Raw genomic sequence first — 72089 nt, forward strand, 5'->3', positions numbered from 1 at the left:
TCTTCCAGCTCACGACAGACTGTGTAATTAATGTGCATCATAAACCTCTCTTTCTATTAGATACCCATTAGTAAACCTGGCAAGCCTGTCATTTTGGACAAAAACACACAGCTCCTTCATTTGATCCTCACATCAAAGGGGGGAACCCCACTGTTTCCGGCTGAATACACTAATTGTGTCCTCGTTCTGGATGGGGCTACACCCCTGCCGCTTCAAAAAAGCAGCCAGTGCCGAGTGCGGATAGGAAAGAGAAGTACAGAAGCAGAAAGTATTGATTATACAGGCCGGAATCTTCTGAACTTTTGATCATGAAAAATTACCGGTGTATTAGCAGCAACTCTGAAAGTCTGCACAAGTGTGTGTGTTCATTTATCGCACAATGCATTTTTATTGAATGCAGACCGTGGAAATATGAAACGTTAATGGCCCTCAGATCTTATTGAAATGTGACGTCAATTGTCAAATGAATAATTCACATTTCTTTCCATTTAATTGGTTCCTCTTGGATACGTTATATATAAAATAACCAAGTTAATAGTTTTGTGGGACAGGAAATTGGGAATGAGGTTATTAGCAGTATGTTTTTGATATTTCACTTCACACAAGCATAACATTCAACGACGCCCGTGAATATAGTGAAACGGGTTATTCCCATTGCATCCAGTGAGACCAATGGCAAACGCATGCCAGGCTGTCTGTCTCTCCCTGCAGATCCTTCGCCTGACACATCACACGCTGAGTCCACACAATGGCCTGAGTCACCACCGCTCCAGGAATCAACACTATACTTCAGTCACGATTGTCTCCTGCCCTTTACGACATCTATGCCCTTTGTTCTTCAAGATAAAGGCAACAGTCACATGTTTAGCTTAAAGCGCCCAGCAGCTGCTCTTGGCTCCGGCTATATGTTTCACATCCCCCTCCTCACCACCAGGCAGCAGTCCCTCTGGAGAAGGCTCCAGGCGTCAGGCCCCTAACATTGTTACAAGGACATAAACACTGACGAACCATTAGATCCCCCTGAATCTAGCTGTCTGGATGCCTCCCATTATGGCTGTTTCCATGGAGAATTCCAAGCATTACGTCGGAATGAGCAAGGTTTGGCCACCAAAGTAGGAGCTCCCTCAGGTCAATGAATAACTACATCAATCAGGCAGGTGCCGAAAGAATTTACCTTTTGTTCTGTGAAACGCTTTTGCCATCAAAGAAACACAACTGAACTCAACACCGATTTCCACTGGAGCTGACAAATGCATCAATAAAAGCCAAATATTTACATCATTTGTTCTGTGATTTGATTTTTGTATCGGGCTAAAATAACTGCATCCCACATTTATTGGGAGGTTTGGAGGTTCACATAATGGTTCGCAACCCCTTCCGTCACCTCCTCTCTCACAGGCAGGGCCGAAGCTGGGAAATAAGGCCCATCTCCCCATTGGCCTCTTCAAAGGACAGGAAGTGTGTCAGAGGGACACTGCAAATTCAGGCAAGTTGCTATAATAACAAGCTCATTTGTGTGTGTGTGGTAAACTAGTTCAAAGGGGAGCCTGATTCCTCTTTGTATGACATGTGATGACAGTCAGGATGCAGAAACCACTGCTTAGTAGGAATGCAATTCAAGACATGTGTCCAGCATAGAGTCATTCCCCTAAAGATGTGAAAATCCCTCCCAGAAAATCCTATTCTTGCTCTTGACCCCCCCCCCCCCCCCCCTAGTCCATTTCCATGAAATCCCATTTATATTCTATGTTGAAGACTGATACAGATGGAGCCGTTCATGCGTACTCCACATTCATTTCATATAAATTTGGGTATATTTTCAGAGCTTGCTGATGAGGAAAAGATGGATGACATTAGGAGATATCATCAAATTGTTGGGGGAATTGAAACTACAATTCAGGCAAGGCCCCAAAAAATGTGTACAGAAACAATGAAAAAGAAAGAAACAAAGTAAAAATGTGAAAACATTCTCCATCCTCAAGTCTCGATGTTCCTCATAGCCTCACAGACTCCTGCCTTTCTGCTTTGTACTCACAGGTGCATTAACATCACATCCTCGTCCTTTGTTGTAGTTGTTATTTTCAAATATTAGGTTGGTGGCGTGGTGGGTAGTGCTGTTGCCTCACAGTGGGAAGGTCCTGGGTTTGAACTTTTTTCCGTGTGGAGTTTGCATGTTTTCACCGTGCTGTGTGGGTTCTCGTCAGGTTCTCTGGTTTCCTCCCACCAACAAAAACATGACATTTTCTGTATGTGCATTGGTGAATTTAAATGAGACTGTGATTGATTTCTTGTCTTTCATGTAGCCCTGTGATGAACTGGTGCCTTGTCCAGGGTGAACCCTGCTTTGTGGGTGTATTAACGCCAATGCAAAAGACACATGGAAGTACAATATGTCATCATATTGAGGGATACGCAATTAGAAACGGAAGCATCTATTTTCAAACATAAATTGTGTATGAATGAGCTTTAATAGCACCTGGATGAAACTGCAATTCTAAGTATTTGTTAAGCCCATCAATGCTGTATATCACAAAAAAAACCAAGAGGGCATTTGGAAACTGTATACCGACCCCATGTAAATGTATCAATCCTACTATGACAATGCCGTTACCCGCCCTACATCTTTTCTCACGCCTTAGCATGGCTGTGACGTTTCTGACCTAGCCCCTCACAGAAAGAATGCCAACCATGATAGAAATGTCTTCATCATGCCGAGCCAGTCAGAGTCAGACCTTGGCATCGCCATAGTATTATTCATAATGTTTGCCTCCTGGATGAATGGCAACATCTCGATAGTTGCAAAATCTAATTACATTTTTCCAAACACTCAAATCTCCTTACACAAAATGTCATTAAAATCTGCAAAAAACGTTTTTTTTGCATCAATCACCCAAAGTTTTTTCAGCATCACACGTGCGGCTAGATTTGAAAATGATCTGTCGATACCATGAAAGCATTTGAATGCAGTTTCACTGTCTACGTATAAAGCATGTGTCAGAAAAAAAAATCATCAGGTGAAGGCCAGCAATTTTTTGGAGCGCTGTTCCTTTCTCTCTTGATCCCTTTGAATGAGGGAAACAAATATAGGGCCAGCTGTAGCTGCACTGCAGCAGCAAATCTATGTGGACATACGTGTGGGAGTTGCAGCTGTCATGCACTGTTCACACAGCCTGTGTGGCCTATCCATCAGTCTATTGTGGCGTGTGATGCAGAGGGGCCCATAAATGACTGACACTCAAGACGAGGGAAACTTTACACATTTCATTTCCGAGGGTGCAGATTCTGTACCCCCCCACTGAAGTTATGAAAGCCCAGAGAATGAATATGAATACTTTATTTTTAAATTTCATTTTAGGCCACAGCATAGCACTCAAACGAGAAAATATTTCCATTATTTTAAATCTACTTGTCAATCAATATTTATGTATGGTGTTGTGACCTATTTAATGTTTTAAAATAGTTGATAATTAAGAAATTTTAAAAAAAATTTAATTTTATAATAAGATATTAAAATAAAAATAAAACAACAATACACTGTCCTTGTCATGCAACTGCGCAGTGAACAGTTATGTGCGCCTCCACACGTTTTGTCAATTGAGTGTTTTATTTTGAAAGTACAGACCGGAAATGGTGTACATATCTCTTTGATGGCGCTCTGGACCAAACGCTGGCACTTCAGTCCCAGTGAGCGCAGTCTGCTCTCGGTCTCCACGGACTCCGTCTGTCTGTCTGTCTGTCTGGATATCGCAGCCTGTGTCTTTCTTTTTTCTTGTTTAAATTTTGGATTATCTTCTTCTGATGCGTCCCAACTCCTACTCGGTGCACAGAAATGGGTAAACTGCACTCGAAACATGGTAAGTCCTCTTATTCATGTGTAAAAAAAAAAGAAAAAGAAAAATCACAGCCGGCGCTCATTTGGTGATTGCGTTACTTTAGTAACATTATTCACTGTCTTGTGACTTTGTTTTCTCTCAAGCCGCGATCTGTAAACCGAGGGAGAGTCCAGAAGGTAAGTCCTGTTCATTTTCCTGCCCAATAAAGACCAGCGCGCATTTAATCTTTGGACAGTTTGTGAACACTTTTCAGAGTTGGCTCTGACTGAAGATGGGCAGAATATAATCAACGCAAAAATAAAATAGTTTGTATCTGCTGATGATGCGCTTCTTTGTTTCAGGTGACAGTTTCGTAGTGAATGCGTGTTTGGCTCGAAAGGGAATCGACGATTGGCTCGTGAAGCAGAAATACTACTGCGCGGGTTCGCGCCCGGAGCAGCGGGATTGTCCGCGCAGGAGTACCGGTAACTGCGCGCTGGCTGCGCGGGTGAGTCCGACGCTGCGCACGAGGTGCGCCTCAGCCTGAAATGTTGATCAATGGACTCTTCTCTGCGCTTGTGCGTGTGTGTTTTCCCCAACCGTGCGCTCCCAGTGTTTTCACCGTGCACGAGGCTGCATTACTCTCAGTTGAAAATTGGCAACAGGGGCGTTGCTAGACATAAAGCTGGACAGGGGCAGTCCCCCCCCCCCCCCACTTGAATGACTGTTTATGAATTGTTCTTCAAAGAGCTGTATGAACTTCCCTTGACGCCGCCGCCACGCAGCGGTGGCACTGGAGCTCATCCCGTATTTAAACGCCAGGAAGGAGCGATGAGATCTGTTCTATTGCGTCTCTGTGAGGCAGCAGCAGCGTCGAATCAGACATCTGTAGGCGTTATCGCGGGATGGGGGTGCGACAGTTTGATGACGATGTACACCTTTAGTAGTTGGCCAGGCAACGGAACAAAGGGAAAAGTTTGTATCGGGGAAGGTAAACAGTTGTTGTTGTTTTTTGTGTCATTATCAGTGAAGCAGAGCTTTTACTGGGGCGCAGCAGATCAGCACGGGGCCTGTGCCCCAGTAACGTGTGTCGAGTGGCGCCTGTGATTTACACACACCTGGCACACTTCAAGCGAACCACAAAAATGCCTCAGATTTGCGTCTCTTAGTCTTTATTCCGTTTCTGTTATGCTGTCAGAATGAAACGTCAGATTGTAATGCTGCTTTGTTAGAACTCTCTTCTATTCCCGTTCCTGTAGGGCACGGGGGTTGATATCGTCTTGATCGCTCTGATCGGAGTTTTTTTTAAGGTAGATCAAGCCTGAACTAAAAGCATTGCAGTGTGACAAGCCTGGTGACGCGTGTGGTTTGTAAAGGCTTGGGGTGGGGGGGTGTTGGAGGTCGTGCTTGTTTCTGTTTTTTGACATTGCTGCAAACACTGTGCTGCTGTTATCAAGTGAGGAAATCCTTTGGAATTGCTTCAGAGAGCCTTAAGCTTTTTTCTTTTTTATTTAACGCTGCCTTTCTCAAAGGCAGAATCGGAGCCCGTAAAGACAAAAGCAAAATCAGTTCCTCCACCCACGATCCAGACGCTTTTGGGAGACATTCTTCCACTAGTATCTTTTAAATGCAGCCGAGAATCCGCCACCTCTTCCATTTGAACACATGAAAGCATCCTTCCGTAACATTATGCCGTGGAGTGTGATTTATCCTCTGCCATACTTGACAGTTTCCTTTTTAGTTGCTCACCATTTTCAAGAAAGCCATCATCATTAGCGTGGAGCTGCCTCGAGAAATAAAAACACGTCTCATCTTCCCTTCTCCCTCCCATTTACTTTTTACGATGATAAAACATTTGGTTTCGCAACATGTGCCAGTTTTGGTGTGGAGGTCATGTACAGATGCGCTTAAAGTGATTATCGTACAAGCAGGACGGAACATAGTTGGGATGCTAGAATCAATCAGCTGATGGCGTTGTAATTAATCGGCATGCCCGTTGGACAAGGCAAACATTATGCTCGGGGAAGTCTTAAGCAGCCGAAGTCTCTGCTGATTCCCGCCCAAGTCTGCTCTAAAGTCCACCATTGCTCTGCGGCGGAAGTTGTTTTTGATGAGAAGATGACTTATTTTAATCGACACCCCCCAGTCACTGTTATTGCATCTTGCATTCACATCTTATGAACGTTTCCCAAACCTGATTTTTGCCCAAAGTTGCAGCATACTTTCATGGAGTAACACACGCTCTGCGTCTCTGGGCTGTTTCCTGGGGATGGGTCAAGGCTGCCATCCAGTTTATGTGGCTTCCACAATTTGTGCAGCTTAAGCGTTTAGAACATGTTATTACTGTGCAATTACCTGATATTATTGCCACAAAAATATACTATTCTGTTGTTTGAAATATTTGTGCTCATCTTTCCCCGGCAGCGGCGTGTTTTAGCCCAGGATGGGAGAGGAGCCCCCCCCCCCCCCCCCAATGGAAGGGGTGTATGTTTATGAAAGTTAATGGAGCCTAGTTTGTATAAATAATTAAACTCTGTGCCGACTTCTAAACCTCAAGCTAAAATGAATAAAAGAAAAAAAAGGTGCTTCTGCCATCAATATTTATTTGAGGTCTTTTCTCTTTTCCTTAATGGTTTTAAAGTGTTTATACTTCATCTATAAATATGTTTTATTTATTCAGGCTTTAATCCTGGCTGTTAAAATGTTCACACACGGAGCTTCTGATGTCATGGCATTCAAACATCCAGCACTTCATTCAGGCTTTGGTTTCTGACTGGATGTTGAATCTTTTCACACCTGATGTGAGAAATCAGGACACATGAGCCGCGTTTCCAGCTCATCTTTACTCTGTGGCTCCGCTGTGGCAGGATGGTGTTAAGTTGCAAAGACTACTGTCAACTCATCCGTCCATCCACCCACTTCATTCGTCTCGTTTACACCCCGGACTCGTCGCCAGCACATCACAGGGCCAAACATAGACCGATAACCACACACTCACACACAGACACACACACCAACGGACAATTTGGAGTGATCAATTCAACTAGCTTTAATCATTTTTGCTAAATAGCTTCATGACGAAGACCCTTTTCTGTATATTGTTAATTAACATTTACATTTCCTTTCCTGTTAGATTCTGGTTGGTCTGGGCCAAACACAGGTTCAACAGATCTGACTTGACAGCTCTCCAATGTGGCTGACCCCCCCCCCCCCCCCCCCCCATTCTGTGTTTGCAACATTAATACACCAGTAACCACTGTCCAATACATCTTCTGTTCCTGGGTGGCTATCCGGAGAGTGTTGCTCTGCTCGGGGAAATCCTTCTAGCTTTCTGTACTGACAATTTTGCCGATCAATAAATGTGTCCTTTCATACTGTTGGCTTGCACTAAAGGAAAGTCGTTAGATATCAGTAGCTTTCTTATTGTCGAAAAACCCATCGGACTCTGTTCCTACTTTACATTTGTCACATGATCATGTGTAGAATTTCAACAAAAGTGTTTTATATTATTGCAAACAAATGTTTAATTTCACATCAATGCTGTCGTCGAAGAGTAAGACAAATGCTATGAGATCCCAACTCTTATTATAGATTTAATTCCACATATTAAATAGTAACTTTCCCCCTAAGGATTTACTTTAAAAGTTCCTGAATATTGAATGAGTCGTCTTCATGAATCTGGTAACTGTATTAGAATATTTGACTGAGAACAAAGCTGGAGCCAGTTTTGCTCTAAGGTGATACAGTGCACTGTAAAACATTTCAGTTTAAATTTACTGCAGTTGCCCAGCAGCTTCACCTGCAGTATTTATTACAATACATTTCTAGGAATACACATGCAAATCATTTACATACGCCCTGCAAAGTGGAACTTAAATTCTTCAGGTTTTGAGAATATTTGCGTTACCATAGGGACAGACAGACAGATGGACAAGAGTGACACTTTGTCTCCCTCGGGGGGCGGAGGCTGTGTTCGTGGCGATGGCCTCAACAGTGCAGCTCAGTCTGAGCAGGTTGGAGCCTGTCTCATTTTAAGATGTTAGTTCCCACAGTGTTCTTCCTCCTTCCTTCCCATGATGCTCAGGTGTTTACAGTTATGCTTTGCTGCGCATTCATGTAAATAATGGCTGCCTGGCTTTCATGCCATTATCACCTATCAATATTCTGGATCGCATTGCAGTGCATGTCCTTGTATGACATTAATATGACAGGCTTCCTTTAATTCCGGTACATCAGTAACAAAATGATTCCACGTGAAAATGTGGAATCAAAACGACTTTCCAAACCTTATTCTCTTTATGGACAATTCTGCCTTCATGCAAGGATTTGTTTTGGCAGAGCTGCCCATTTAAGTAGCTTGTGTTCATGAACGCTTCTAGAATTTACCTGGCGCAATGCACAGATTGACGGAAGCAGGTGGATCTGTGGGTCGCCACACATGAGTCGACGAACGTTCTCCCGTGTGTCCAGCATGATGTCTTCACCTCGCTACAAAACTGCTATGCTAAGTTCCCAACTCACGACTAAGATATTCACCAATGAATGAAACGCCTCTGATCAAAGACAATATTGATTATTGTGCTTTTGTCCCGTAAAAACGCTGCCCCTTTCCGGCCTTGCGATCCTCACTCCCACGCTATTTTTTTTTCTCTCCCCCCAGCCTCCATCTGCTTTTTTGAGTTTACGCTCTGGCCCTGTGTGTTGGTTGTGGTTGATGAAATGAGACGGCATTTGAAGTGGGCCATGCAGGGGAGGCGTTTGTGGTGACACTGATGGCTCCTCCTACTCATTGAAGTGCCATCCTGTGCCGCAAAACCCACCTCCGCTCTCCCCAAACCGATGCTCTCACAAAGGTTATATATTAATTTATTCAAACTGAGTTTCCAACAATTTGAAAGTTGCATCTGATGAGAGAATTCAACTCGAAACAGAATCACAATGAAACTTCGGCCCCCTTGTGTCGCAGTTGGCTGCTGGTTATTTGATTTTTTTTTTTAAAGGTAGAAAGGTTTTTTTTGGTATGTAAGTCTAAAGCTTTTAAACGCCTTCCCTCAGCCACCGAGTCTTGATGCAGGACACGGCAGGATTTGCGCTCCTTTGGTACTGCTTTTTCTCTTGTCACGCTCACAAAGCGAGAGCCCTTGTCTAGAAGCTGAAAGCAGCTTCCTCTTTCGTCTGCCTGTGCATTTTCTTTTCCCACCGGCTGGCCTCTTTTTGCGTGCTGTGTGACGTATGTACCTCTCCCACCGGGCTCCTACCCCCTCTGTGCTCCCAAGGGACCGAGGGCCCGTTGTTGCTCTTTGAAGAGGCTGGGAGAAAGGTTTGGTGCCAGGGTTGAAAGAGAAGAAAAGCTTTAGCTTTTGGGGAGGAGGGGGTAGCACCTGGTCATAGAGGGGCTCTGTGATTGATTGATTTATTTATTTTTCCCGATATTCCCCCCATGAGAAGATGGTGGAAATCAGGGGCTGACGTTAGCGTGGCTGGGGAAGGGCCGTTTGGAGGATGTGCGGGTGGCTTTAATGGGACATCTGGCATTGTATGTCAGACATTTCTAAAAGCTGGAGGAGTTTGTCCTGCGTGACAAAGCAGAGTGGATAACGCTTGCTGTGAATGGTACCTCCTGGACTTGTGTGAATGCGTGCTCGTGGTAAAGCTCTGCTGACATGCTGACATTTGATCATGTCTGTCTTTCTTTTGTGTGTGTGCTAAAGCGTGTCCTCTCCCTCTATAGGTGTGAAGATACACACACACACGTGTATATATATGTGTGTTTACAATGGGCAGTGTCATTTTCTAATTTGGTAAAGAAAGGGTCTTTCAATTCTCCAGAAATACTAATATACTAAAAAGCAGCTGTCACATGTTATCATATATGAACCTATTTTGCATTTCAATAGCTGGAGAGAAATGGTGTTTGTCAACTGATATGTCCAAATCTGTTCTTGTGCATGCGAGTGTGCAGTATGTCTGGAGTCAGCTGTATGGATGCAATCCAGAGATCAAAGGCTTGTGGGGGAATGTGCTCTAAATCTCAGGGGATTAGCAGCTGAGATTGTGCTTTGTTTTCCCCAAATGTATGCTTAGTTTGGAGTGATCGGTAGCTGTTGATCAAAGTGTCTCTCAACACTCGTTCACAGTTGCAGGCTGGCAAGGCTTTGTTCCACACCTGAGGGCGGCATTTCTTTCACAATTCGAATAAATTGTTGGCTGTTTATAGTGTTTCACAATTTCTTTTCAGCCTAAGATTGAAATCATCTCTGATATGTGTGTACGCGTTAACGTTCCGGAGGTAATGTTTAAAATGCTTGCATGGCATTTCTTGTGATAGGTGTGTAGCAAAAAAAAAAAAGATCTGACTCAAATAGCCCCATCTAGTGCTTCTAATGCCATTTGCAGGGATCTACCGTGCCTGAATCAAAGCCACCAATCAGAGCCGGGGGGGGGGTGGTGTCTGATGAAACACAAATCCTCCTAAGCCCCTCCCCACAGAGGAAGTTGCTGTGGTTCAGAGAGTGAGCATGTCTGATTGATACTCTATCAGACACTCCTCCTGGCTCTGATTGGTGGTTCAGATCACAATCAACTAAGTGTCAACATTGACTCAACTTGTATGCCTTTATATGAGATGCTAAAAGTACAATTTGAACACTTAATATCACTTACAAATCTTACACCCAGCTGTAACTGTGCATCTTTAATTCAAAATCCTTACTGTTGCTAAAATTCTGCATTCACGCTAAAGCTAACAAGCTAGTTAACGTTACATTTGTCTTCTAGTTAATCTCCAGACTTACTGACAAGCTGATGCTGCATGTGGCAGCGCATGATACATAGATTAACAGGAAGCTAACCCCTATTTGATATGATTAGATCTTGGAGCAGCAGCCAAATTCATGAGTAGAATATAGAAAATGTACTAAAACTGTTTAGATATTTTTTGTGTGTGTGATTGTTTAATATTCTTTCATTGCTCTGGCTAGAATCGCAGGAAGCTCTGCCTCTGCAAGGGCGATTGTCCTTTTCCTCTTCAAATGGACCACATGAATCTTTTACCTTCGAATTTTCCGACAGAAACATTAAATGTGAGAAATATTTGTTAAAAGTTAAGGACGTTCAATGGGGATGTCTGAGAAAGGTAACCGGGGGCCCCTGTGGTGGCTCTGAGCTTTCTGTGCCCATTTTAATCGCCCACTTAAAAGTGTTTAAACCCTGAATAATTTGCTCTTGTTTGTTTATCGAGCTTCCCTGTGGGTTGCGCTCTGGCCTGTGCAGTGAGTGCTGAATAATTTGACTCGGCACTCGGTGTGGTTCTCACATAGATTGAGCTCAACATCACCACAAAGCTCTCATGAGAGCGTGTACATGCAAAAGACTGTAAATGTGCGCTTGTGCACCACGATGCACAGAGACACGCAGAGATTCACACAATTAGCCATTTGTTTCCCATGATATTTAAATCATTGCTAACAGACGGGGTGTCGGCATGACTCTCTTCTTGTCATGGGAAACTGCAATGATGCCTGTAAAACTTCCTCGTGTCTTGTCGTTATAGTCACCCTTCATGCTTTTGCGACCATGGCCCTAAGGCCGCCTGGGGTAGAGGGAATGGAGGAAGTAGATTTAGGTAAACGGAGCTGGAATAGCATTGTGCCTCCTGCAGACAGGCATGGCTCTTCCAGCTTTCCTGTAGTGCCAGGACTGGAAGAGGTTTGAATTGTCTGTGAGGGGATGTTTTGGTGGAAGGAAAGCTAAACAGGAGATTGGCCCAAGCTGATCTGACAGGCTACATATACAGGCTACATATACTACTTTGAAAATAAGCTTTTCAGCAACCCGCTCCACCTCAAGTTCATTACAGCTAGCAGTGATACCGGCCACTGCGTCCAGTAAACTAGAAATAGAAGCCTACTCCTGGCACCAGCGTGCTTGTATATGCTTGTTGAAGTGTCTATTTCGGCTGCTATGTTTAGTTTAAAAGTTGAAACACTCTGTAATTACAGAAACACAGTTAAAGGGTCATATACAGTATGAGGGCCGTTTGGAGGGAGGTGGTTTGTGGCTGGAATGCTCCAAGTATGAAGTGCTATTGTCTGTGTGTGTGTGTGTGTGTGTCTGCATGTGAATGTATGGACATTGTGTGTGAAAATGTAAAGAGTCCGTACAAATGGCCACCTTCCCGTTATGGTCATTGACTTCCTGTCAACGTGCACGTGGCGTTCTATCGATTGCGATTTTGTTCTAAATTGATTTGTTCTGGTATCTCGACTTTGAGTTTCTGTCATTGTGTACACTGGGCTGGATCACGTCTAGACGGTAGACCCCCAAATGCAAACCTGACTTCGTACAAAACTGTAAGAGTAGCTCATTTGTGCAACACATTGAAGAAAAGACTTGATTTTAAGAATTCTGAGTCTTCCGAGTCTCTAACTGTTTAGGCGATGCAATGTTTTGACTTTTTCAACTGGAAACTATGGAACTGTCACGGATCGGTCGTCTTGGCATGACTATGTACTATGACATCGTCGGGTTGCTGTACTGTACTGTAGCAGCTGATGGGCATTTTTCCCCTTTTCATGTGTTGAGTGGTTGAAGTGGCTTTCTCTTTCTTGCTGCCCTTGAGATAGACTTCCTGACTGAAGTCTTCTCCCTCCTGCACTCTGCAGCACTTTGAGACTGGCGTCTGAAGCCGTCCAGATGATTGAAGGACTGTCTGTCCTCAACAAGGGCTTTTGACGTATTGCCAACCGGTTGCCTTAAGTTTTCCATCATATTTTAACCGTGATGACACACATGCTCGCTCTGAGCCCACGTCCACCTCTGCAGGACTTCTTTGCCCAGGAAGTTAATGTTTCCTGAGCAAACTAATTTCATCCTTGATGGGTGAGCTATCCTATTGCTGTGCTAACCACACACGCTTTTGGATTTGAGGTGTCTCATTTTGCAAGACTCTCTCTTTTTCCTTTCTCTCCTCTTTTTCTCATTCTTTAGTTTTACTCTGAATTTGTAGGGCCATAGTGTTTCGAGTTGTTACTCTTGGCAGGGCGGAGACCACCTGTAAATCAAGGCCAAGCGACAGGCTGTCTCCATTCTCCTCCAAACCATAGCTTCCCCTTGGGAATGCAAGGTCCCAGCGTGGAGTTCTTTGCCTGGTGGAGAATGTGCTTTCAAGATTCACCTCTAGCTCAGATTCCCCCATTAACTCTCTCTGACTCCCAAAGTAACTTGAGGATGAAAACAGAAGTGGATGTGCCCAGGCTGCCTGCTCATAGTTTACAGTGTGTTCCTGATTCAGATTTGACAATAATGAATTTTTAATCGCAGATGTTCTCTTAATTTCTCGATGAAAATTTAAAACAAAGCGATTGTTAGTGACTTGTAGCTGAAGACACTCCTGTTGCTCTTTAAGACAAATGAACCAGCACTGCTAAAAATAGTTCGTTAGTTATTTAGTTAGAACATTTGTGATTAAGGTCCAGTCTTTTTCTCCTTTAAAAAATAAAGAAATAAGGCTCCCTGTGACCCGCCCGTGATAAGGTTTTGATAAACAGTGTGTTAAATGGTCATTGCTATGGTTTTATGTTTTTCAAAAGCTAATAGTCTGTTACATTGAGTAACAGGTAGGCTTTTATCGCCCAAGGGGCTGGCTGAGTTGTAAATGCTTATCTTTGCAGGTGTAAAAGTTTTGTAAATGGACCATTAAAGGGCAGTCCAAGTCCACACATAAAACACAATAAGGGAGGAGGGGAGGGAGATTACTTCAGATCAGCGTCTTACTAAAGTGTAGAGATGAGGGCTGTAAATCCGTGCTAATATTCCACTGAACCTTGCAGCCTTTGATGTGTGTGTGTGAGGTTGTGTGACTGGCAGTGTTTGCTATATAAACCTGTCTTGGAGAAATGAGCTGTGTTTCTGCACTATCGCTCTGAGAAATGACGACATTCAATCAAAGCGCTTGTGCGGTGCATTAAAAATAAAGAGGAGAAAGACATTTGGGGTTATACAGCAATTCCACGGATGCATGGTCGTACACTACACTTTCAATTTAGTGTCATAGAGTTCATTCATACAGACATACAGTATAATCTGAGTACTATAGGGTGCACATTGGCACAGATACTCTATGTGCAGGGCTTGTGTGTGTGTGTGTGTGTGTGTGTGTGGGGGGGGGGGGGTTGCATGATCTCTCTCACAATCTCAACGTGGTTAGCCCTCTGGCATGTGCTGCCTCTTCATGCCTGTCCAGTCGTGGTGCTGCTGACCATCTTACTTCATGGAAAAGCTTCCTGCATCTTGCCTGATGGTGGACGACAACAAATCATTTCTTTCTTGGGGTGGATGGGGAGGAGCGGGTGTGATGGGGTGTCAGGCGTGACATCGGCTGAAAACGTTCCTGTTTGACGTCTTCCAGACATCAAATAACAATTTAGCCTCCATTTGCCGGCAAACTTGAAGGACTTAATCAATTATCTATGCTCTTTGTCGCCCGCTCCACTTAAGTGTTGCTGTTTTTGTAGTGATGGTGAAAATAGTCAAAGGGGCTGTGATGCAATGGAGAAAGCTTTAGTGGTCATTTGGGGCTTTTGTGTGGTTTTAAATTGTATGTTATAACCACTTGATATATTGCACAACTTCCTTTTTAGACAGACACCCTTAAATCTGAGTATTTCTTTTTTTGCATAGTTGCCTAGGTAATGATGCTGAATGCACTGTAAGCTGCTTCTGATTAAAAGCTATTTTTTTGGTAACAGTTTATTTGAACTCGACATCAAACGATTTACAGCCTGTGACCTCTAAAACAGTCATTGTAAAAGTGTTTGTAAAAGTCAAACACAGCAGATACGATTTCCTCTTGGCTCTGAAGTTTGCACACGAGAGCAGTTTTATGCATTTTTGCTTTAAAGCTCCAACGCTTTAGAAAACATCTGCTGGACTCGTAGGAAATTCTGGAAACTACTTCAATAAGTCACACGATGAAGGCCTGATAGTTTGTTGTAAAAAAGAAAAAAAGCCAATTAGATTTGTTTTGTTTGATTGCGGACGCATTCATTTCCCATGCCTCTCGAGCTGTATGACCTGCGTGACAATTGGCCTCAACTCTGCTCCCATCGTAAATGTTACCGTCTCCCATCAGATTTGCTGCGCTGTCTGATTATCTGAGATCTTTATTTCATGTGTGAAGCCTGAGCCGCTTTGAAGCCTCACTTAGAGGCGAAGCGCCACTTCACTACCTCACATCAACAGTATCTTGGCTCCATCGTTGAGCGTCATGTTTTACTGCGACATGGTGTTTGGAACGAGGCTGTTTAATGTTTCTGGAAGGTGAGGAGAACTCCAGCGTGAAGAACCGCAGAAGAGTGAACTTGGGTTCAAACTGCTGTCTGCCGATGATTTGCGGTCCATTAAGTTTGGATCTGCTCTTCACACATATTGCAAAAACAGGCTCTGCTCCAGGCTGCCAGCGTTGTGCTGCTCGCTCCATTGAAACTGCCTCCGGTGTATCTGTTTACTCTTTGGCATTGTGGAGGGGGGGTGGGGGGGTTGGTATTTCCTCTCGAGATCTCCTGTGAGTAACACTATACTTGAAAGCTCATTCGCAGCTTTAAATCTAATGAGCTTTTGTTGTTGTTGTCCGATACCTTGGGATTAACCTTGGAGCTGTAGGTCATTTTGGCCATTTTCTGTTCATAAACTTAAGCTGATGTTTGCTATCCAGGCAAGACTTAATTAGTCAAAACATTTTTGTTTACAAAAGACAGGGATCTCTTAATATCTTGCCCCTTTCCATTTTATGAGACGACTAGTACTTTAGTTATAACCTTTACATGGCATCGTTTATCACTTTCTGTAGGTGTGGGTGGCTCTGACTCGACTGTCAGAGATCTTAGCTATCTTCTGTCTGAAAGGCCCGGGGGGTGGGGGGGGTCACACGTTAGGGCGCCATCGTTCGTCTCCCTTGTTTCTGTCTTGCTGCCTGTCCCACCCACTTGGCTGAGTGACCCTTCATGTGTGTGAGTGTGCAGCGCTGCTCCGAACATCGCAGTCATGAAGGTGTTTCACTTGCAATGGCTTGGAGAGCGAACCGGAGGCAACCAGACAGTCCTAATGAGATTTCTCCTGGGTTTTGATGGAGTGCCAGTAGCTCTGCCATTGCTCTCGCGGCCTGCAGCCCCCCCCACCCCGATCCCTGGCGCAGGATCAGGGGGAGCTGTCGTCGGCTGCGTAAATTGCCAGTCTGTGTGGCAGGTCGCCGAGGCCGACAGCATCGAGACTTAAAGGTTTCACTGGACTTTCCTGCAGTTACGAGCACACGTTAACATACCCTCTTGATTTCAGACAGTAGGTTAAATCAGAAAATCTGTCAACCCAGAGTAAGGAAGACACGAGGGGCAACTCTGTGTCTTAACTCACCGTTTGTGTGGCACCATGCTCTTGCTGCCCTCTTCAAACATTTCCAACCTACCGGTAATACAGGAGAGGTCAGCTGAGGCTTTATTCCTCGTCGCGGTGATCAAGCACAGCTACCGGTCTGCTCATTTAAAATTATCACACTATTAATATCCGAGCGGTTTGCTGCCTTCTAAACACAATGACCAACACCATTAATATTAATGATACATTTTTAAAATGTACAGCAACCTCCCTTTCATTTTCATTTACCATACCAGTATGCTGCCTCACTGAGTTCATCATGTTCATGTGTTCATTCATCAATTCATTATTTAGTCTACTGGCTACTAAGGACAAAATAGAAACACATTATTTTCAACATTTCCCGGGGCCAGAAGTGATCTTTGTTTTGCTTCTAAAACCTGAAGACTCTCTTACCAGCAAATGTTGGACAGTTTTGAATAAAAGATCAAGATGATTAATCAAACTGTTATTGCTATTGTTCATCTGAGCATCAAATTCATTTTGTTTGAGTGGGTCAGTGATGAGTTTTGCCAAATGGTTCAAAAGTGGAAACAACCAGCCTTTCAGGCGATGGTGATGGAGGTGGGATGTCATGGGGCTGCGCTGTAGTACAGTAATAAATCACTGTCTGTGGAACACATAGGAGTCACACAGCTCTGTTTATTCAAAATGTTCTGAGAGACCAGGCTGCTGCTTAAAGCAGAAATGCTTTATGGTCTGATGTCCACAGAACATTTCACTTCATGTCTGGAAAAATGTTTTAGCTGGTCTCAAGTGCGGCAGAAAGATGTTTGTGGCCCGACCCAGGACCTCAGACCGAACCCTGCTGAGGTTTGGGGGAGGGACGCTTTACATCGTATATTTAATTCAACGTTTTGAACCATTTCATGCAGAAATACGCAGTGCCTGAAAGTACAAACACAATGTTCAGCAGCGATACATACAAGATTTGACTCGTATAGTGTTGATTTTTGATCATTAAGGCCAGTATTAGTGACTCCCTTTTTATGAATCCATCTTGGTTGAGTTACTGTGGATGCAAGGTGGATTAGCACCGGTCTTAAATCTACAGTCGGCAAGACTGACATGTGAGCATGTCAAACCGGCGCCGACATACTTTCATGTGCCTTGACATTGCCATCGATCTACAAGAGAACATTAAGGAGTTAAGATTTTCAACAACAACCAATATGGTGCGTGTAGGTAGGTTAAACACGATGCACCTAGTGAAGAGAAGATAAGGGAGTGCTCTGCAGTTGTGTTGGAGGCTATGAAGCGTGAGGGAGAGTGTTTCACCTTTTCACTTTTTTTGCAGCCGATCCCCTACTCCGCAGCACGTCAGCGTCTCTAAGCTCTCCTGAAGCTCAGTTTTGTATGAAATGTGCTCATAATATGGATTAAATGTCTGCATCTGTTTGACTTTTTGACTCTGAGCATAAATTGGCCTTTTGCTTGAAACTTTGAATGTGCACAGCCTCCAGGTCCTTCCACAATTTACAGCTATCTGTTCACTATCAACGGCAACAGCCCCGGACAAACGTCTCCTCACCCCTCCATGTTGCAGGAAATAGAATCTTTCTTTTCACACGTACACCACCATGTGAATCATTATCCATTAAGGTGTTCAGGCAGTTGACATCAACATTACCATAGTCGGCATGGAAAGGCACACATGTTCCTAATCAGAATTGGTTTTCAGATTTCCTAACTCCTTGCAAATATTACATCATCTGAGCCTAATTCTGTCTAATTAGTTAAAAAATCAGTTTAGCGGAGGGGAGTCTTGTATTGCAGTATTTTGAGAAAATCCACTTTGAGCTCTTTCATTTTAAAACTGATTAAAATTACGCTGGGGACTGTCTTCGCGTGGGCAGCCGGGTACGATATTTAATGCTGTTACTCTCTGAAAAATGATCTTTGGCGTAAAGAAAATGCTTTGCATTTGTATCTTGTAGAAAAAAAAGTGACTATTTTCTGGTGGGAAAACGGGAAACTCAGAAAGAAGCATTCCTTGTTTTTTAGGACTCCATGTTATCTTTTAACTCAAAACAATGTTATCAATGACTGCCAACAGCAGAAAACAGAGACTGGGCTCTGTGATGGTGTCATCGAGTCCGTCGGGTTAGAGAAGCTATAGCAGAACAGATAAATCAGAATATTATCACTGCAGACGCTAAAAGAAATACAGTACTCCCATTCTCACATACCTTCTTCATATCCTTGCAACTTAAAAGGATCCTTAATAGGTTGGGAAGAGAACTGTTAAAAAATAATTGCCATATGAGGTGCAAAGATAGATGCACTTGTCAGAGATGACAAGAAATATGACTTGCTTGTGCTTCCCTTTGTGTTAGTGATTTCTCACAAGAGGAGGAGGGTGTGTGTGTGTGCGTGTGTGTGTGTGTGTGTGTGTAACAGTCTGGGATATTTTATACACTGACCACAGCAAACCCCAGGGTAACCCTAGAGGATTAATAATATGACTCCCATCCATCACCACAGACAACAGCCAATTAGCAAATTCTTCTTCTCCACGTTCTCATGTCACGGGACCATTTATCAAGAAAATCAAACAAACAAAAACAAAATAAAATGGCGGTTCTGTGTGTGTGTGTGTGTGCTTGTGAGTGAGGAATTGAAGGAATGTCTATTGCGGAGTGATTTTATTTTACAGTGAGGCTGTGTAAAAACGGAGGTGTGGATTTTCCCACAGTATTAAAGCCCATTCAGACAGGCCATGTGGGAATGGGCCAGTGCGTTCAAACCAGCGCCCCTTTGTGACAGTCCTGCTGAACAGCTTTTAATATGACAGAAAGACAACACATGTGCGCATTGACAGCGTGGAACGGTTCCACGCTCGATGGTTTCTCTTAAGGGCAACACGAGAGAACCCAACCATAATACTGCAATCAGAATTTTAGTCAGTGAGGCCCTAACACGTTGAAATAAACCCAAATCAAGTTTCCTGAAACTTTAACGGTAACAAATAGCGTTTCCAGTTTGCCACTCATCAGTCATTCCGCATTTCACGTGAGAAATGGGTCAGGAAAACAAAGTCCTCCAGATATTAGACGGACCGCGGTGAAACCCTCAGGACCGTGAGTCTAAATCGGAGCACGCCGTTTAGCCGTTCCTACCGGCAACCGGCACGCAGGGCTTTTTCCACGGAGATCATGCAATAGCTCGAGCGAGGCCTCTTCTCCTCGCCGCCTGTGTTTATTTACACCGAACAAGCTGACGTAACACGAGCTGCACAAGCGAGAGGTGGGCTCTTTGACACAGCAGGTACACTTTCACGCAGAGGTTGACTTTATAAACAAGTCAAACGCAATCACTCGTCTTCCGTCGCAGGACGTTTGATCTCTTCATCTGCATTGACTTGCCTTTGTTGCACTGAACTAAACACCGGCGGCGTAAACGCTGTGTATTTAAAATAAATAAAAAAAGTGTGTCTTACAATGCACAAGCAACAACAACTGTTTTTGTTTTGTTATGCAGCAGTGCTTTGGGAAAAAAAAAACATGATGAAGACAATATTTACTGTTCAGTTGCTAAGTGCTGCTGACGCATCGTTCATTGTTGAAATGTCACGTCCCCTCCCTGTCCTGCTGCTCCGTCATTGTTACGACCTCTGCTCTGGTCTAAGGTGGCACGACCTTCAACTTTGTAGCGTCGAGGCCCAATAACAGGGCCCGCCTTGAACACACTGTGCGAGCAGGGCTCCTGGGTTCTGGGCTCCTGCTTTGGGGTATCAGCCCATTAGTCTGATAGGCAGCCAGCCAGATAGTCTGTGTCTCTGCATTGGCTTCCTGAGACCACCCACAGCACTGTGGCCTGGTCGGATGGTGCTATCTGACCCCTCCTACCTCCCTGGATTACACAGAAATCCCCACTTGGGTTGTCACAGCCTCGCCTCTAACACGCACAGAAATATTGATTTGAAAACAAAAAAAACTATAGTTTTATAATCTGGAACTCTCGTATGTTCTGTCTCGGCAGAGTCCTGAGGACAGAAACTTAATGTTATGGTTGTTTTCGTGCAGAATGCTGAGTCCAGGGAAGGATCTCTCAGCGTGTAAGGGCGTGTGCATGTATTTTGTGCTTGTCAGCTTGCGAGTAATGGTTTTTCAGCCAGATGACTTTAATGCCATGTGGATGGATACCTGAGCCCAGCCCACAGGATCACATGTCCCTCCAGCCCGTATCGGTATGCAGAAAGAGACAGGACTGCCGGCGGGGGGGGGGGGGGGGGGGGTGCTGATGAAAACGGCCCGCTGAACGTATTGCTGCGGCGGTAGCCTCGCACAGAAATAGCCCTACTACAGCGGCCTTTCTCAGAACTCCCTGCAGGGCCGGCCGCAGATGCTTCTTTCATAGTTTTGGTTCTGACTGCCAGGCTTATGCTAAGTTTGTTTTACATCCAGCGATTACCGTCCTCTTAAATGTTTTGCTGCTGTTTAAACTCAGCGCACAGTTGTCAAAACCTTGTTCGTATATATAGATGTGTAAACGCTGTAATTTGGATTCGGGCATGCCGAGCTGTGTTGGGAAGCTGCACTGTGGATTAGCGCTGTTTAAGAAGTTTGTTTTTATATGACAAAAATACAATACTTCTCTGTAATATGACTTGAAATGTCATACACTGTATGCTATTCTTTTTTCTATGTCTCCAGCACTCCATGAATGAAGCATGCGCAGAGAGAACAGGGGATGGACACTACCGCCTGGAAGGTAGGCCCTTTGTTCGTCTTCATCATCACCAGCGCTTGTCATTGGTTTTACTCCAGTTTATCTTGATTTTAGGAAAACCAGCCAAAAACAATCAACCTTCCCAGTTGCCCTTCCAGATATTTAAGTGGTTCTTTTTCCAATGTTCATCCTCACCAATCTTTTAGTCCCAACATTGTGCTTCCTAGATCTCCTTTACCTTCCCCTCCAGCCTCTCCACCTCCATCTCTCCTCTCCAATGTGACGTGATCCTCCATCCCTCCCAATTACGGAGGGGGTTGGACTTTAGATGGAGAGACGAGGAGTTCACCGAACCACCGCAGATTTTAGAAGCTTTGTAGAGAATCTTCTCTTATACCCCCACCCCCCCTCCCCACCCCCCTGATCCACTGGATTAAAGGGACAACGTAGAAAGCTGAGCTCAGGATGAACCTGAGACTGGGTCGAGGTTGTCCTCCTTCTGAAACAGATGCTGCTCATTAGAACGGGCTGCTCTGCTCATTCTCAGTCATTAAAAGGTTGGAGGACAAAATGAGGACAGATCTCATCTATAGCTGGACAAAAGAAGCCATTCTATAAAATGTGCGGTTGAAAACACTAAACTGTCATAAATTGGGTCTCGGTCATGAAGGATGGGACGTTATTTTTGCTCCCCTGCTTTGGAATGCAGGAAAGGTTGAGCGGAGGTGTCGGGAGCTTTTTGAAAATGGTGTCAGTTTGGACATTTACTTCATAAGCCAGATGTGGAAACAGCATTTATTAATAGGAAGCAAGCTTCTTTTTGGTCTGAAGTAGTGGCATAAAGCCAGTGCATTGCTCATGAGAACTTCAGTGACGGCTGAAGGAGGAGAAAATATGACGAGCAGCACAAAGCCCATTCCATCCCAAAATAGTCTCAGTCCCAGCACTGAGCTGTCTGAACGTATTAGGGGGGACAGACCCACTGCTACAGTTGTCCATCATAGCTGGTGCGCTCGCTAACGGTGTTGGACAGCCCTCCCGGTCTGCCTTTGGTGCTGCATGTATATATGGACGCTGGAACGGGCTTGGTTTGGATGGGGCCTGCCTCAGCTGCCCCCCCACGCCCCTCAGATCTGATGTGCAGCCAATCCCCCGGATCAGCTCCTCTCATGAAGGGCCGATTTATATCTTGTGGGCTTGGGAGTGATAGCAGATTAGTGCTACTCCTCCTGGCGTTTCATTAGCTCAAAGATAAGCATCTCCCCACCATATTGAACCTGCTCAGGAACAGATTTGCCCTCACACACAATGTTCCCTTTGAACACCTCCGATGATCAAACAGTGGGACCCCAAATGCTACCCCTCTCCAAAAAGTTGGTAAAAGCTCCCTGGAATGAAGCCTTTCATTTATGGCATTTCCCCCCTGCCCATGGATGAGGCAGGTCTGCTTTGATCTGCTTTTGGATCAAGAGGAAAGAAATTGGGCTGTTGTGTTTGCTGCGCTGGCGAGAAAACAAACACTGTTTCAGATTTGACTTGACTTCATTAATTAGTGATTCTGCCTTACAGCCGGTCTGATCTTCTTCCAAGAGGTTTGAAAACGGGACTTCAAAGTGTGACAGGAGGAGAGCGGATCACTGAGAAGGGGGGGTGGTCGTTCTGAGGGTTTATGGGTGTGTGTGCGCGGCCAGCGGGACCGTGATTGGATGAAGATTGGGTTGATGCTCAAAGCCCGCCTAGCTGTAAAAATGCACTTAAATATTTGTGTGGAAGGTGTCTTAGAGGCTCCACGTGTGCCCCTTCCCAATCTTAAATGAGTAAATGGTGACCGACTGAGGTTATCTATCAGCGCTACACATCTGGGCTAAGTTCCAACACTGAAACTGAAGGGTCAAACTCAACACTGACAGTTGTATTAGTTTGGTCGTCCAGCTTGTGATGTAAAAATGCATGGACTATAAGTTTCACCCCTGCATAATAAAGTCAAAGGCTACATGCATTTCTTGTTTTTGATTGTTAAAATAGATACTACGAGCTCTTTATTTCACATGAACATTAGTTCAAGTCACTCACTCAGAGAGCAGCGCGAGGAAATGATCGCTGGCGTCTGCCGGCAGGTCCCCAGTTTAAGTCTATCTGACAGATTAGTGCTCTCCCTGGATCTGTCTGCCTGAATGCTAACGCACAATGAATGTCACTCTGTGAACCGATGAGCTCTGCGGCACTGAGCCGGGGACTCGGGGGTCTCCTATAGGCCTTTTGATGTTCACTTGCTGTTTCTGATCCGCCATTTATATACCCCAATGCCACCTAATATGCTGTCATGTTTTAGACACGTTAATATCATTCAGTTTCATGTTTGACATCCCCGCTCAGTGAGAACCCAGTGGGAAATATATATACTGCAGCTTGGAGCTTAAGTGTGCCTAATGGAACAACTTTTGCCATTTGAGAATCTCTGTCATAGTTCCAGCGCTTTTTCTTTTTGACATTTTGGATTCCAGCTCCTCGCTTTATGTGACTACGTTGATTCAACAGCACGTCTATGGCACAGTGAGCGCCATCTTCTGAATCTGGCTCACATCTGTATTCAGTACACCAAACAAATTCGGTGCATTAGAGCGGCTGAACAAGAAAATGTAGGTAGTAAGTTCTGATTTACAGCCTGCAACAAGGCATTGTCCTGCAGTGTCTTAAAAATAAAAACAATAAGACAAGATAAGATGAGCAGCTTTATTGTAATATTCAATTCAACGGCAATGATCTTAGTATTAGTATTAAAGCACATTTACGATATGAATCAGATTAAAACCAGGAACACTTGAATGTGTGTCGCATCTAAACTCGGACGTAGGATCTTACAAGCAGCACTTGAATGCAACTGTCCTCACGTTTGGCTGCACCCAACGTTTCCATCCTCAGGCGTTCTCTTTTATCTTTGTGTGTGTGTGTGTGTATTGCTGCAGTGGCTTTGCCCCCAGAGAAGACTGACAGCTGTTGTGTGGAGGAGAAGATGCAGGAGCGGGATGGCCACTCTCCCACAACGCCACAGAAACAGCTCCAGTTTGAAGTGAGTGTCAATGCCAAGCAGGACATTTATTACTTTCACGCCGGATGAAACTCGGCCAGCGGCACCATAAATTGGATGTTGTGGATGGATCGTTGCTGTGCTCTTTCAGGAGTTGGAATGTGCTGTGTCTGTGGAGGAGGATAACAGGCAGGAGTGGACGTTCACCCTCTACGACTTTGACAACAGCGGCAAAGTCACCAGAGAGGTAATCATTGTGCATAGACGACCAGGAAGTGCGTTATAGCTGCAGTACGAATTAAAATGCATTTATAGTTCACTTGCTTGCAGACCTATTCCAAGAATATTGTAGTAATGAAACGGAAAAATTTCTGGATGCCAAAGATGCGTGCTACAAATGTCTTGGTCAGTAGCTTGCAGCTATCACATAGCCCCCTTTGAGGTAAGAGAAGGAATCAGTTGCTTCCTGGGACAACCTTGTTCTCGTATTTCTACACAAGTGCTTTGTTGCTTACGTTTGCCTGGTACAGATCTGAGTGAACATCGAGAAAGGCCTGTGCTTTTTGACAACAACTTGAAAAAGCACAAGTTGGTTGGCTGTGCAGTTTTTCTTTTGGCATTGCCTGTGGCTCCATGGCTCATGAGATGTCAGGCGGTGGCTTGGAGGGGGGAAATAAAAGCTTTCTGTTCCAACTCTTTTCTTTTCAACCCTTCACACAAATAAAGCTTTTATTTTATTTCTATTTTTTCTTTTTTCTTTTTCTTTTTTACAGTGTGTCTTGCTTTAACCACTATGAGAAAGCCGTCCGTGAAGGATTCAGAATAATCCTTTTTTGTTAGTGAGCCGGCAACATTCCCGGCAGTTCTGCTGCAGAAGCTCTGTCACCGTCATGTGCGTTTATAATATCTCAACAGTAATGAGATAGTGGAAGAGTATTTTTGTTTTTTATCTGTACCAGGTGAATTTCTAATGGACAATTAGAAAATTGAAAGTCATTAGCACAGTATGGTGCACAAAAACACTCATCAGTGCAAAATATAACTTCTAAACTGCCACGAGAGACTCCGTTATAGTACATGCAAATTAAGTTTTTACCTTGTTAATTAAAAAAAAAGCATTGCTGCAAATAATCATCCCCCCCCCCCCCCTCTGTTAATATAGCTTTCCATCTCTGATTCCTCAGTTCCCTGGGTTCTAACTGGCCTGAAGTCAGATCTTTGTAAAGGCCCCCAGTTGCATGGAAATAGTGCATTCATTAGAATGTATTGGTTCTTTTGCAAAAAGTAATTTTAGGAGACTCCGAGGGACTAAATTGACAGTGAAGTGCTCACACAAGCAGTAGCACGACTCGTGTTGACATCCTAGTCGGCTTCTGCTGCTCCTGCCAAGACGTTTCTCGTCATGAATTTATAACTTGCTTTTACTCCACAACTGATCGCTTGGAAGGCTGAACTAGAACAACTGACATCCGTGTGTTGTTCCTCTTCACTATGACTGACAGTTTTCAATTCATAGCTAGCATGAAGTTTGTTTTAATGCACAAAGATATATATTGAATTCAAAGAATGCAGTGATATAGTCTCCTCTTCTCCTTTTATACTCCATTTGCTCACCAAGGATTTTTTTTGCTTTATCATCAGTTGATTGTCGTATTTCTGGTGCAGAAGCTGAAAATCCAAAAGTCGAGGTTATACTAAACTGCGCTCATATCCCGTAGGACATCACCAGCCTGCTCCACACCATCTACGAGGTTGTGGACGCGTCCGTCAACCACTCACCCAGCAGCAGCAAGACTCTGAGGGTCAAGCTTTCTGTTGCTCCTGACTCCAGCCAGCGGTGGAGGAGTTGCATACAAGGTGCCGCAGGTAAAGCGTGCATGAAGGGGGCGGAGGGGGAACGAGGGCATTTTGGGGTCCCATCTTGAGCTTCCTGCTCTCAGCTCATCCAGAGATGTGTTTTGATGCATGCTGGAGCTTTGTTCCTCCTCACTGTCTCTGTATCGCTCCATCTCTCCCACTCAATGGGTTTCATTTTTAATGATGGGGGGGGTGACAGTGCTACGAGAGGGCCCCCCCTCCCCCAGTGCCTTCAAATACTGTGAAAGAAACCTTAAGAGATGTGCCAAGTTCTTTTGATAACCACAGCCATTTTTCTTTTCTCCAAAGTTCTCTTTTTTCCCCCTCTCCCTCTCTCTTCTCCCCCCCTTCATAGAGCTGCTGGGAAAATATAGTTGCGTTCAACTTAACTTTTCTCACCGACGACTTTATAAACAAGTAGTCATGAGAAAAACACCTCAAAAATGATATATTCCCGTGTGTTTGCGTCCCATTATTCCGGCTATAAATATCCATCAAGAGATTCAAACAGACGGAGCTTTGAAAATATAGTTGGTTGTTTCCACGCTAATTTCAAGCTGCATCAGATCGCGTGTCCTTAATAAACTATTTCTGAAGTCTGCGTGTTTTTATTTACACACCGTGCCTTATAAGAGGCAGCGAGTTGGAAATAGAACAAATGAAGCGTTGTTGTTTTCCCTTTTCTATAGATCTTCAAAGTAAATCCCCCCCCCCCCCAAATCAAAGGTTGCTTTCTTCAGAGGCATTTGCGACTGTTGTTGCGTGTGTGTTTGTCGTTGCGGCTGCTCTGTGATAATAGCCTTTCACACGTTCACAGATATGTCCCACCCCCGAGAGAAAAGCGACAAGTGCATAGAAGATCCCAAGAGTGCTGACAAGAAGACTCGAGCACTTCTGAGGTAAACCCAATTCCTAGCTCAGCCTCTGCTGTTGAAGACTGGAGCGTGTTATTATCATCATTATCATATTTTTATGTACTGTAACTCATTACAGCATCAACTTTTTGAAGCTAGAACTTTTGCATGAATGTCTTGCAGTAGTTGTTTATGAAGGATGCATGCTTGTGTCTGAATGAGGCTACCACTGCCTTAAGTAGCATTTAACACGCCCTCTTGCGGCGCTATCCAGCTATCACGGTTGCTTCTAGTACATTACGCGAGTATTTTCTTCAAACACTTAACATACTGAGCCTCTCTGGCCAAACTGCTACCTAATGAGAGGTGCCGCTTGTGTCCACAGGCGCCACCACAGCGACCACCACACCCAGCAAGGCTGCCAGCGCCACTGTGTGGATGAGAACCTGGAACGCCGCAACCACTACTTGGACCTGGCAGGCATTGAAAACTACACGTCTCGCTTTGGAGCTGGTGAGTGGACTATGGCCATGGGTGCAAAATAGGAGGGCGGTGGGGGGGGGGGGGGCAGGCTGTGGCCTTTTGAAGCTACATCCAGGGCCCGTTATTACTGCGCCACCTGCTTGGAACCATTAGTTGGAACTAGTAGTCCGCTGCACACCTTGCCAGTAGCAACATCTGGGCTCAAGCAAGCATAATGCATCAAGTGTTCAAGGCGAAAGCCCATCAATAGAACAGGCTGTTTTGAAGTGAAGTATTAGGTCTAATAAGCCGCAGCCTTGATCTGACAGTCAGCGATGACATGTAGTTATTTTAATGTGGGTCCTGCTAGGAAGGTGCTAACAGAGATGTGCTCTGTGTCGCATTGTGTCAGCGTTATACACATGAATAAAGAACATGAAGTGAAGCTGCCAGAATATTGTCGAGGCTCTCAGCTGTTGGCGCCGCACTCTGCAGATAATTGCTTGTTATTGCTCCGTAGCCTTGAAGTGTGTCGATGATGTTGTCTTCTCGGGTAAAATAAACCTGTGCGTCTGTCTCCCTCGCAGCCCCTGCCACTGAACCCATGAAGGCCGACCCTCAGACCCGTACATCCAACCAGACTCGCTCTCGCTCTCATGAACCAGAAAACGGCCACTCCCACTCCCACTCCCATCACCACCGCTTGCACACTGTGGAAACCATCCATCCCACCCCGCGTGCACGAGGCCAAGACTCAGGGAAACATGCCATACGTTCCCCTAAGAGCCATCGCCGTACACCTCCCGCACAGACTAGTGGCCGGGTGATGAGAAGCCGGGGTGCCCCTCCTCCCCCGGCACTACCCAGCCAGACCCTCCCTCACCAGTCCGCAGCACCCTACCGCAAGCACAAGCAGCGGTCCAAGGAAAGCCATGGCTACAGGGCCTCAGGCCCTGCGCTGGCGCCCAGACCAGTGGTGGAGAAAGAGCATGCTAGAGACCTGCCGAGGGTTCTGCTGTACGAGGGCGCCCTGGCACAAATGGTGCAGCGGCATGAGCATCACCACCACCATGAACACCACCACCACTATCACCACTTTTACCAGTCCTGAATAGACCCCTGCAGCTGTACAGAACCCAGCCATGCCAGCAGACTAGCCCTTCTTACACAGCGTCTTCAAGACGGGACTGTTGCTCTTGGGGTGGGGGTGTCCTCTTTCTTTCTCTGAGCTGAGTAGCTCTAGAGAAAGCAGTGAACTGAAGTCTATTCAAAGGAGTGAGCCATCGAGGTGACGGAACAGGATATGATTTTGATGTGTTAAAAATGTGACCCACAAATAGGTGACTTAAGAAGCCGTTATTAGCCATTAGCAGCAAACTCAAAGAAGAACCAAATGTCTTCCGACGGGGAGGCAGAGTGGAGGTCCAGGGACACCTATCCCGTCACACGGACACGTTCAACCACTATATGACGAGGACAGTAAATGATTATTAGCAATGTTAGTAAACAGTTTGCAAAGATAATGCATAACGCGTGCATGCGCACCATCTCAAAAGTGAGCCGTTGTGCAACGAAACAAAGGTGCTATGGAGAAGGATTCTGGTCTTCGGTGGGGCGCAGTTCTGCAAGCTCTGTGTGAAAAGCCAGGCTGCCTTAACGTTGTGCAGCGCTGCAGTAGCGTTGTAGTGGACACAGGACATGGACGATGGGAGGGACGTCTCAGTACTTGGAGTTTATTAATCAGTGTTATACAGAGTTTGTCAGAGGTTTGCACCAGGACAGAGGATCGCTGCTGGGAGCGGAGCTGAGGCACAGAGGGATAACGTCAATCAGTTGCCCCGTAACCCCTGATGAACTCCACGACTCCAAAACAGCCCAACCGTTCCTTACCATGAACATAAAAGGGCTTCAAATAATAGCAGGGACAAGAGGAGGAAGTCTGACACATAAATTATATGAAGGAAATGAGGTGATGGGAGAGTAGGTCATATTGTGTGAATGTGTGTGTGTGTGTGCGTGTGTGTGTGTGTAGGTGTGTGTGCGCGTGCGTGCAGATGTGCAAGTGTCACGACACTGGTGTCTGTTGAAAACCCCTTGACGTGCGCTATTGGGAGGGGGGCAAGTATTTTAAACAGGCTGTCTGGCGGGTTTTTGAAGATGAAAATGAAGATTCTGATTCATGCAGCCCTGGTGCAAAATATCGTGAATATAATAACAAAAGAACACGAATCCCAAATCGACTCCTACCTCTAATTTCATCCTAATCGCTGTAATGGCGGCTTTGACTAAAACATTCAGAAGTTATTTTCAAATTGCTTTTGAAAGAAGATAAAACTTCTCAGATATGAAGTACTGAAGTGTCGAAAAGCTCCTTACGTTTATTACCTAACATTACCTGTACATAAAGTATATATTGTTGATTTTCTAAGCTTTATTGATAATGTGATATCTTTGTAGTCACTATCTGAGGCTTTTCTGTTTTGTTTCTTCTTCTTCCACGCTTTTTTATAACCACTAGGATTCGACTAGAAAACATGGATCTCAAATAGTCTCATGCGCTCTCATTCTGTCTCGTCTAAACCTTTGTCATGATGCGATTACGTTTCTGTGATCTACTACTAATGCCTGAATGACTAGAATTCCAACTCTCAACAGTGTTGTTCAGTCGCTCGGCCTCACATCACACATCACCCACATCACCAGCGTTACAAAACCAAGGACGCAATGCTGTGGCTCAGGATGTATGTAGATGCTATGTTTATGTAGCATCAAGTTTAGATGGTTTATCCTGAGCTACAATATAATGTGTGTTAAAGTACCGGTATGTGGGTTTTGCCTGCAGATGACTTTTGACTAACAAATCAATCTTAGTAGTGAACATGAAACACTCATTTTTAAAAGGGACTCACCTGTTTTATTATATATTCCTTGGAATACATCCGTTAAAAAGCTTTAAGCCTTGTTACTGAAGGTCAAATGGTGTTTGTGGCAAAAACCGCATTAACACATGACGTAGTGCCAAACTAGAGATGATGTCATCTTAAAGGCTTTTTGGTTCATTTGCATTAACATCAGATCAAGTTATTCATGCGGATCAAATGTTTAATAGGTCGCACATGCCATTTTTTCACCAGCATCCTGCTTCAGTTCCGAAGTTACTTTATTCTTTCTCTGGCTTCCATTGGGTCGTCCGGTCTTTAGCCAGGCCTGGGGTCACATGGCTGCTCGCTCTGTTGCCATGACATTTTGCTGTCCTCCAGCTGTCCAGCAGGTCTTTGACCGTGCCGCCATGTGGCCTCAGAGCTCAGCCAACACGGTCTCTGTTTGTGGCGCGGCTGGGCGAGGACTCTTTCAGCTGTCCCATTCCTCTGGTGCTGGGTGACACTGAGACCGACCCAAAGTCTCCGCTAGGCCCATAAGTCACCAGTGCTGATCTTCTGCCAACGGCCGGGACAGCCTGGTCATCCTGTCCCGTAGGACTCTACGGGCGCCGACGTGAACATGCCGATGTTTAACGGCAGTGACGTGCTTGGTGGAAATTGAGAGCCGAGTCCACCTACTGGTCCTTTTCAGCGCTTCTCAGCATCACTATTATAAATTAGCTTCTCTAATGTACTTTTAGTCTGTTGGTCGGGTTAAAGAGCGACCTCATCTATACAGACAACATGATCCCTGGACCCTCTCGTGTTAATTATCCACTGATGGCTGCACTTTTCTGCCGCAGGCATGCGTTTGTGATGCGCAAGAACGCAGTGTAAGCCAGTTTTTGCCTCAGCCACACAAGGGGTTTAATGAACAGGCAGACCACTCTTAATCTGCCGCTGTTGTCATTCTCACAAATCCACATTAAAACAACGTTGAGAACACACTCCACAAAGCCGCCTTGGACAACTGTGGGTGATGCGCCTTGTTTGAGAGCACCGCAACAATATTTGCTGAGTTGGGGAAAGCAGATTTTCACTTTACTTTGGGTAACAATCAAAATTCGACAATAAGAAAAATATTAAGGTCCTTAGATGGTCGTGTAAATCTACCACACAATTTCGTATATTGTTAAATGTCAGAAAACATTTAGTTTAAAATCATGTCGTGCAGAAATCTCCATGTGCACCATCTTGTGTCCTGTTGTATAGAATCGTGAGGATTCCAACCCATTGCTCTGTGATAACTCATTATGTATCGCACCACTGGTTTGCTTTGTAATGTTTATGTACCGATATCCATATTTTGTGAACGCTGATGTATATAGAGGACTGCAGAAAAGATGAACTAGCATCATATAGACAGAATATACAGCTTATTTATAGCCAGTAAACTGTTAAGCCTTCTCACTTGCTGACTGTCAGCTAATACCCGAGTATCTGCCCTACTGATCCCACTTAGCAGGGAGGAACAATTACATGTTTATAACTCGAGCTGTCTCCCTCCTCACAGACATTGTTTGTTGGAAAGGAACTAGCTGTTTTTCCTCTTTCCCCATCTTCCTAATGTTTTTTTTTTCATGACTTGGATTAGTTTATATAGATTGTATTTGATTAATTACTTTATTTATTTGATAGCAGATCTGTGCCAAGGGAAAATACCCTTTTAATAAAGTATGAACCTGTTCCTTATAAACACGTTAACCTCTTGAGTCACTCTATTATTTTTATTATTATTTTCATTCACTATGCAACCACTGTTCAGATTTGCAAATGAGGTTGTCTATTTGGGGGGGGGGGGGGGGGGGGGCTGCTGTAAAAATTGATAAGCCACTTTCTTTAGTGCAAAATAAACAAATATTTTGACAACGCCTAGAAATGCACAGTTTACGTGACACTGATGGCAGCATTTTTATATTAAATGATATTTCATTTGAGCCTTTACATATAACCAAAGCCGAACTGCTGCAATTATAGCAGATGGTGGTCGTTCCCTTCGTTTAAAAGTCTGAGGATTTTCTGAAGCCTCTTCCAACCGTTTGACAGTACAGGGCCATTTACTTGTCTTATTTATCATGTGGGACAGCAAGTTTACTCCCTCTTGGTGCACTTTAATAAAATCAACTTAATTTGTCGTTGAAACGTAAAAATCTCGCGTCATGGAAAAGGTGTGTGGAAATATGCAAGTGTGAGTTGTGAAATAACTTCCTCTCCATGGAAGTCCTGGTGTCATGGTGTTACAGAGGATTTCCAAATCTGGCTCACCACAGCTGCTCACCATGCCACACTCCCTCCATGCGCACCCACTTTCATCTGCAGCTTAGCAGCTTATCTCTGGTTGGGGCTAACGCGGAGCGTCTGCCTCTTTGCAATGCGATACGCCCTCCTCGCACGAACATGCCTATTTGTGTAAGCAAAGCAGTGTAACCAGCAGAACTGATCATTACAAATGGTTTCTATCCCTGCACAGCCTGCCAGAGTGTTAATATGGCAGCTTTACTTTGACAATATGAGATATATATACACATATATTCTAGTACTGTATGTATATATATATATAGTACTAGAATAATCATGTGGTTTGTGTCACCCGTGTGTGTATGGTGTGGACAGTGTTGTGTAACATTTTTGTGCAAATTTGATATCAAAATGAATATAAAGTATGTAACTCCATCTCCAAAGCAATTAGAAATATGATTTTTGGAAATCCCCACATGGCTCGTCATTTATAGGGATTATAGATGCACTTAGATGAGACTTATTTGTTCATATACTGATGATTGGATCCCTCCAATCCGAGCTTGAGCTGCACCATTACATACAAATTACAACTAATAAAATCTCCCCAAAGTACAAAGTCTTAAACAGCACACCAATTCCTGCAAAGACATGCCTTCAGGGTTGCCTTTCTTGGATGATGCTACATCTTTTCATCGCTGGCGTCTAACAGCCTTGTTTATTTTGGTGCGTTCACGACTTGCTTTTCAGTCTATACAGCGTCGTGATGGTGAAAGTTGCTCTAGCTGACATTAAAACTGAAACATGCCATCTGTGTCACTGCTGGGACACAAATAGTTACCTGAAATAGAAAGCCTTTATTGTCCTCGCATAGTGGCTACACAATGAGATTAGGAGCGCTGCTCCGTCTGGTGTTTAGTAACTTGGTGATTTAAACTAAGGTTAAGTGAGTGTCAGTTAGCCAAAACAAAAATAAGTATGTAGGTATTGCATTTTATGTGGAGTCGAAAACTAAATGTTTTAATGTCAAGAATCTATGAGATAAGATCCCTCAAACCAAGAGGCATGCTAATAGTACCGGTAAGTAACCATACAATTGACAAAAACTTTTTTTTGCTGATGTGTGAAATGCAGATTATTAATTTTAAATGCTTTGTCTTTAAAATAAGAAAAAGGTTCCTTCCTTGTATCTCCATCCCGACTCAGTTTTACCAGTGGCGGAGGCCTTTTCCTCCTGCCTCCTCTCCTCTCTGCAGACTGGCATTCGACTTTTTTTCTTTGACATTTTCTTCATTTTTTTTTTCTTTGGCTTTGATCTGTACTTCTTTCAACTCTTCGCGTACAGTATGTGTTGGTAATAGCCTTGGTGTTCATGGAGATTTTCTTCTCCAAGGCAGCGTAACGGTTGGGTAATGCATTCAGGCCTTTTGAAACGACAGCACCGGAGACAGCGTCCTTTCTCTCATCTCTAAGCCTGTCTCTGCTGCTCAATCTCTTTGGTTCGGGACTCTGCATAAGTCTGCACAAGTAACACATGCGGGGACGTAGAACATGTCTTACAAGTTCAAAGTGAAGTTTGCTTTGGAGTGGTGAAGAAAGGTGCTCTATGCTAGCTTCCAACATGCTTTTCAACCACTATTTAATTATGATTAGGGTCAGGGTTACATTTCAGTCAGAGCTTACTCTCCTGAGTATATTCTCCTCGACACACTTTAGTACCATGTGGAGAAATCGGTAATACATGTTGCAGAGTGTGTTTATATCTAAAACAATAGAATAAAGATTTGAATAGGTTGTGTCTCCATTTGACTCAAAAGATGGTGAACTAGTTTTTCAGGGTTATTATTATATTATATATTATATCTGCTGCATAATTAACCATTATTGAAGCTTATATTGCAAGTTGCTGAGCAAGTTAAACGTACCTGATCATTTATAGATGAGTGCTACCTGCAGAAATTAAAGTCAACAATGAGGCTGGGAATTACCCACCAGTGGTCTCGGATCCTGTGTGCACTCAAGAAGATGGAGAGGAAGCAATGAAGAAAGAAATGATTTCAGTTCTGCACAGCACAGAGGTAATTAAGACAAGCAATCTTAAAACCTTCACTCAATTCAATAATGTGTATCATTACATGCATTGCTGCCTAACAAGTAAATCAAGGTATGAGGAATTTACTCATCTCAATTTGTATTCATTTATTTTGTTGAATAATAAAGCACAGGAGTTTTCTAAAAAAAAAGAATCGCTTGACAACAGAAAAATGCAACATTAGACAGGCCTTAAATGGGTTAAACCTGGCATGTGCATATGTAATGTGTGGCATTTTCATTGTTGGAGGACATGAGCTGCAGGGAATGGCAAAATAAAATTATATTGACTAGAATATGGAGAAATGAGAGGCTCTGTAATATGTTCCGTGTGCTTCCAGCAGCTTGACAGAGAGCTTTGAAGTGTGGATTGGCACAGCAGGGTGCTTGCTTCTGCTAAGGCAACATGCTAAACACCAAGAATGAGGAGGACATGAGGTAGTCTATTACCAATAGAGAGGCAAAGAAAAAAGGCAAATCCAATGATAATGTACATCTGTTCCAGAGAATTTGTGAGCTTTGAACATTTTTTTCATGTGGGATAAGTACATCCTTTTTCTTACAGTATCTCTGAACTTCAAAGCAAACTGGCTTTGGATAATGCAAATGATCGGAATATGCCAGTTCCTGCCTTTTCAAGAGGGGAACGGGAGAATTAAAAATAATTGGCATAGCGCCCTTTTATGTGTGAAACGAAGGTCAAAAGTAAAACACTTCAATTAGTGTCACATTCATTCAATTAGGGAAACACGCTGACAAAGTACTAAAGTTCTGTTCCTGATTCAGCAGTCATTTGCATAAAATGTCACTTTTTACTGTTCACTTCTTATATTTGTGATGAAATTGCAATTACAGTGGAACCTCGGTTCTCGAACGTAATTTCTTCCGTGATATTGTTCAAAAACCAAAAATATATTTCCCCTAAGAAATAATTTAAACTAGATTAATCCGTTCTATTTGTGTGTATCTAAACAGAGCGAGATTCTAGACACATTTTCATATTTGTCGATAATTTCCTTCTTCAACTTGAGAGTTGTTCTTGCTGCTTTCCTCCATCCTTTGCCAGGCGTCTTACTGCTGCCTTTGTTCAGATCCACGACTAAGAGCTTAGCAAGATAACTCAAAAGGTTCTGGGTGGATCTTGATACAATTTTCAGGAAATGTTGGGAATGTTACCAGGAACAGATGATTAACTCTTGTTCACGGTCCAGGAAAGATCCTGGATTATGGGTAACCCATGTTAAAACTGAAATTCAATGTTTCCTGACACCACAAGATAACATAACACCAACATAATGCTGAAAACACAAATGGCACCATATCAATATAAATATTAGAAATATAGAAATGTTTTTGCCAGCTGTTCATTCACATCATCATTCAACATTTACAAATAAAAAAATGTGCTGCCTGGGCTTCTGGAGGCCGACTCCAGACGTCTAGAGATGGCAAATGAATAAGACAAGGCTCCAGAAAGTTGCATTGGCTCTCGTAGATCATTGGAGCTCTTTCTTTTTGCAACATGAAAGTAAGCCGCGGCTCTTTGATGTGGCCGCATGCTGTTTAAGGTACAGCATGAACAGAGAGATGTCAAGCTGCAAGGTGCCTCTGTGTTTTACGTTGAGTGCTGCAGAGAGCTGCAGATGAAAGAAGCAAACAGAGTTTGATAATGAATGTCCAACAAGTAGGACCCATCTGAGAGAGAGCTCAGCAGGGTGCGTGTGCTAACCTTGAGCGCAGCCACACCCCGAATATGTCGCCAGCGCATCGCAGGGCCTGGATCATGAACATGCACTCTAAAAAGGGATGCCGTTCAGTTCATTTAACAACTCTGTTCTGCAGCCTCATTAGTTCATAAACTAATCTTTCCACTGTAGGAGCTGATTTGAGACTTAATCATCCATTTCACGTAAATAGACTGTCAACTTCATACAATGTTATTTTTTAATTTACTAGATGAAGTAATTTGAAATTATTTGTGATATTAAAGTTGTTTATGAATACCATCTTTTTTCATTTGACACTATGGGTAGTAAACATGACCACTATTCAACTGTGTTTTGATCTGGCGATTTGAGAGTGGTACTCTGCCGCACTGAGATAACACGGAAAAAACATTGATTAAAGTGATGATAATTAAATTCCCAAATATATTTAGCATACACAAAAGCACACAAAAACGGTAAAAAAAAAACAACAACCTCCGTCGGAGAGTTAGTTGTTTCTAAAACAAGAGGACAATTGTGAATTGACAATTGTGTGTGAAAACCTGAATTCACTTTACAATATATAAGCTTTTGCTTCTGCCTGTTTTGGTCTTATTATGATTTGTTATGTAGATAAAATATATATATATATACAGTGTACCGGTATATATTTTACGTGACTGAAAAAAATGAAACTGGACTGAACTGAACAATTCATGCAGAATGAAATATGTTCAACTTCTCCTGGAGTCTCTGGCAAACCAATCATTACTTGCATGACATCAGCGCACCTGGCCCAACACTGAGCTCACCACATGTGCTTTTGATATCTGTCCACGAAGAATGCATCACTGCAGCATTACACGCGTGTTGTGAGAGGCAGGTGCAACCAGCAGTGAACCGTGCTCTTACTCATTGACATACAGTTTAAACGTTAACTCGGGGGGGCGTGGTTACTTTGATGCTGGGCTGCGGTTTTACAGGAGTCCTCTGTGCTGTAATTTGGGTTCGGCTCACTTCTGTGAGGAGTTTGCATGTTGTCCCCGTGCCTGTGTTGCATGGTTCTCTCTGGGTTCTCCACCTTGCTGCCTGCCACCACCAAAAGCATGTCTGTAGGTGTGAGTGTGTGTGTGTGTGTGTGTGTGTGTGTGAATGATTGCCTGTCTATGTGTGGCCCTGGACCAACTGGCGTCTCGTCCAAGGTGTACCCCGCCTCTCGCCCTTAGACAGAGCTGGGATAGGTTGCAGCAAGACCTGCGACCCAGGAACGGACAAAGCAGTTACAAAGATGAAAAAATGAATCTGTGTCCACTAACCATGAAAAGTAAAAGTGAATTTTGAACTGATTTTTAATCCCCAAATGGGGTTTTCAATGTCATCCCCCCCCCCGACCTCATTCTGGATCAAATCCAGAAGATATTTTTCATGACTGTGATTTTTGGTGAGTGAATTCACAAGATTTTTTTTAATAGCTTCCATTATCAGTAAATGGGATCATTTTCCAGACTGGTATCCAGATTGTTCTCAAAATTTAATGGAATCTAATGGAATTTAGATTTAATGGAGCCACATATTTCTCTTACCTTGACACAAGGTGTTAAGAATTAATTTGCAGCAGAAGGCAAAAACATTCAGAGATGCCTCTTGGGATTATGTCTGTATTTTCTCTTTTGGCAATGTCTGACTTTCTTTCTTAAGCATCCAAACTTGGACCCCCTACTGTGATTTGGATGACAGAACTCTACATTAGCACTTCCTGTAGCAAGCCTGACAGAGAACACTCTGCATTACACTCCCCTTGGAGAAGTTGTGTGCTGCTTAGAAAAGAAGAATGAAAAAAGACTCACTTCAGAAACTTTTATTCCAATCTATCTGTGATCACTCCTGCCTCTGAGTGAGGATTTTTTTCACCTACAGGAAACTGTGAACTAATCATGGTACTCAGGGTGGAGTTATAATACTAATAATAAATCTTCTCCTTCCTCTTTTGGCTTGTCCCGTATATTAAATTATTATTTAATTATTTAATTTTGTTGATGATCCCAAAGAGATCCTGGATTTTGGATCAGTTTGAAATTTTCAGTAACATTGTAATCAATGGATTGTCAAAATGGTTGATTATTGACCAATGTTTATGGAATATGACACAGTCATGTAGGGTGGGGATTTCTATCTCACATCCAAATTTCATCCAGATTGGATCCAGAATGATGTTGGGAAAAATATGACATTTTAACATTACAACCTCATTTACGGATTCAAAAATCTGTTACAAATACACATCAACTCCGTTTCACTTTTACTTTTCATGGTTGGTGTATAAAGATACCAGGAACAATTTACAACCTTTTGATGATGATCCACATCACCATGTGGACGGTGAAAATCTAATTAGGAAGAGAATGAGCTGCTCTTTCTAGTTTATTTATGCAATACTGCCATCAAATGGGGACATGGTAAAATTACAAGTACAGACCAGAGTGAAAACTTTCAACTTCAGTTATTCTGCTGGTTTTGAAGTTTTTTCTATTGAAGGCTCCAGAACTTCTGCTTTTAATAAAACTGATATTCCTATTTACAGTTATTGGTAATGCATCTCCTTGCATTGAAAAACTAAAACTGGTTAGAAGATGTGGAAATGTCCCACACTACAGTGCACAAAATGCATCAGGATGCGACAAATAGTCTTCTTTGGACATGAAGCAACGAGTTACGAGACACGCGCAACATAATTAGCTGCAGCTATTTCAGCTTAATTTTATTTAATTTGCCATCATTGCAACAAAAGGCTTCCAATTTACAGGAAGAACCCAGTACCAGAACATATTTCACTTTCAATAAGGAATGAGGAAGTACAAAGTGAAGGACAATATCTCTGTTGTGGAGCCTCTTGTTTAAAGTGATGATCTGAATATGTAGGTATTGTATTTGGAATTTATTTTGGTTCATCTTGTCATGGCAAAAATTTAATTATCACATATAAAGGAATGAACTGTCATTCACAACTGAAGAAACCTCCAGGATGAGAGGGGAAACATTTTGTACCATGACCTGGGTGACAGAATCTTTACAGATATCTAAAATACAAATATATTGACATTTATCCTAAGTTTGTTTTATTGGTGTCTTGGAGATAAACAATACCTCCATGCCACCACAATTATGACCACTACTTGTAATTATTGGTAGTGATTTCTAAATTTGTTTGTACATGCAATGCTAAGCGTTTTCCTTTTGTCTACTGAAAATTAATTGATTGAAGTCAAAAGTAGAAATAAATGCAATTTTCTGAAAAAACAACATGAGTACTGTAGCGGTTCATGTTGTGGGAGTGTTCGTCAGTACAATTTACGAGGTAATAGGTTAGTAGTTTGAAATTAAATATTTTGTTTATAATACATGTTCCACCAGGCAAATCGCATTGATATTCATGTAAACTTCCCAACGGTGCATAAAGCATTGATAAATAGGTATGTAGCTACATTAAAATGCTAATGACATAAATAATAAATGGCAATCCAGAAATATAATAACACATAATTTCTAGGTTTACAGCACAATCTTCATTGAAAATTACGTCTCAACCTAACTATATTTCCTTCCATTCATGGGAAAACCCCACATTGGGGCTTTTTACATACACGACGAACAACCAATCAGCGCTTTAGAATGAAACGAATAACCAATGCCTGACAAAGAACGGACTGACGTCATACATTATGTTCGTGAGGTCGTCTACTTTAAATAATGTATTTTGTAGCTGTAGTGATACACTGTATGATTCTACGGCTTTCTCATGGAGACCAGAATTATATTCATGCAGAGAGCAAACCGCGGACGGCGGCAGTGCTCTGCCTGCCTGCCCGCCATCAAGGAGCTTGCTAGGCTAACTATAGCGTGATACTTCGTCGGTTAGACGGCTAGCATGATCTAGCCTTTTAGCTAACCAGAGTAGGAACTTGACGTTAGCTCGTTTTTCAGAGGCCTGCACGTAACTAATTTAAATGGACATTTCGAAATGACAGTCATGGGTAGCCTGTAGCTCTGCATACGAGTATCAAAGGTAAGTCGTCCGCGTTGTTATGTTTGAAGGTAAATGGTTATTTTGTGCTTTTTCAGTTCGCTACTTCCCCCTCCTCATGGGCCTTTGACAGCTTTTACCTGACGATGACACAATGCTTCTCTGGATGTTAGTGAACATGAGTCAAAGTATCGCTGGAGGTGAACCCGGTTCGACAACTTGGTGAAGCTGCGACTTTGCGATGGTCACATTAAGGAAGACGTGAAATGAAAGTCCGATCAATTCAACGCCTAGTTAACTATGACAGGGTGAATTAAATGTTACGTTCTCTACACGTGTTGTCTCGTAACACTGCATCGTTTCTGCACAATTATCTTGTCTTGAGAAGATGGCACACAATTGTGTGATATAGACACGTGAACCCGCCCAAAATCCAAACACTATAGCTATAATAGGTGCAATGATTAAATGGATCTAGTATCAGTGTGCTCTTTACAGTGTCGTATAGCTTATTATCATTCCAAAGGTGTCATCAGGGGAAGTCCTGTCAACTCATTGTGTATTTTTAGAATACTCGAATCAGTTCATGAGTAATACCACACAAGGTCCTGCTTTAAACAGCCACACTGTGCAGGGAAAGGGATGACTGCAAGGGAGAATCCAGAGTCCAGACTGATGAGCGATTATAAAACAAACCACAGCAAGATGCCTGGGCCAGAGACGTGAATACAATCAAATTATTTTACTAGCGACCTGGTTTTAGTCCATGATTAAGAGTAAGATATATATAGTATGCACAAGTAGAGACTGAAATAGTTATGTGGCTTTAGCCATGGTGGCATTCTCCTTTACAGTTATATGTTAATATATTATTTAACACATTGGATGATGCTTTTACTGTCCAGCAAATCTATGTTCTCCTGTTGGGTTTATTGATTTGCATTTACTATTTTTCACACCAACTAATTGAAATTGGTGTGGGAGTGGCTTAGATGGTAGAGTGGGTCATCCAATAATCTCAAGGTTGGCAGTTCGAATCCTGCTATAATCCCAGTCATTGTCCATTGTGTCCTTGAGCAAGACATTTCACCCTCCTTGCATCCAGTGTCTCACGCTGGTGTATGAATGTCCTGTAAATGAGAACCGGTTCTCAACTGATCGACCTGTTTAAAAAATATCTATAATGGTGATTCATGAAATTTCAATATTCTTGTTTTTTGTTTGTTACATATTTTAGAAATAGTCTATTTTAATGTATTTGATCAATTAAAGTATTTCATACAAGGTAGCATACCAGTTATTTGTGTTTGTTTCCATTGTACTGTGCATTCTATTCTAATAATTATTTGTCTTTTTTTTTCATACATATCAGAACACAAGCTTGCCTTGATGTCTGACCTCCTGTCTAGAATGCAGCCATGAGCTCTGCCCTGTGGAGCCAGGAGAAGCCCAGTGGGGGCTTTAGGGAGGACTGGCGCTTCTATATGGTCTCAAAGGAGTGCACGGTGGATAAGTCTCCCCAGAAGACTCTGAGGATCCCCCGTGGCAGTCTTGGTCAGGCCTGCCAGGAACGCAACAGCCTTGGGCGGACACTTCCCCCATGCAAAGGCAAGAAAAGCCTCCGTATCCTGGACCAGACAAATGTGGTACTGAGTCTGGATGAGCGGGATGTTTTGGAACTGGACGAGAAGCTGGCTGAGCTGCTGTTCCCCATCACTAACTGTGAGGAGCGATACGCCCTGCTCTACAACAAGTCACGGCTGGAACGCGTCCGTGATATTGACTGTGGTTCAAAGGTGCGTGTCCAGCTACGCTCAGGAGACGAACCTCTACCCGGTGTGGTCCGCTTCAAAGGGTCGCTGCTTCCTGACAGAGCCCTCTCTGGAATCTGGTTTGGAGTGGAGCTTCTGGTAAGAACTCGCACGACTTCTGTTTCTTTCTTGCTTTTTTTGTTTGTTTTTTTTGATAGGGATGGCAGACAGATTTTGTGTTTTCTCAGTGATCATTCTGCATGGGCGCTGTACTGCAGTAGACATAGGGTCGTAATGATGTATGTTGATTAGCAAGACACATTTTTTATACATTTTTTATGTCATCTAGACAACATAGTTATCTGTGATGTATATAAAAAAACAATTAGCTTTATATGTTAGTAATAAATGTTGAGAAACGTGCCCATTGGCTGCACATTTTAACGACCATTCTATTATTCAATCACTGTGAAATGCTTAGTTCTTATTGTAGTACAATCAAGACTGCACAATCACACAAAGTTGGACATGCGACTAGATTTTTGTACATTTTGCTTATTTCCTTGTCACAAAAGAAAGAATAAGATCACTAAAATAAGAAGTAGTGGAATAAGTGGAACTAAACTTGTGTGCCAGCTGTGCCCATGGCGTTTGTTGTGTTCTGCATGTACAGCTAAGTACGCAACAATATACAAAGGGTTGCTCATTGCAGCACAACATTGTGTCTATTCTACTGCATTCTGCCGTAGTCGTCCTGAGTGGGCTGATGGAGAACAGGCATTCAGACTGTTGTCCAATGTAATGGCCTGAAACAAATGTACCAGATAAAATTCTACTTGTTTGGCTGTATAAAATACTGTTTTCCTTTTGCTAATAAATGCCAAAATAATAACAATTCAGGAGGAGTTTTTTTATATCTACATCCTACATTTGAGGAATGAAGCACAATATGTTACTGTAGGGTTTGTGAGAGCATCCAGTATCTCCGCTAGACACTGGTGAATGTATTTTTCATCACAGCAAATCAAGCCATACTTTTGCTGCGGTAATCGATCATGTGCTCTCACAACACTATGATGTTCACTATTCTTCATGGACAAATGCTGAGTAAGCAGCCTCGCTACCTGCCCTGCTTGTTATGACAATAATTCACCAATCTCCTTTGCCCTTTTTATATCTCGTCATCTTTCTTGTCTTCTCTCTCCCAGGAGGAGGGGCGGGGCCAGGGCTTCACAGAGGGCTCCTACCAAGGCCGTCAACTTTTTCGCTGTGAGGATGAGTGTGGTGTGTTCGTGGCCCTGGACAAACTTGAACTCTGGGAGGACGATGATGAAGAGGTCTTGGGCGAGCTGGAGGTGGATCATGTTAGTCTGTTGGATGAAGACCAGGACTTCCCTCCACTGGAGATTAACTCCAGGGTCCTGGTGCAAACCAGGGATGGACCAGAGAGAGGCACTATTATTTTTTGTGACCTGTTGCCAAGCAATGAAAGCCTGGGTTATTATGTGGGTGTTGACATGGTAAGTAAGACTCCCCCTAGATATGGGACATATCCCAAAATAGTGTTGTAAAACTAGTTTGATTGTTAACACGAAAGGTCACTGATTTAACTGTTGTTTGTTCAACATTGTGTAACGTAAAGGCCACAAATCGGTGTTCCACACAGCTGTGTTCAAAGAGATTTCAACCTTTACACTTATGTTCTTGCTTTGATCATATGGTTCAGATATGTCATTTTAATCAATGCCTATGATTAAGAAGAAAAATAACTATTAATTTCCCAAATTGTAAAAATATTTCTGCTTTTGTTTATTTCCACCATTGATTGAGGACAACCATGTTCAGTAAGTTACATTTAAGGACACACCCCTTTCTCTGTTTTCTCCAGAGAAAAACAGAATGTTCATAAAAATTAATTTTAGAGTTTCTTACAAGTCTGACAAGGTTGCAAATCGATGATGCAAACCAGCGATTGATCAGTGTTTTTTTTTTTTTTTTTACCAGTAATTTAAGACTTTAGATTTGTGATTGTTTCTTGAGTTGTTGTCATCACTGAATTTATGTTGTCAGCAGCTTGGAAAGGACCTCTTACCATCCTTCAGTGTTTCTAGTTCGTTTGTCATACACTCAAACACGGGTGCGCTCTAATGATCAGCAGAGTATGGCAGTGAGCAGTAAGTTTTAAATCGGAGGTGAGGTCATTTTATCAGAGTTATTGTCTGAGGTTGTCCATCTGGACACACCTGTCTTTTAATGATGAGTGCTGCTCTATATGATGGGAGAGCATGCCTTTCCTCTGGGATCACAGTAGGTGGCATCTCTGACTACTGTTGTCAGAGGGCGTTATATTGCACTCGTAGAGAGATTGAATCACAGAATGAGGCATTTGACTGCTGCTCGTTTGCAGCAGCAGCAGCAGCAGCCCACTCAGCGCATCTGAGCCACCCACAGAAAGGCAAGGCAGTCACGCGGGGAGTGAGGTAAAGACTTAGTGCTGTATGACCCAACAATGTGGCAAGGGGCCAGCAGGCAGCTGAGGGGAGCCCACTGCTCTGCTTCACTCTGCGTCCAGCCTCGCCCTTTCTCTAGCTACTGAGGCACTGTCCTGCTGCTTTGCAATCTAAAGAACAAGAGTCGTGTGGCTGTGCTGGTAAAGGTAGTTGAACTCCAAGGTGCAATGGCTTCAGCTTGACGATCTGCTGCTTAGGTGATGTGGATGGTGAAGACACATAATGCAGATCAACAAACTTCAGCGTAATGTTAGCTATAAGACAATAGATCGCATCAATCACCAAGGAGATGCACCAAGGAGAAGAAGCAACGTGTAGGAACCGTCGAATCACTTTCACCAAGATGAAGAACGCGTGGGAGGATTATACGTTTCTCGTGTCTCCAACTGTTTCAGGACAATCCTATTGGGGACTGGGATGGCGTCTTCGATGGGAAGTTGCTGTGTAATTTTGCCAGTTTGGAGCACACTCGTCTCGTCCCCATCTGTGACGTAATGCCAGGTGAGTCACCGGCTTTTTCGTGTTATTTGAGAGCATTTTCCCATCTCGGTCTTAGGCCAGTTGTGAACGCCGTCTTGTGTTTTGCTTGTGAAGACAGAGAGAGTTCTGTGTACGTGGCTCACTTGTTTTTAAAAGTCCAGCGAGATACTTGGGGTCTTTGTTCTCCACAGTGACGTCTTGATTTGTTTACATCGGCTGTTTCTGACTATTCAGACAAACAGCTACAAAATTGTAAATTGCATTCGATTGACTACGATAGTTTGCTGTAATCTGTATTAGTGTGGTGTGGTTTGTAAAACGGCAGCTGTAGACAAACCAGGTTAGAATGCACTGTATTTTTTAAGATGTGTCTCTGCTGTCCAGATTTATGTGTAGCAGCTGAGCTCTGCCCCCGGTCAAACATAGAAGCTTAACCTTATAGCTAACTGTCAGTGCGGTTGTTTCCTTCTCATTTAGTTAAGGCTAAGGTGCAGTACTATGTGCAGCGATTGGCGATATTAAAACTCATTCAATGCCAGCCGTTTTCAGCTCAGCCGGACGCGGATTTGCAAGCATTATTCGCTCATTTGGCTCTCTTTTTAGACCCACAGAATATTACGTACTATGACTGCACACTCCGAACCTACCAAGATTAAAGTCTCTTCATTCATCGTTCCTACCATTTTTTGTTTTGGAGTTATTGGCCTTTGAAGAGAAGCATAATTCAATTTCAAACCTAATGGACGTCTTTAGACGTCAATGGCATTGAATGAGTTAATGAAACAGAAGGCGATTAATATAGCCTTTTACATATGTTTAGAAAACTGTAGAGCTAAATTAAAAACCATGAAGGAGATAGTTGATGATCAGTGTGAATTTGCTGTAAATGGTAGTTTAACATGGACTGATTAGGTGTTGTGGCTCTAATGTGGATGTATATTTGGGCTGCAGAATATTCCATGCAGGACCAAAGGCTGCAAAAGCACAGTTTTGCCCCCAGAGGCACCAACAGCGACAAGTCGTCCTCTGGCCAAAGCAAACCAAAGAGCAAAGGTACTGAGCTGCTGTTGTGACTCACATACCCACAACTTACCGGATTATAGTTGTCAAAGGGACTTTCCATCAGTTGTGAAATAAATTGGGATACAACAAAACAAAAGTGATTCCAGTTTGTCTCATATAACCTGTTTATTATTAATGCTTCCTCCCAGACTATTTCCTGATAGAGAGCTGGTCTCTGTTTTAGAGAACTCTGAAAACCAAAATCAGTCAAACATGGAATGTTTTTGGCGAGGAACAACACAGAACACAGAATTTAAGTACTTCCTTTTTACCGGTGGATGGATTTCCCTTATTTCCTGTAGGCTTTTTTGTGCTTCTGTCATGGCTACAACTGACAGTTGTCTAATTTTTTTTTTCTGACAAATCTATATATTTTTTGTATTTCAGTCTGCTGTTGAGAAATAGGGAGAACAAATGCTCTCTGAGCCCTGACCAGACATGCTTGCACACACATACACTTGTTTTTATTTTTTATTTTTTATTTTTTACACTGCTTCTTTCATGTACTTGTGTTATTTACAGGATTAAGTCATCAGTGTGGCAGTAGAAGCAAGTCTGAATTTTACTATACTTTAAATGGCAGCTCTGTTGACCCCCCCGCCCAGTCCAAATCCAAAAGCACATGGTACATTGATGAAGGTAAACCACGGGTACTCATGGAATGTTGAGCATCTTACCAGCAAGCTCCTGTGTACAAGCAACAATCCATGCCACTTTTACAGGTGCTCTTTTACTTACATTTACAAATATTGGCAGCATTGTGGAGTCTATTCAAGTTTTAATAAAAAGCTCACTCTGGTAGAGGAAATCTTTTTCTCCCACATGATGAAAACATAAAAAAAAAAATGTAATGGTCAAGCTACAGCGGATTTTGGTAATAATTGTGAAAAGAATGTTACAATGATGAAAGTTTGTATAACCGTTAAAATCTTTAATATTGATAAAATAGAAATTTGTTCTTAACAATAATTCAACTATATAAATATTTGTGCTTAATTATTGTAGTTATATGTAGTTCTCAAATTGTTCGATGCAAAATAAATAGAAATAGTTAGACCTGCAGAATTAAAACCTGACGATAGCCGTCTCTTGTGCAGAGTGATTTGCTTATATAAACCAAAATAAATTAAGTAAATGTTATTAGATATTAGATTTATTTTATTTAACTGTGGAACACACATATTGACCGTTTATGTAGTTTATAAGGATGTAACTGGAGTAATTGAACGCTGAACAAAAATGCCCTCTAGAGTTCGAGGCGAGGGGGCAAGTTGTCATGACTGCCTGTAATAAAATGTACACACCGGTTATGGGTTTCAGAAGGAAGCAGTTTGTCACAGTAGCTTGCTGTAAGGATCTTTCCACTAGTCTTGTCCTTCATCACCATTTCAATGGGACTTTCCACCTGCATCGAACAATCTATGTTCCCTGATGGCTTTTAATAATGCTTATTACTGTAAATGTCTCCTCCAAGTTGCACAAATCATGTAAAACCATAATAAATTCAGCATAATATTTTTTGCAGGCCGCAGCATTATTAAAAGCTTTCAACTGACTGTTCAGTCAGCACACGTACCATTTTTTTTTTTTTTTTTTTATGGAAATAAATGTCTTTTTTTTTCTTTATTATATGGAAACAGCAAATGCCATCCCCACATCAGTGATTACTTTACTGGGATTTATTTCAACACAATGACAATGTATCCTGTATACTAGAGGATTGCTCATGTTATTCCTAAGTGCATTTGTATTTGTATGCAGTATACACATAAATTTGGACCACTAACTCAATTTAATTCATGCGATTTCAAATAAATGCATGAATATGAATGGAATGCGTCACACCCCCACGGGAGGAAATGCTCCTAGCACTAGCATGTGCCAGCTGTGAAATTACTCTTCATAATCAAAATGAGGATTGTATAATGATGTGGTGTTGCCATCTGCCAAGACAAAGAACAGATTACGTACTTGAGCGTTATGTTAATGCGGAAATGGCTAACTGGTTGGTTTCGCTACTGCTTGCTCATCCTGTTAAGGTGTAATCATTTCCATCTTCCTCAGGGGTCGCTTTCCACATTGTGTCTTCTTTTCAATTGCAGTTATGGCGCCTTCATTTCTGTCAATAGGAAGTCGTGAGATGAGACTCCAAACACTTTCCGTTCTCAGTGAGGGAATATAAACTCCTTTCAAGTGTTAGTGTTGTCTGTCAGTCACTACTTATGACCTTGCATCACTGAAAGTTTGACAGTAGTGTCATTGTGGTGGTGATAATAGTTTAGAAAATCTAGTGCTACTCGGACACAATGAACGTTGTGATGGTTTTCTTCTGGCAAAATCACCCATCTCTGACATAACGATGATGATGATGACGATGATGCTGTCTGTAAATGATGGAAACGTCTTCTTACAGCATCTACTGAAGAGTCACACTTCTCTGAATGGAACCCGCTTTCATGAGACAGTCGGAGACCTGTTACTGCTGCAAAGGACGGCGTGCTAAGCTATTGTCTCATTGTCAAAAGACAAGGGTTTGCACAAGAATCAAAACATCCCAAAATTCTCCAGTTTATTGAAGATGGCTGACTGTTTTATAGCTGAAATTTACCAATTTGATTCTGCATGTAAATTGACGAGAGTGTTTATTTAGTACTCTAGCTTACGTACATAGTGCAGAGCTTCATTTGACCTCTCGGGCGGTGATGACGATGTAGCTTGATTGCACCACGGGTATGGAGGTTTGGAAGAGGTGCCCGTGGGGTCAATTCCAGCTCACAGTTCTTTGCCACGTCTACTTCTCATTCTCTCCCCCGTTTCTTGTCACTAAGGCCCCAAAATTAATATTTTGCATAAAGAAACCTCTCATCTAAAGGCATTTTTACACGTTGATCTACTGAAAACCAGATATTGGTCCTTCAGGAACAAACATACTCTTTTTTTTTTTCCCCCGTCTTGCTTACATTTTGAGCAACCATTCAATCTCAGCTAAAGATACGTCTGCCCATGTTGCTGACCAGCATTCGTCGTTTTAACTATCTGTTTTTGTTTCTTGTTTCTCTCCTTCAGTTGGGGAGGATCCTGCCAAGTCACTTACTGACACACCCCCAGACTTCAACCAGTCCTCCCCACCTTCCAGAGCCCCGCCCTCTGCCTCCTTGTCCAGTGACAACAAGTTCCACTCTCTGCCGTTCAGCCTGAACAGGAAGAGCGGCCCAATTGACAACATGAGTCACGGGCTTCTCTCCCTTTCTGTCCAGTCGGTGATGGGAGAGCAGCCGGAGCCCACGCCACCGGCCGCTCCTCCCTCACCGAGGCCTTCGACACCACCCAGAGGGCAGCCAGGCCTGGAGGTGGGCTCTCTGGTGGAAGTGAAAGAGAACCCTCCCTTGTGTGGAGTCATCCGCTGGGTCGGTCTGCCTCCGGGTCTGCTGGAACCCTTAGCCGGGCTGGAGCTGGTGAGACAACATGGCAGCACAGACCTTGAGATTACATTTAAATTTCACTGTCAGGAATGGGGGTACAAATCAAAGATACCCGAGAAGGAACATTTAGATAGAAATGAGAAATGCTTTTTTTTTTTTATTGTAGTGACATAGGTGACATAGTGGTCAGGGTGAACCCCGCCCTCGCCCGTAGACAGCTTATTGAATAACTATTGAACTAATGAGACCGGTGTGATTCCGAAGTCTTGGGGTGGGCTTCCATGGACATGCAGTCATATTTCGAGGGTCAAACTACCAACGGCCCTTTGCGTTGAGCTGCAGTGATGGAGGTTTGCACTGTTGATCTTGTCTGTTTTGGTTGGTAAAACATGAATTTATTTTTGAGCATTCGCTCTTTTTTTGGTTGCTGGTTGTGGTTACTTTATCATGTTGCTCACATTAATGCGTCTTTACTGTTTGGATAAACAGCCCAAATATTGATTTGGTAAAAGGTAAGCCTTTCTCTGTACTTAAAATGTGCACTTGATAGTAAGTGAATAACCTTCCTTTTCAGGAGGAAGAGTGCCCTGGTTGCACAGACGGTACATTCAAAGGTACGCGGTATTTCGCGTGCCCCCCCAAAAAAGCCCTATTTGTGAAGCTCAAATGCTGCCGACCCGACTCTCGCTTCCCATCCCTGCATCACCCCTCCAACCCCATAGAGCGATGCAACTCTATTGGTGAGTATGATGGAAGGATGTGGATGATTAAAGGTACTCAATTATCTATTGGCTTAAAGGAATTTAGTGTATCCTAACCCTTACTTATATAATATGTGTTTACGTAGCGTTTGGAGGCTACCTAAGTGAAGTAGTACATGAGAATACTCCGCCCCGCACAGAGAATGATGGCCTGGATGTCATGGTGGGGAAAAAGAAAGGTATCCAGGGCCACTACAACTCCTGCTACCTGGATTCTACCCTCTTCTGGTCAGTACTATTTTGTCAGGTGGTTAATCAGTTTTATAATGATATCTCTAATCTTCAGTCATTCACTGGCTATATAAGTGTCGTGTTGTGCTGTGCTTGCCTCGAGGCAGTGGCTTATTAGTAAACTGTTTTTGTTCTGCCCGCTGCCTCTCACAGGGTGGGTGTACAGACTGGTGAACAGGGGCTCTTCTGTTTGATTGAACAAAGCAGTCAGCCTAAACCTCCACAGCAAAATCACTGTATAAAGCTTGCAACCAATATTAGCTTTCAATTTGACCAATGTCAGAAACATACCCTCACAGCCTTCCCACAGAATGTACTTTTAATTAACTATGTAATAAATACAAAAGTAACGCAAGTTATTTTATGTTTACAGCATAAACGTAGTTGCAGAGCATATGTTTAATATCCATCCATGTCCCAGGGCTAGTCTCTGTATCAGGGAGTCGAGTCATCGAGCCCCCTGGGTGGTGCGTTCACCGGCGGCCGGGCCCACATCAACCTTTCGGGCTGACCCTGGCCGAGCTCCGTGGGCAGAGACCCGGCTACAGGGTGGGGCCCCAGTTGCGCCATACCAGGCGATGTCACAGTCCTTTGATTCTCTCATTGGGGGGTTGGAACTGCTCTTAGTCTGACCCGTTACCCAGGACCCGTTTGCCATGGGAGACCTCCCAGGAGCATAAAGCCCTGACAGCAGAGCCCCTGGGATCATTTGGGCACTCAAACTCCCCCCACCATGATAAGGTGGCAGTTCAAGGGCGAGATATGCTTAATAAGCAATATAATAATCCATCAATATGCTTAATTATTATCACCATTTATCTGACCAAACTAATCAGAGGCACATGTGAACACTGTATTAATAGTAAACTGTTCGGTGTGTACTCTGTTCTGCAGTCTGTTTTCTTTCAGCTCTGTACTGGACACGGTTCTGCTGAGACCACGATCAAAGACTGATGTGGAATATTATAGAGAGACCCAAGATCTGTTGCGTACAGAGATAGTTAACCCCCTACGAATGTAAGTCTGGAGGATTTACTGCGCCTGTACTCTGCTGCAGGGCTGTGGCTTCGGTATCATTGTAGGTCGTAGGCTCAATGTTCTTGAAGCTGCTCAGAATTCAGTACACTTGTATAGTTTATCAGGAATGTTATCTAACAATTTAAATTCAGATAAGTAAAGCAAAACAGACCCATGTGATTTTGAGGCCGAAATGTTTTTGGTTCCCTTACTTAGTGGAGAAAATCCTGAATGCAACCTCTAATGCAGAGCTAAGGTCACACGCCACAAGTGGGTCGTTAACTTGCTTGTTCTCCATCCTTCAGACATGGGTATGTTTGTGCCACCAAAGTGATGAAGCTAAGGAGGATCCTGGAGAAAGTAGAAGCCACCTCTGGGTTTACCTCAGAAGAAAAAGGTAGCAGAATGAGACAGAAATGTGTATTCTGTCTCATGCGTGAAAGATTCCTCATAATCTGGTGTTGATTTCTAATCCAGCTCCCTGTGAAAATAAGAATATTATTATTATTATTATTGAATAAGTTGCTTTCCTTATTAAATAGACCAACTTTTTGAAGAGACAACCTACTCTTCGGAGGTGCATTTAAACTGGACTTTCCAGTTTTTGCACACAAGTTGCCAGTTTTTATATAGAAATGTTACGATGTCTCATTTAAACTCATCTTGTACTGCAGATCCTGAAGAGTTCCTCAATATTCTTTTCCATCACATACTGCGAGTGGATCCATTGCTTAAACTAAGGTAAGAGACCGTTGTCTTTTGGAACAAAATGAAAATTGGGTGAAATAGTTTAATATGTGTATTGCTTATTACTTTCATGTGAATTTGTATGTATATTTCTGTTTGTCAAGGACTTTAAAATGTTCAACTCTGAGTCCATTCCTTGTGATGCTCCTCCAAGGTCTTGATTTGGATTTGCTTGACAATCCTCAAGGCTCAGTCATCCTTTCCTATCACACCTTGACTTCCAGTCCATGAACATTCTGAACAGCAATCAGCTTCTGTCAATTAGCCGCCTTGTGGAGGGCGAATCTTCTGGAGGACTGTCAAGTCAGCAGTCTTCTCTGTGAATGCTCTAGTGTGTGGTGAAACTGACTGAGATTCATATTTATCCTGCAGAAATACGAATTTATTTTTTAAAATACATGAGTCTACACAGTTTTCTGAATAAACTGCAAAAAAAATATTGAACTTTTCCATGAAGTTCACATTCTTTGAGATGCACCTGTATAAAACTTGCATTCCTGGAGCTTTGACCTATATAACACTAGCACATTTCTTCGAGGAGTTATTGCATTAGGACATGAGGTGCACCTTGATCTTATAAAGATAAATGAAGAAAGCCACTGTTGCTTTTCAGATCAGCAGGGCAGAAGGTCCAGGACTGTTATTTTTACCAGATCTTCATGGACAAGAAGGACAAGGTTGGAGTACCGACCATCCAACAGCTCCTGGAGTGGTCCTTCATTAACAGTGACTTGAAATTCGCAGAGGTAATTACATTTAGACTCAACTTTTTGAAAGTCTTAAAGGATGAAAACAAATATACACTTAATTTATCTGACTTGTTTATCTGCATTGCGTAGGAATGACTCTTGTGATCATCATTGGAATATACAGTATATTTGTAGTTTTTAACTCCGTCTTCCCACTTGTAGGTAATAAACTCGTAGCTACATCCAGCCAATAACACGCCTTAAATTACAATACGACACTGAACTCCAGCATGGAGTGCAGATCAGAGCTGGAACACATATTTCGTACAGTCACATGTGCTGGAAGCAAGGCAGCATTTCAATCATTGTTTTATTCTGTCTAGTATTACAAAGGCTTTCAGTCATCTATATGTTCTTTCTGTTTTATTATTTCCTTTCAAGGAATGGTTAAGATCTTCTAATGTGTTTGATATCAAGCACATTTTGTACATTCTGCCCAGCAGCCCTTTTGTTTCCCATCTTGTGGCTGCTGAACGTTGTTGATGTGTCCACACTGCTGGCTGTGTTGATGATGATGATGAAGTTTTATTTATGTATTTTTCCTGACCCTCCAGGCTCCCTCCTGCCTTATCATTCAGATGCCCCGCTTTGGCAAGGACTTTAAAATGTTCAACAAGATTTTCCCCTCTCTGGAGTTAGACATCACAGACCTGCTCGAAGACAGTGAGTTACAGCTAATACATTTTTGTGTCCAGTGTTGATTCCCAGCCGTGTGGCATTCATTACTGAAATGCCACCGAGCTGTCCCTGCTCTTCAGCGCAGCACTTTAACGTGAAAAACTACACTCCTGCGTCAACCGCAATAAAGACGTGTGTTTTCATTGTCTAGCTCCAAGGGAGTGTCGAATCTGCGGAGGCCTGGCTCTGTACGAGTGTCGAGACTGTTATGAGGATGGAGATATTACAGCCGGCAAGATTAAACAGTTCTGCGAAAAGTGCAACACGCAGGTAAACAAGGGGCATTAATAGAAGACAAGCTGTTAGAAGTGTTCGGATTGGCCATGTGGTGGCGCCAAATCCAAAGGAATGATGCATCAGTGAAGGAGCTATGCTGCAGTAGCATGGCTGCTAGGGCAGAGTGTCAGACATTGTTGATTTATTTCATTTTACCAATAATGTTGGTGCATTTACTGCAATGCCATTGGGTGAATATCTAGATTCCCCATCTGGCAGTTTGAATCCTCAACTGCAGGTTTTAGTTTTTTCTCAACATGCCCGTGAATCATGCAGAGATATTTACTTTAGCCTTAAGAGGCCACTCACTGTAACAAACAGTCTGAGTAATGGTGCGTACCTGCTTGTATTGATTAAGGTTCACCTCCACCCGAGGAGGAAAACCCATCGGCACGGCAAACTGTCTGTCCCGAAGGAGCTGCAAGAAGGCACAGGGCGGCAGGGCAGCTATCCCCGCCAGAGGATGGAGCTGTTCGCCGTGCTGTGCATCGAAACCAGTCACTACGTGGCCTTCGTCAAGTACGGCAGTGCAGATTCAGGCTGGCTCTTCTTCGACAGCATGGCCGACCGTGACGGTAAGAGTTATAGCCTTTCCCTTCTGCATTTGTTATGAGAGCAGTGAGATCCTTGACTGAAGGATGTGATGTAGGAAAAATTGTTTTGTAACTGGTGAAAGAATAACACAGGTCTCAAACGGTGCGCTAGGAGTTCAGAAAGCCAGTGAAGAATGAAATGAATGAATCACTAAACCCAAAGCTTTCATTTTGTGCTGACTTTAATGGAATCATTGTGATACAGTATGAATAATAGGTACTGCTGCTTCCAGCTCCATCACCACGAGGAAACACTTTATGATGCATTTATGTATTTTGTTTGTACTGTTAGCATTTAATATACTTTTTTTAATCTATGAATTGTCAGAAAAAGGAGGAAACATAGAAAACGTGTGTAAAACCTTTCCTTGAAAAGTTAGTGATGTGATTAGTTGATCATCAATCTCTTTTGTTGATTGTTTTAAAAATTGTAAGTCCAGGTTGCTTTTTTTATTTTATTGTGGCCAAAACATTTGAGTAAGTAATAATTTAAGTCATCAAACATCTAATGTCTGCCTAATAGCCACTTGCCATTCATATCTACAATTTGGCTATTGTGTGGGACAGTTTGATTTCGCCTGAGGCATTCACTCATTTTGTAGCTTTGGTTTCCAAAATAACTGACGATGCCAAGAATGAGTTGTGAATTTTGGCTTTGCTTAAACAAATGAGCAAATTGTTTCTGATCATCACGCATGTGGCTTTGCAGGAGGACAGAACGGTTTTAACATCCCCCAGGTGTCCCCCTGTCCGGAGGTGGAGGCCTACCTAAAAATGACTCCAGAGGAGCTCCACACTCTGGATCCCAAGAGCATCCAGGGCCAGGCCCGACGCCTGCTGTGTGATGCCTATATGTGCATGTACCAGAGCCCGACAATGAGCCTGTACAAGTAGACTCCTCCCCACCAACCCTCAACCTCTCCTCCCGTAGCCACGCCATCTCTCACAGCACAGGAGATTTCCAGAAAGACCAAAAAATTAGATATAAATTGAAAGGAGAAACGCTGCCCGCCAGCAGGGTGGCTGTCCAGAGTTAAGCCACTCCACACCATCTTTTTGTTTGAATTCTTGCCCATGGATGAGAGGTGGAGCAGCCTGCGGTCCTTCGGTGGTCCTGTATAACTTTCCTGTGACTCAAAGCTGAGCGTTGGAGGTGGATGACGAAGAAAGGCCTTATGAAGGTTGACTCCCTGCTCGGGGAAGAAGGAGGAGGAGGAGGAGGAGGTGAGAGATGAGCTGGAGGGTATGCTCACGTCGCCGTGACTGACTAAACATGACAAGCTAGCGGGAGAACCCCGGCCACCTCATTTACCTTAAGAAAAGACGAGTCCTGCTATTCTTAATCACTGTTGAAGAAGGGAGCTTTCAGTAATGCCATTTAGGCAGCAGTGCGGTGTGCAAATCCTCATCCACCCCGTCTGCATTGTTCCAAGGACTGTGTGAAATCCTGTAGTAGCGTAGATTTATCAAGGCATTAACATCAACAGTATATCTGCCAACCTTCTGTGCAGCCGCATCAAGACCAGTCAACATATTCCCCGTCATGCTCTGTCCGTGTCTTTTACAGTATATGTTTTGCAGAAACTGATGTAGCCATTGTAAGAGTTTCCAACGTTTCTACATTCTGCCCCACCAATGCTGCACTTTTGCTCTATCCCCAAGTGGACCTATCAGGAAACATTCAGCTTTTGCTCTTTTATTCCATCCCATTGGAAGTCGCACTCAGTTCTAATTTATTGGTCAGGAGACATCAGCGTTTTGTGTTGCAGAATACAAATTGGCTTCTCCCCGGTAGCTGTAAAGGACGCTGTGCATTTCTAATGGCGAGTAGATGGCAGATAAATGCAAGACGGGAGACTTGTACAATGGCTCATGTTCTAGGCCCTGCTAGCGGAGCACTCCATGCACTCATCGGGTCAGTGAGGCGAAGGACTGGAACAAGTCTGTATCGTTTATTTTAAATAAGAGGGAATAATGAAGAGTTTCTTGTGTGGTGTTTTTGAAGTCGAAGCTTATTTTATGTTTACAAAGCCTTTTCTCTGTCCGCCATGGTAAAGCATTGACCCTCGCCACCTTCCATGAAGATGTGCCATGCGATGCACGCCATGCACCAGATAACAAAACCGTTGTGATCAATTATTTATTCTAATATCAAAATAAAAGTGGGGCTAATGATACCAGTTTGGTTACATCTAGTCCTCTTAACTGTATATTAAAGTGAGTTATTGTAGTTTATGCTGTCTAATAGCAACTACTGAATGTTAATAGTGACATGTTGAACAGTGTCGAGTTAAGGAACAGATTATGAATGAGGCACAATGCTGGTAACCTTGGGGTACCAAATATGTATATGTATTTAAAACTTAATTTAATTGTAATCTAAAGTACCCTAATACTGCGGGTCCAGACAAGGTGTTTGTAGTGTTTAATAAATGACACAAAATTAGCTCAAAACAACAAACATTTTGGCATCAGCATATATACCGTACTAGTTAAAACTTTGGATGCACCTTCCGATATATGTGTCTCAGACTTCAGACTGGTACTGTATATTTTTCTAAATCACAATGGCTGATGCAGTGACGAGTATGAGACGACTGTACGGGCTTCCAGTTTCCACCGTCTCTTGGATCCTGACGGGCGATGTTCCTGTGCGAACCTTTTTCGGCACTGCTGAAGCTTGAACCTTGTTCTCTGTGAGAGAAGTCTCCGAACGGAGGATGGGAATTTTTTTTCCTGTTGCATCTGTTCATTCTAGACATGTGTAACGGTTGGAAAGTTAATGTCAGTGATGTTCCTGTAAATGTTGATAATAAAGCCCGTTTTGAATGGCACGTTCAGTGTTGTGATCACAGGCTTTGGATATTTTGTAAGGTCACCATCCTCATGCAAATGCTTTGGGCTGTTGGGTAGACAGAAATAAAATGGGAAAATAATACTATGTGACATGAAATGTTCTATGACTTCTCTGCATTTAATATTTGGCTTTGCCTTTAACATTTTATTTCTCTCTAACAAGTAATTTTAACTAATACAAATTGCAGCCCACAAATGACAGACCCCCTAACTGGAAGGTGGGGGGACAATCACCGCGTTTCGTTCATTTGACAGCTGTATGACGATTTTGCATTAATGTAGTTCAAAAGCATTTAAAATTTAATACGGTCTGAAATATTAGCTCCCAACCTGTTTTTTTTTTAAACCCTAATCAATATGTTTCTCGCTGGTGTGTTTTTTTTTTTTTTATTTGTAGCAATTTCACCCAAAGAGACTATTAAATCTACAGATTTATGAATCGTTATTCGCTGTCTATTATCCTGTATATTCTTTTAGCATGTTTTACCTGTTGAGAAGACAACATTGTGTTATAATAGTTGAGCTCGTGTAGAACTTTGAACCCAGGATTCTCATGCTGCTTGCAATGGATCATTTTACATTTAGGTATTGGTGCTTTTACTTAAGCCAAGGATCTGAAAGGTACTTCTTTCACCACCTGTTGATGCAACAGACTTGAGGAGGCGGCGGAACACTGATTTTCCTCTTTGAGTTACTTTTCTACAAATACATTAATGTACTCGCACCCCGCTTTGACAGCAAACCATGGTTTAATTAAGTCTGCGGAAAACTTAATTGAACTGAAAACAATTATTACTTCATTTTCATTTTCTCACATCGGCTGTCTGCAAGGTTATGCAGCTTTTTCCGAGCTGCAGAGTTGTGTTCACCAGCGGATGATGAAGCATTCTAATAGTACACACTGCTTTGCAGCGGGCTTCGGTTCACCCCGGTTCTCCTATCATTGCTGCTTCGACAGGATTTGTCTGTGTGGATGAGCAGCTTTAAGGTCAACTAAAGAGCAGCTGAAAGCGCAGAAACCAATATGATTGCTGACTTTCTGTGATCTACTATGTTCAATGTATGGCCGTAAACTTATTCACACAACTAAAACGCAAACCTCTCATACTCCGTGAGAGATGTGTTATTGCTGTTCCAGGACTTAAAGCAAAAATATAATATACCATTTGGAAAATCTAAATACTTGTGAAGCCGATGACTGTGTTGCCCAGAATGTGTGAGTGTGATTGATTGTTTGGTTTATGTGAGGGACTGGTGACCTGTCCAGGGTGTAAAGGGTAAAGATGTATGTATTGTTGTTTATAACATAGACGCCGGGCCTGCTTTAGCCAACATGAGTTAAATGTCTTATTTCGTTATGTCATAAAGTCTTTCTTGAGTGTTTCTGAAGGTTATTTGTGAATCGTGTGTAATCTGCTGCTGCACAGATCTGATTCCTGACTGTTGGGATTACTATGATCAAGCCTAATTTAGGCTCAGATATCGTTCACCGACTTGTCAACATACAACAACAATATGATTACAGCTTGTTATGCTTACAGGAGGATGAGAACGATTAGAATAGGTCTATGTATAATCTGTTTTAACACTTGGTTGGCTTTAGTCCTTTATCTGGCCTATATGTTCAGATTAAGGCTGCATCCAGTGACCCAATTCCCCCGACAATGTCCGACAAAAAGGAAAAACAAAAAAAACCGACCAGGCCATCAGCATGTATTATTCATGAATACTTTGCATCGCTTGTGACTGGAACCCAATTCCACACCTTACCCCGTTTAGTTTTTAGTAAAACTTGAAACCAGCTTAGCAAGCTGACTTCAGAAGTGCCAGATAAGTATTTGTCAACAGAACAGCTGGCACACAATGCCCTCTTGTCGCTTTATGCCACAGCATATGCCAGCCGCTCGTAGCGTGTGGTAATTTAGCCGGGGCTGGTTCTGCTGGAACAGATGGGCTCAAGTATTGTTATTCTCGCTCCAGCTCAGGGCCCCTAGGGGGAATCACTAAATAAAATCAAAGCAGATGGACCTCTCTGGGCTAGGCTGTGTTTATGATAAACAGCCAGTACAACCAGTGTCCGTCGAACACCTTAACCCCACCCTCCAAACAAAGTAACAGGAAGCGGGGCTGTAACAGTTTAACTTCACCCGCACGGGGTTTCGGCTCTGCACGCACCCAAACAGCAGGCAAACCCAAACAGAGAGCAGACAGGAAGTACGTTATGACGTTGAATCATTTCTCTCCACCACCACCAGTCTTGTTTTTCCCCTTTGACCTTAAACGGCATAAATTCTCTCAAAACAGAAACTCATCTTTTGCTGCTGACTTAGAAGAAGTCTGGATTTCCTGTTCTTTCTCACTGGCAGAGGACTGTTTGTTCTTTTATAACCTTGTCAAGATTTTATTGCTGCAGTTCTCACATCCGTGCCTTGGACTCAGGCCTTGGTGGCAGTATGTTCGTAGTAAACATCTCAGGAGGTATTATGGGGTCTCCATGTTATTATTATACAGCACGTGGACATGCAAGAGTGTTCTCACTAAGCCCTGAACTCCACAACTACTTTTCTTCCCATGGGAAAAGACGGCAATAAACAAAGAAATCCTGTCGTTGCAGAAAGAAGGTGAATGTTTAAGGCCATTAGACAACAGGAAAACAGTGATTTCCTGCACTAAAGATGAAACGGAGTGCAGCACGAATAGCCGTAACTCAATAAACCACTTAGGTGCTGTTTTAACTCCATCATGATAACCAGTTTTATTTTAAGGCTTCAAAGGTCAGCCTCTGTAAGTCAGTCGTAACACCCTATAGCATTTAGAAAAATATCAACTCAACAGTTACTTATTCACTTATAAACACATTTCTTTTCTCAGTGGTTCATATTAAAGAAGCTGTTTTTATACAGTACTACTTTGACATATAATTTGTTTCTGGACCAAGCTCGTAACTCAAATTGCTCTTATGTCAAATTTTTCCTATATAAAATAACGGGAAAAAAAGTACTGTAATCCATTCCGGCCGTCTGAAAACACTCAAGGCTAATAACAGAGGAAAAAAGTTTTTAATTGCTATACAGATACACACCGAATTATATGACAGTATTAGTGTAATATAAAGATTGACGATTGTACACATCGTTGATGTTCTCCAAATCACTAACGCGGACCACGGTCATGTTGATCGATCATTTAATGCTTCATCTCCACCTGAACTTTGGGCATAACATTTGATGGCAAAAGTTGTGAACACTTTGCCTCAGCACTGGTTATTATTTTGATGGTACTAAATTGCACTGTAATCACAACATTTGCACTCAACGCGATAACACAGAAGTCCTTCTGCCACGTCTTCAGAAAGGACCCTGACTGCTCGGATGAACAATTAATTGCCTCTAAAGCAACAGCTACCAGATGTTGTTGCTCCTAAGAGCCAGGTGTGGATAAATTGCATATGCAGAATGTGTGTAAAATATTTAAAGTTGTATCTTTCACTTAAGGTGTGAAGTGTTTTTATTGCCCATCACTGCTTGAGTATGGCGAAAAGGAAAGTCCGGCGGGCCCCTTGGGCCGGCACGGTAGAGCTCAGCACCTGTGATGTTAAGACCACGGATAGCGAGGCACAGTCAGGCATGGCGTGGCAGTCGGGGGGTGGGGGAGTGCATGGGTGGGGGCATCCACCTGTTTGCCTGGTAATTCCCTCCTGGCTGCCACCTTTAACACTGCATTATTTACAGGTGCTCTCTGGATGGAGACACAAGCTGCTGTCTGCTTTAAATATGGATGTGTGTGTGTGTGTGTGTGAGCGAGAGAGAGAGAATCATGCCAGCCACACACTAATGCAGATAGCCTTGGTGAACCACAAGTCTTTTTCTTAAACTCACTCTCTCTTGGTTAAACTTGAAACTGCTTAGTTTGCATGTAGTCTCAACAGAATGACCTTGTTAGGTTGATTATTCGGATGTGTTTTCTTGTCTTCATCTCATTATCATGGCTGATTGGTTTCGGGTAACAGTAATTTGAGGCAGAGATAACTAACTACAAGGTGGGTCATTTAGTGGCTGAACAGCCACATTTTCCCCTTAAAACAGAGGTAAAGATATATTGGTTATAAATTATTAGATAAGGTATGCGTTATCCACCTTTTATATTGGTTCCCATGGCAATGATGTAGGCCTAACCATGTATAACTCCATGAATTATATTACATTTATTTGTTGTGACTTTCTATATTTATTCTGTGTCCACCAGAAACAGATTTGGGCCGTCATTGTGAACAAATCCTCGTTTCCATCAGGTGGACAAACAGAAACATGCTAAATGTTTGCTAAGATGTTCGCAGGTTTTGTGTACAAACTGATTGTATTTTTTATTTGCATGCCATCGCTGTTCCAAGAAACACGTGCGTTTTTTTGACTTATAGAACGATGTGAATATAAAGCACATTAAGTGCTACTTCTTAAGCTACACAAAAAAAGATTTAATGAAATGTAAGCCTGCTGCAGAATGAACATGAGGCCTAAATGAGGCTTTCCTTCTTTAACTCACTCAGAATTTACTGTTAAATAAATGATGAATCATCTTATCTGCTAATGTCTCAGTAAAAATAAAGATGAGCAATATAATTTGACATGTTTTTAATCATGTAATATCCGTAACCAGGAGAAGCATTTGATGCAGAATCTCCCTCTTGCTCCAGCAGCACTCCGCTGCCTGCTGGATGGCAGCGGCGCACCCGGTACAGATAAACGCATAAACACTCCTTGTACTCAAACAAAGGCATCAAGCAGGCTTTTCATGAGCTCATTGTGCGATATGGCAGGTCGCTGCTGTGAATGTATTTATTAGTTTGCAATACATGCTTTTTCCTGTTGTTCCCGGGGCAGTGGATAATGCTGGTTTTGTTCACGGCCCAGTGTGAACGGCGCCTCGGCTGCCAGCTGTCGGGGCTGATACCGTCTCATTGGGATTCCCAGCCTGCTTGCTGAATGGCTAATTAGATTTGCCATTTTCAATCCACTGATTGCCATACATAGCAGGACAAAGGAGCTGACAGCGTGCAGCATTCGAGTCCGACTGTAACAATTAATAACTGTGGTAATTAACATGCGTGTTGGGCACCATTGATTATGACATTACCTGCAGAACAGATTGCCCGGCCCTTGCCATTTCATTAATGAGCCCAGTTATAGACTGTTATTAATAAACTGCTCTCTGCAGCTGAGAGGGGGTTATTAATTACACAAACTAGGGGGCATAGGGCAATCAAGTTAAAGCATCTTGATTCGCAATAATTGATCTAATTTTTAGTGACCGTTCCTGTTGGATTATGTCACATGCCCCCCCCCCGTGTGAAGAGAAATCACCTCATTAACAAAAGTTTAATCCTAATCATAGTTCTTGGTCTGACTGGCTTTAAAGGTCATATCTGAATGTCAGAACCATTTGAAATTGATTGCTGGTAAATTGAATCAATGTCATGTTTAGAGAAAACAATAACAACTAATGGATGGGGCAGGCCAGCCCAAAGCAATAGGCGTATAGGAGGGGTGTTTGCGTGAGGGACGCTGGGCTCGGTCTGACACTTTCATAATTCATTACGTCTATAGTAAGAGAAATGTCAGGATCGGGGCAATTAGCAGCAGCTGCAGGGACCTGTTGGCCGGTGGAAGTGGAGGAGGAGGAGGGTGGGGGGGGTCACTTACTGGAGGACAGACAGAGATGGAGCGGAAAACTACAGCGAGACCAGCTCAACTCACTGAACCGTAAACGGACAGTCGTCTCTTGTGTTTTACTGTTTAGCAGCAGTTTGACTCGTGTTTCGTTGCTGGTAGAAACAGTGTGTGTGGCTTCCAGAGGAAGACATATTCCATTCTGTACAACACAAAGCCAGCCTGAAACTGAAGCCTAACGTCGACGTTCAGAAGTTTCTCGTGCTAACTCTGCATGCCTGTAGGCAGGTATATTCAGGACCTCATGCAGTATCTCATTTGTCTGTTTGGCAATTTAGCGACAGTGATGGTCGACTTGGTGATTTGGCCACAACACAGCATAGAAGTGCTTTTTATTCTAAATGACTTTTCTGTTTCAGGTGACGGGCAATCTGCCAGCAGAAACAAATCCTCTTGATCCTTACAAAGCTGCAAAACATGAAGGGAAATGGCCAGGCTCAGTTGTCTTCTTTTCTGATGGCCCCACAACATGGTTTATAAAGAAATCTGTGTCTCCTAAGTCCTAACCCCCCCCCCCCCCCAGATTTCGATTTCTCCTTCACATGGTAAAACAGCAGTTCCATCATGCATGTGCAGAATTTCACATTCATTTTTCACAACACATCCTATATCTCACTCACTTCTCCATTTTATTTTTTTTACTTATTTCCTCTCCCCTCCCGCATATGAAATCCTTCCATTCACGGCTGCCACGGAGAAACGATGCCGCCAATCATCTCCGAGCAATGGCAGTTACAATTTTCTGTGAACAATTTGCTCCCTTAAGAGGAAAATTGCTTTCAATATAAGCTCCCTTTGAACGACAACAACAATAAAAAAAAAAAAAAGACACAACTGTAATGCTGCCCCTGTCAGCACTTAGCTGGGACAGCTTCAGCAGGAATGCATGACTTGGGGATGAGGTGCTTACAAGTCGGCCTTGTAATATCAGCATCTGTGTGAGACATTCCCGGCAGATGAATCCCACTTTGAACACAACAACTTGGCGTCGCATGAAAATTACTGCCATGAGCAGGAGTTGTCAGATATGCTCTTGCTGTTGTGATGGTGAATTGTCATTTATTATATGTTGTGCCTGCCTTTGTCAGCTCCTCCTGACGGTGTGTATTGATTTGCAAGAGCAGCGGGTTACGGGGGGTCACTTTGATCAACACTCTGCGACACATGGGAATCACACTGAGCTGACATTCCATTACCTGAGACAAAAGGGACTCAGAATAAGGAATATGTTAAGGGACGCTATACCTCGATGCTGCGATATGATTATAATTAACAGAGAAATGGATGACCAGTTTTGAAGTGGCTACAAGCTGTTTGCTCCTGGAGGCTATTGTGCGCTGGAGACAAGTGAGCCGGCGCTGATATTACATCCCTGACATTTTGGCTCTACCTCTCTCCTCGGCCTTGTTGTATGTCCTGAGCTTCTTCAAATCAAATACGGGCCTGCTGTGTACTTTAAAGTCCCCGAAAGTACAAGAAATGATTGAATCCATATAGATACAGAATAAAAAACACTATTTTACTTACTTCTATTTTCCTTTGCGTAATCACTTAAAGATTACAATCGTCCCCGTTTTCCACTTTGCCACCAAAATATGGAAATGATGTGGAACACAAATAAAGGGGGAAAGCCAAGAGGCGACGCGTTTAGTTGCGTGTAAGATACACTGAATCCCATGAATATGCAGTAGCACCTATCTATCTTTCTATCTGTCGTGGGAGAGCATCAATACGGCTTCATTTATTAACATGCTGCCTGTAATTAGGAGCAGAACAGTGAGTGGGTGTTTCCTTTGACTTGCATTGTTGGAGATGAAAAGCGGATCTCACTGCTGCGCTTCGGACAAGAGCCTGGTTGACTGGCGTTATTGCACGGCCCAGCGCTGCTGCTGTCTGTCATGCCTGTCAAAGTCACGAGAGGAACACTTTATCATCGTTTGTCTGCCGTGGTATTGAGTAGGAGGGGGGGCCTTTAGGGAAATGGGGGGGGGGGGGGGGGGGGGTGCTGGCTGCTGTATGTGCTGTGTGCTCTGTTTTTACTTGGTGGCTAGATTGGCTTTATCAGAATTGTTGTTTCAGCCTGTCAGATTGCTTAGTAAGGTTTGTTTCACGTCTCCAAAGGCTCAGCAAGCGGCCCTCATGCGTTATTACTCGGTATGACGGCTCATCAAGGCATCGCTAGCAGAACTCCTCTGCAAGGCATGGCACGCAGAACATGTGATAATGCTGAGCTGATTGTTCAAACAAGCAAAGTAACTGTGTGCATCATTATTTTGCTTTGTGCATTCCAATGTTGCACATGGTCTGCAGTCTGCAGACACCGTTCAGTCTCTTTCCCCCTTGGATAACTGCTGTGTTCAATACCTCTGTGAATTTGACAATCTCAAATTCAGGAATTTCTCTGATTGTCAGCCTGCAAATTGTGTGTGAATAACGTTAAACTAAAAACAATATGGATGCACATCTTTGCACTTTATTTTAAAAAGCAAATCATTTCAACTGGCTATTTGCAGTTGAGCGAAATGGTTTAAAAATGTTCTAAAACCACAAGGCTAAAAATAGGATTTTTAGCAGGTTAGGAATTTACTACTTGTATGTTCATCTCAGTTTAGCATATTAGCTTGGTAATGTCCTAATTAGTACTAAATAAGACTGGAGCTTGGAAACATTTATACGAACCTCAGTGCATCACAATAGCTTAAATAAATCTTAAACAGAATAAACCAAAAATCAAGAACATCTCAATGAATGTCGATGATGTAAAGGTTGAGATATTGCATAAGGTACCAACAGACAAACAGCATTTCATCAATCACAGCTTCTGAAGCCAAAGACATTCTCTCCCCGTCACCGGCACACGATATCAGCAGCACTCGCCATATGAAAACGTGACGCAAAATTTGGCGGCTCGTTATTTCAAACATTATGAAGCCGAAAACCAAATTATGGGCTACGTGCCAGAGAACCAGTAATTACACAGGAAATCATTCCATGTGCATTCCGCTCAAGTGAAACAGATTAAGCTTCCTGTGAAACTGAATATAGTCCTGCTGTGGTCCAGTGGAATGAGGTTAATGAGCGCTCACTGGCGTTAATATTTAGAGAACCTATCACCTGAAACAGGCTAGTTTACATGACACGAGCTTGTTTCTCACATTTGTTTTGTGAGTGGCTGAGTTGTTATAAACTGAACAGGCATCGTGTTTGAAAGATTCAGTCAGTTTTCTTTCATGGAAAATACAGATGTTGGCTTGTATTTATCAGCTTTTTTTTTGGGGTGGGGGGGGATCAAACTTCTGAAAGGCCATGTGCATCACATATGATATGTTTGGCAATAAAGGGTTAAGAAAAGCCACTTAAACCTTCATTTGCATACAACTCAAATGCCTGATTAGCCCAGACACTCCTTTGGATTAGGAAGTGTCGATAAAACCGTCTTTAGGGTACTGTCTACTGTGAACAAAGGGGTGTCTGACCATAGAGGAGACCCCGACATGGGGGCATCTTGGTGGAATAAAGGGACCTTGCAAATACTTTCCACAGTAAGTAAAAACAGTAAATATAGAGAAGACTCTGTGGAGGATCATGTCAGGGCATAGTACAAGAAGTATAATAAAGCGCTGCAATACCGAATCCTCTTCGCAGGGAAGCCTCTCGACTGTTATCACCAAAAGTTTGCATGGAGAAGTGTCTGCGCACATCCATCCTGGCAAAGACATGGCATGTATTACACACAGTTCAGGGGCTATCCACAATGCAAAATTGATTAATATTTGCTTTCAAAATGACACGGCTTGATGCATGGGGACTCGCCACATGTAAATGAACACTTTAAAGGAGATGAATAGCCTCAACGGAGGACTGGAAAGTTCAGGCAGCAGATTTGCATATTTATATTACAATTTACTGATAATAAGCTCGGCAGGAAGAAGTAAATGCAATCCGTTTGTCAATGTACGATCCCTACGTTACAAAACTAGCTCTTATTAGCTTCTGTGAACCGATATGTTCAATTACTTGCCATGATAGCTGTGCTGAAGATATATTGTGCTGCGTTTTGACTTTATAATACAATTTAGATAAAGACAGAGACATGAGACAATTGATGATTCATTTAGGATGCCACACAGAATGCAGAGAAAGAGAATAAATCTAATCTCAGCAGCATTATGTTATTCCTTTAGTTATTTATAAGGTGCCTAAAAAAACACAAACGGAAGGAATTTCACAGTCAACAATGTTTAAATCAAATCATAGCAGAATGTAAGTGCTTTAACTTACTTCTTTGTTGTGTGTCGACGACTTCAGCCCATTGCAGCAGTTCAACATGACACGCTTTGTATGCTCAAAGAGGTTTCTCTCTCGTCATCATTTTCTTTAGCACCATATCTCGCCTTCAGCGTGGATTTCCTGTTCATGAGACAAGATATAAAAAGAGGACATCGCCATAGAGACAAACACTCCATTATGTTTTGAGAGGGGGGGGGGGGGGGGGGGGGGGACAGGAAACTTGGCAGTTTTCCCCCTTCAGCAAAACATTATGTGCCTCCATTGCTCAGTCATCTCTGCTGTTGCTTCGTTGACAAAGAGAGCTGCAGGTAGGAGCCGATGATGACATTGTTAATTGGGTTGGTTATGAGTCAGAGAATTAACATAGTTGCCCTCATGGCTGCCGTTAAAGAAAGAGGAACAAATTATGTTCATTCATGATGGCCGAATATGCGTTTGACAGAAACAAATCTGTCTCCGGAACGGAGAAAGTAAATCTGTTATCTTAGTCATAGGTTGTGTGTTTCAAACCAAACAATTCATGTTTGTTAGCATTCTAACATGCTTCAAAAAAAAAAAAAAAAAAGAGTCAGATTCATCAAACCCCATGTCTCACAGAGACACCTCCTTGGCTGCACACTCTTGCAAATTATTTGAATGGCCATTAGGAAGATTTCCTCTCCAACCGCTGAAGTACCATCAAGCGAAGCGCCGAGCCTCAGTGGTTCCTCTTGACGTGCTTGATTGCTCCAAATATCAGGCGGGCAGGTGAAAGTGCCAACAGTCAACTTCTTTGTACCATAATAATAATAATAATAATAGAAAGACATTGTTTTCTCAGAGATGAATGTTCTTTTATGCAGATCTAAATCTAATATCGGGTAACAGATAGACATCAACTGCTGGTGTGACACGAGGAATGGAAGAGGACATATGCTACATGCAGCCACTGGATGAGAAAGAAGATACCTTTCAAACAAAGCACAACATATGAGTAATCTAATATGTGCCATATGTTGACCATACATATAGGACCCACAGTCTTTGCTGAAGAGAAAAATGAAATCAAATATCACAAATGAGAAGACCCCATTAAATTAAGATGACAGAAAGTACCTGTGGCGTGACACACACACCGTCATCTGAATGGGACGCTTTTCAGTTTGACTGACATTCAATATCTCAAGCTGTTATTTTTCCCTCCTCTCTTTCTCATCAAGCGAATTACCTCTATTGAGCTCCTTAGCAAGGCATTACAGTGTGGTACTTGGAGAGGGCCGAGCCAGAACTCCAGGTGTTTAAAAACACTTGGCTAAGCTGGCCTGCCAGACCAGCAGGAGAGCGAGCCAACCAGACTGCGCCTCCTCACCTGCTCCACTGCTTCTGTCGGACGGAGCTCCCGGTCTGCTTGCAGCCTTAAGGAGGAAACATACATTCGAAACACATGCACACTAAATCTGAACACTAATCATACAGCCAATAATTTGTTGTACATCATGCACACCTTCATGTGAACAGCCCTGAAATCTGAACTAGGTGCTATTTGTAGCGTAAAACACAAGCACACACACACACACACACACACTACACCATGGACAAGTGCTGCAGCGTGTGCAACACACACACACACAGACACACTCTTGGTTTCTAATAAGAATGTTAGTTTTGCTAATTAATTGGACATAAAAATCTAACAGAAGACACAGATGATGCAGATTTAATTTCATTTAGTACAATTGCTGTGACTATTGCAGAATGAAGCGTTTATGTTGATGCATTTGTGAAGCTGATGTCGAGGAACAGGCGGGCGGCTGAGACCTCGTTCTGTGGCCAAGCTATAAATCTCCATCACTTTAACAAGAGAAGACAGGATCCAATTTGTAAGATTTATGCTTTTTTTTTCTCTCTCTCTCTCTCAAATATGAATGAAGAACGGCCATATCTGTGAAGCATCGACTGAATCTAATCAGAGAGGAAAATGAATTTTAACAAGCTTGTCGTTACGATTTAAGTCTCATAAGGAGCTACCCCTTCTGTTACGTTAATTTCATTCCAGATCACGATGATCTCCACAGAATGGAAGGGCTTTAAGGCCGAGCATTGCATGTTTAGGAGAGAAATATGTCCTGTAATTGAATAATAAACAATGTCTAAATTGCATTACAGTCATCCAGGGTAATTCGATTAGTGTCGAAATGCATGTGAACCACATAATGATAACATAACAGTCTTCTTGTCATTGATGGGACAGGAACGGTCTGTGGTAGGCGCTGCTGGTTCGATAGTCCGTCGAAAGGTACATACCAGCTATCACAGAGTCCGTGATACATTTATCACTGTGATGTTGAGGATGTGGGATCATGAAGTTGTTCCACTGGATGAGAAAGAAGATACCTTTCAAAGGCTTCCTCATTTAAATAGATTTCCTACAAGAAAGACAGAGGAAGCATCATTTCTAGAAGGAGAGGAAAACCCCAAACGAACAAAACAGTGTTATCGTACTGAGGTGGAAGTCAATACAAAGTGAACAGTCCAATTATTACAAATTATTGGAAAGTTCATATAAATGTAGTGGAAATGAATCATTGATGGAATCATCCAACTTAAACTTCAGCGGATGTATTCATTTCCTCAAATCCAGCAAAATCATCTGCGACAGTTGGCCTTCGAAACAGGATATTACCTCAAAAAACTTTAAGGTACACACACACACACACGCTGATATCATAGCCACACAGCTGCATGCACCATCATTCCCTCACGACAGACAGACCTTTTTCCCCCACGAGTTTGAGAGAACCTGAAAGAGTAAATACCTCAGCTCTGCTCACCCAGCATGCCTTGCTGTGCGTGGCTTAATCTGACAATATCAAATATAATTATGTTGGGTGTAATCCATCTGGCTTTCATTTAGTCAGGGTCAGGGTAGGAAGCAAGGCCCCACTTGCCATCAATTATCAGACATAAGGGAGTAGTGGATGGAGCGCTCCTCTATAAATAATATGGTGGGGCCACGGCGCTGCGGATCGATGCTGTACAGTTCCACTGTCATGGCTTTAATGGCAGCTGGCTTTCTTTGCTGTGTGGATCAATAGCGTGTCTCCTCGGGGCTCAGTCTGGGTCCAGTTCATGCCTGGCGACGGGGACGTAAACGACACCTCTGTTGCTTTGGGTTGTTTTGTCCCACCCCTGGGTGCTCGGCTGTTTTCCCAGTTACCAGAGGGAACACCTGTTGAGATGAGTCGGATCTTATCCCACTATTTGCTAATTTCTTTGTCAAATAATCACCAGACAGAGTGTTTTTCCCCTCTCAACATAAAATCCAATGCCAGATGCATTTTGCACTAACAAATAGTGACTTCAGCTGCTGCTGAATTCTCACGTATCCCAATCTCTTTCCTTTTGACTGGTCACAGTGTCCTCCCAGTCAGGTAAACATCACTGAAAGTATAGCACAAGGTCACGAGAGAGAGAGAGAGAGAGAGAGAAAACATGCATATGCTTTTTTGGAAACAAAAGTCTTCACCACAGATTTTTGTTCCCCATGTTCCCAGGGTGTGCAAACAAGGACTGAGCCCTTTAAATTCCAAACAGGGTAGTTTGAACTGATGTCTAATTGAAAAACATGAAGCGGCACAGCTGCACAGTCTGAATGTCAATGGAAGCAAGAATGACAGACAGCACAGCAGGCGACCAGGCCGAGATTGCTTGGCCAAGACTTACGAGGCACATAAACAACACACACAAATCGAGTTAACATGGAGACGCAGACAGAAAGACAAAGTAGATGGTACCAACTACAAAAGAGCACAGACAGACAAATAAAACCACCAACACGGGGGGGAACATGGATAAAGGAGAGACAGCTTTAAGAACTTGGCCATTGAAAATCAAAATTCATCATCGTGCTGTTGCTACGCCGATAAAATCAACAGGCTAATATGCTACATGAAGGAAATGTCTAAAAGTAAACAAATATCGCCAGCGTGAAGAGATGGAGGCGAGTTCAGAGGCGCTTGTGTCAAACAGACGACAAATCTGGGCCCATCTTTATCGAGGACGTGGCTTCACTTTAAGAACCAGCGGGTGTGAAAGATAAACTACTTTTATAATTCAGAGATATGGGTCAGTAAGCAACCAACCCCCCCCCCCCCCTCTGCAAACTGGCTCCTGTTGTCGTTCTTTTCCCTTCCCTTAGAGAATCGTCTCATCTTCCAAAATGGGTCCATTTGTTGCATTTTAGTTAAAGAAACAGTGGGATGTGAATAAATCAAACTCCGGTGAAGCACTCAGAGCGACTGTCTGGTCTTTGATGTGAAAATGATCCTCCTCTGTGAAAGTCTCCCACAGGACTTCAGTTCTTCTGCAGAGCAATGCTTTGAAAAATGGTGCCGTAGAACGGCTTTACACTATATGTCGGATCAACTTCATTAAGCAGGCAGTGAGCTATGTAAGACAAAGACATCACATTGCTGTCCGTGTATGACGCCGGTTTGAAGTGCTTGACTTATTGCTGTCTCAGCAATTCAGTGGTTAGAGGAAAGACGAGGCTTGACGTTGAGATATATGCTGTAAAAGTCAGGGAAGATTTGAAGCAGTATTAAGGTATACAAATGTGTCATATTTATTAGTCGCTTATTTCACTGAGAACATGAAGAAACCTGTGTAAATTTGAATCGATGTTCCAGAGATTGCGTTCATTGTCCGCAAACCTCTTTCCCAGAGAAGTAATTGAGTGTGGAGGGCCGCTGATTCCAGGAGATGGAGTGTGTTTCTGCTCTGCTGCCGCCATCGGCTGCTCAGGCGCTGCCCCTGGAACTAATGGAGCTTCCTCTGGCCTGCTTTTCCCCTCAGATGGGCACAGCTGGGGG

The 72089-nt window shown here is 42.9% G+C and overlaps 2 protein-coding genes across 2 annotated transcripts; both read left to right on the plus strand.

Annotated features, from left to right (window-relative positions):
* Positions 1–3829: 3829 nt before the first annotated feature.
* nkd1 (NKD inhibitor of WNT signaling pathway 1) lies at positions 3830–28224 on the plus strand. The gene is made up of 10 exons (XM_068741925.1): positions 3830–3854; positions 3977–4009; positions 4175–4320; positions 20897–20954; positions 23879–23982; positions 24092–24187; positions 25659–25806; positions 26615–26696; positions 27037–27164; positions 27701–28224. The coding sequence occupies exons 1-10, from the start codon at positions 3830–3832 to the stop codon at positions 28222–28224; spliced, it is 1344 nt and encodes a 447-aa protein (XP_068598026.1).
* A 13260-nt stretch (positions 28225–41484) lies between these two features.
* Positions 41485–57201, plus strand: cyld (cylindromatosis (turban tumor syndrome)). Its single transcript, XM_068744925.1, has 16 exons — positions 41485–42000; positions 43050–43361; positions 44747–44852; positions 45783–45884; positions 46416–46532; positions 48960–49348; positions 49890–50055; positions 50163–50304; positions 51202–51324; positions 51630–51721; positions 51999–52065; positions 52685–52817; positions 53375–53483; positions 53650–53768; positions 54133–54349; positions 55077–57201. Exons 1-16 carry the CDS (start codon positions 41509–41511, stop codon positions 55259–55261), a joined length of 2871 nt encoding a protein of 956 aa, XP_068601026.1. The 5' UTR covers positions 41485–41508; the 3' UTR covers positions 55262–57201.
* Positions 57202–72089: the final 14888 nt, after the last annotated feature.

Source organism: Brachionichthys hirsutus, chromosome 1 (assembly GCF_040956055.1).
Source record: "Brachionichthys hirsutus isolate HB-005 chromosome 1, CSIRO-AGI_Bhir_v1, whole genome shotgun sequence".
In the NCBI taxonomy this organism is placed as follows: Eukaryota; Metazoa; Chordata; class Actinopteri; order Lophiiformes; family Brachionichthyidae; genus Brachionichthys; species Brachionichthys hirsutus.

What these genes read in the sequence shown, in the direction of transcription:
- nkd1 (XM_068741925.1), top strand. Translation starts at nt 3,830, where the DNA reads ATGGGTAAACTGCACTCGAAACATG. An exon ending in TGGACACTACCGCCTGGAAG is followed by an intron (nt 20,955 to 23,878) that starts GTAGGCCCTTTG and finishes GTATTGCTGCAG; the next exon opens with TGGCTTTGCCCCCAGAGAAG. An exon ending in CACGTCTCGCTTTGGAGCTG is followed by an intron (nt 27,165 to 27,700) that starts GTGAGTGGACTA and finishes TCTCCCTCGCAG; the next exon opens with CCCCTGCCACTGAACCCATG.
- cyld (XM_068744925.1), top strand. Translation starts at nt 41,509, where the DNA reads ATGAGCTCTGCCCTGTGGAGCCAGGAGAAGCCCAGTGGGGGCTTTAGG. An exon ending in GTGACTTGAAATTCGCAGAG is followed by an intron (nt 52,818 to 53,374) that starts GTAATTACATTT and finishes CTGACCCTCCAG; the next exon opens with GCTCCCTCCTGCCTTATCAT. An exon ending in CACAGACCTGCTCGAAGACA is followed by an intron (nt 53,484 to 53,649) that starts GTGAGTTACAGC and finishes TTCATTGTCTAG; the next exon opens with CTCCAAGGGAGTGTCGAATC.